General features: G+C 40.2%; 3 protein-coding genes and 2 long non-coding RNA genes across 8 annotated transcripts in view; all 5 read left to right on the forward strand.

The window, feature by feature from the left end:
- The first annotated feature begins 15,911 nt into the window (after positions 1 to 15,911).
- On the forward strand, positions 15,912 to 18,435 carry LOC133715691 (uncharacterized). Its single transcript, XR_009849177.1, has 3 exons — positions 15,912 to 16,324; positions 16,610 to 17,489; positions 18,052 to 18,435. It is a non-coding gene; the product is annotated as an uncharacterized LOC133715691 (long non-coding RNA).
- A 507-nt stretch (positions 18,436 to 18,942) lies between these two features.
- LOC133715689 (pentatricopeptide repeat-containing protein At5g16420, mitochondrial-like) lies at positions 18,943 to 23,428 on the forward strand. 4 transcript variants are annotated; one of them, XM_062142297.1, is made up of 5 exons: positions 18,943 to 20,648; positions 21,031 to 21,095; positions 22,707 to 22,760; positions 22,841 to 22,928; positions 23,210 to 23,428. In XM_062142297.1, exon 1 carries the CDS (start codon positions 19,001 to 19,003, stop codon positions 20,585 to 20,587), a length of 1,587 nt encoding a protein of 528 aa, XP_061998281.1. In that variant the 5' UTR covers positions 18,943 to 19,000; the 3' UTR covers positions 20,588 to 20,648; positions 21,031 to 21,095; positions 22,707 to 22,760; positions 22,841 to 22,928; positions 23,210 to 23,428. The 4 variants fall into 4 exon arrangements, with proteins under 4 accessions (XP_061998281.1, XP_061998280.1, XP_061998282.1 ...); XM_062142296.1 differs by having other exon boundaries at positions 22,707 to 22,755; XM_062142298.1 differs by lacking the exon at positions 22,841 to 22,928 and having other exon boundaries at positions 22,707 to 22,755.
- Positions 23,429 to 32,613: 9,185 nt separating this feature from the next.
- LOC133716482 (receptor-like protein 6) lies at positions 32,614 to 53,911 on the forward strand. The gene is made up of 6 exons (XM_062143187.1): positions 32,614 to 33,047; positions 33,143 to 33,647; positions 49,792 to 52,419; positions 53,217 to 53,381; positions 53,506 to 53,620; positions 53,718 to 53,911. The coding sequence occupies exons 1-6, from the start codon at positions 32,614 to 32,616 to the stop codon at positions 53,909 to 53,911; spliced, it is 4,041 nt and encodes a 1,346-aa protein (XP_061999171.1).
- A 97-nt stretch (positions 53,912 to 54,008) lies between these two features.
- On the forward strand, positions 54,009 to 56,290 carry LOC133715692 (uncharacterized). The gene is made up of 3 exons (XR_009849178.1): positions 54,009 to 54,433; positions 55,789 to 55,872; positions 56,175 to 56,290. It is a non-coding gene; the product is annotated as an uncharacterized LOC133715692 (long non-coding RNA).
- Positions 56,291 to 62,696: 6,406 nt separating this feature from the next.
- LOC133716483 (uncharacterized) overlaps positions 62,697 to 71,683 on the forward strand; it is an 11,607-nt gene continuing 2,620 nt past the window's right edge. The window contains exons 1-5 of the mRNA XM_062143188.1: positions 62,697 to 62,723; positions 62,884 to 63,024; positions 63,173 to 63,229; positions 64,004 to 64,079; positions 71,466 to 71,545. Coding sequence (XP_061999172.1) covers positions 62,697 to 62,723; positions 62,884 to 63,024; positions 63,173 to 63,229; positions 64,004 to 64,079; positions 71,466 to 71,545 — 381 coding nt within the window. The remainder of the gene's footprint in view (positions 62,724 to 62,883; positions 63,025 to 63,172; positions 63,230 to 64,003; positions 64,080 to 71,465; positions 71,546 to 71,683) is intronic.

A 71,683-nucleotide genomic window follows, 5' to 3' on the forward strand; every position in this document is an offset into this window, starting at 1 on the left:
TGTTCTTTTTGAGCTTTAGAGAAACTTCGATTAATCTTTAACATATGCTTCATAGGTGTTTTAATCAACTCATGATTGTGATTTGTCTCAAACGACACAATCTTGAATTTTCCGTTGCTTTGACGATAGCAACTCATATGGGCTTTACAACCGACCCTTATAACTGGTAATGAATAAGATGTTTCCCTCTTTGTTCTGGTCTTTCGGTAACCTTCTTTTGAGCAACAATAAAGCCACTTTACAACCAAACCCTTGTTGTTTCTCTTCTTTCGTTGTTTTCTCACATTGAAACCAGATTTTCCTCCATATTTAGCATAAGCTTTATATGCGCTCTCATCAGAACTAAACTCCATTCCAATATATAGTTCTTCTTTCTTCTCTTTGTCTTCATTTGAACTTAAAGAATAAGCATTACATTGAAAAGTCTCCTCAGTTTGCACATCATCTTCATCCTCACTTACTAAATCATCTTGTTCCTCACCTTGCAAATCAATTCCATTCTCACCCAGCAAATTGAACTTGTCATAACCTTGCAAACCGAATTCATCCTCATCTGGAAAAGCAACTTCTCTACCACTTAACAGCTCATTATTTATACATACTATATTCTTTGTAACCTGCAATATACATATTAATACATATTAATTCTAAATTTTTATTTGTTACCTACAACTATTAACAAACTGAACTAAATTTTATTTGTTACCTACATATTAAACTGAACTGCTGCCTTCACTTAAATTTTGACCACGATATCAACTATTAACGAAGAAGAAAAATTGATCAAGCTATATTCCAATTGACCAGGAAAAATAAGATAACTACTACACAAAACACATATCTGGACACCCCGTTTTTTTTTTTAAGGACGTCTTCTTACTTCGAGTGTCATGAAACGCATTTCATGACGTTGGGCCCAAAACAGCTGAAACTTAAAAGAGAAAATAATGCGATACCAGCCCTTCAGGAAAAAAAAACACAGAACACAATCTCTCTCTCTCTCCTCCCCCCCCCTCCCCCTCCCCGTATAACATGCGCCGAGCACAGCATCGATCCTACCGGACGATACACCGTAGACTCCGACCTCCAACTTGAGAGGGTTAACATCTACTACAACGAATCCAGCGGCGGGAGGTATGTTCCACGCGCCGTCCTCATGGATCTGGAGCTTGGGACCATGGACATCGTTAGATCTAGTCTCTACGGTCAAATCTTCCATCCTGATAACTTCATCTTCGGTCAGTCTGGGCTGGAAACAATTGGGCAAAAGGTCACTACACGGAGGGGGCTGAGTTGATCGATGCGGTTCTCGATGTGGTGCGTAAGGAGGTGGAGAACTTTGACTGCTTGCAAGGTATGAATCTGTTCTAACAAAAACCTAATTCTTCTTAGTTTACATGTAAATCGAGTTCTATTATATGGATTTGGTATATTAGAGAGTCATGATGAATACAGACCGAAGAAAACCCTAATATTAGTTGATTGAACTTGTATGATAGTCGGTGGATTAGAGAGAAGAAGAAGAGGGATCCGGGTTTGGGTTTGTTTTGGGTTGCTCGGTGGAATTTGAAGTTTAGTGATCCTGTTGGAAGGGGGTGTGCAAGGAGAAGAGGTAATTGTTTATAGTGATTGTTTGCTATACATAAAATTCTTCTTCTTTCTTAATCTGCTTAAAGTGATTAAATTTATCTTTGTGAGTTGGAATGAATTTGTTTTGTAGTATTTAATCATTTTGAAGAACAAGTTTTTCTTTTGTTTGCTTTTGGGATGTTTGAATGAATATTTTAAGTTCCATCTCTGATTATTTGAAAAAGGTAAGAGGAAAAGAATAGAACAAGGTCGGAATGTTGTGGACTGCAGTTTAAATTTTTTTTTTTTTCTAATTTTTATATGCTTTTCTTATATTTGGACTCTACTTCCAGATACAGGTGAGCAACTGAGCATATAGTCTTGGTTAATCTTGAAGATGACAGGTAAATGAAATAATTTGAATGAGTGGTTGTTGAAAATATGAATGCAATCATTAAACTAATCAAAAACTAATGTTCATACTGACAAGGCATACCAGACATGCATATCATGAGGTTGACTGTAATATTTTAGTGGTAGGATTTAAGTGTGCGCCACTGATATTAGGTTTTGTTACTTATTTTTCATTTGTGGTATTGTTTTTCTCGCTTTGAAGTAGTAAAGTTCCTCTGTTCTTGAAAACCAAAGAAAATAGTAGCAGAAGTCGTGGATAGCATTTGAACTTTAGTGATGGTAACTTAAAAACTTTTATCAATTTTTGTTTTGTTACATCCTGTTTGCTCTTCTATATTGGCTTAATCCTATTTGTTTTGTTATATCCTGTTTGCTCTTCTATGTTGACTGTGAAAATGATATTGGCTTAATTCTTTTTCATGAGTGTTTCTGAAGAGTTAAATATGAGCAACAGAGAGAGAGATATTGTGAGAAGCAGAGAAAGAAGATGCACATTTTTTTTTTGCCAATAGAAAAGGGTAGAGTGAAGATTAAATTTTTACAGAGATTAGGGGATGTGTATCTGGGAAGTAGCAGTACTCCAGAGCTTTTGCCTCTTAAATTTCCCTCTTTGGAAAAGATCTGAGCTTCATGTATTCGTCTAAAAGTTTGTACATTGTAGATTTTTGCACAAATATGAAATGGGATTATATACTTCTCTTTTCTTCAATCCAACAAAAATCTCATGTTGTTAAGGGACACTAGAGTGTATTACTGCACATTACAGCTTATGTATCTGTCCCTTCCAGTTTATGTAGCTTCTCTTTCTAACCGTCTTACTTGAGAGCACAAATTTTCAGTTCCATTCTTTCATGTGGTCGTGTTATGGATACTGTTTCAACATGCTATTTTCTACCCCTCCATTTTTGCCACATTTAATTATCAAACAAGCTCTATTTGTTTGCAGTAATTCATTGTGAAAGTTGAGTAAAAGGTTTCTTTGATTGGTTTAAAGGCGTCATGGATGATATTGTTGTGTTACCACCATGTGAGTTTAAAAGTGCCTTCTTTAACAGGAACCGTCACTATTAATAATCCACTAATGAGATTTGATGATTGTTGCAGTAAGTAATAGAAATGTCCACCTACTTGATAACCGCGTACAAAGAAGGAGATGCAGGATCTGCACTTAATACCATGTTACAGAAATGCAACATGCTAGGAATGGGGTCGATGTTGTCTTAGAAAGTCAAGTATTCACTAACCAAAATTACCATTTATACAAAAAATTGTTGATGGGTTATTAACACTAATTGTAGCCATATCTCATATTTATTGTAATTGTGACAGATAAGGACACATAATTGTTTTCGGACTTGGCTGCAGCACATGAATCATTTTGAATAGGTAAGCCACTAATTCATGATGGATAGTGAAGCCTTCAAGCTACAAAGTTTTCTGCACTTCAAGCATAACAATATACATAATACCCTTATTTCTTAGTTCTTGGTGTTGAACAAGTTAGTTCTTATTGCAATATCAGTACTTTCATTGTCCTTAATGTCCAATTTTAAATACCATACCAGTGCCTTGAGACAAGTAGCCCGTTTATTGCATTTAATTGAATTAAATCAAGCTTTTATTATTAGAGATGCATGATGAGCACATAGTTTTTTTCATTAGTATATACAAGGTTCTATATATTGCTTTACAGTATAGTACAGTTGAAGTTGGAAGTAGTAGACAACCCAATAATTTATAGTTGTATTGTTCAGATCAAGTTCAGTTCTCTTTTCAGATAAATTTTAATCCTCTTTTGGTTGTTCAGCAAATAAAGTTGTGGAGGTGAATGAAATGTGGTGAATCTGGCAGAAAGAGCTCGAATCAGATGAAAGACTTAAAGGCAAGATGAAGGATGAGAGCAGAAATGACAGGAATCCTGGAAATGGTAACACTCCTCTAGGTAACTACTTTCACAACCATCTTTTTGTCCAATGATGTGGGTTTTGTATTTGATCTTTTTGTATTCACGTGTATATGCTTATAAGCTTATATGATGATTGTATATACTACAGAAAACAATTGTTTGCATTTACTGATTTTAAGCTTGGTGCTTGTCCATGTTAATAAATTGTTTGCATTTACTAATGTTTGTGCTTGTATCCAACTTTGTTTGGTTTCTCTTAAACTAGACAGTTCATTCCTATGTACTTGAGAATTCAAATAAGTGGAGTTTGATTCTTTCTCTTAGAGCTTTAATGTCTCAAAGCTGTGCCAGTACTTCGATATATCAATGCTATTAGGCTAATGCTGTTAAATTATCTTTTGTCTAAAAAGAAGGATGTTTGCCTACATTTCCAATGAGTACAAGTTATCTAGCTTTATGATTTCATATCGTTGCCTTAAGGAAATAATGGCATTCCTGTTTAGAGGTCAATAATGTAAGCATTATCGAGTCATTGAAGCAGGCTCAAGGAGTTTCTTTCTGTGCTGATATACCTTATTTATAATGTTCAGAGTTCTTTAATCGTGGAGTACAAAGCTGTGGGTTAAATGTGAGCATAATTATGTGTATAACTTATTTAATCTGATTCATTATGTGTATCTATTATATCTCATTATGCAGGTCTTATCACTGTCAACTTGTTCTTCAGTAAGCTAAGCATTAAACTTAATGACTTACAATGCATGTTTCCTTTTTCATATTTTTTTTCCCCAAGTAATTGACTACAACTTAAGGAGCTTATTGCAGTGAATTATTTTTGCAGTTTCAGTTTAGGTTTTTGTTTGTGTTTAGTCCATTTGAGTCTTTTGTCTTGTTTTTGTTTGTTTACTAACATGGACCATATATGCTAACTAAGAACTTTTTTTTGTGAATAATTGCAATCTACCTCAAGTTTTACCATCATCATCTCTTATTGTTTTGACTATTGAAAATCCTTTCAGTGCAGGTAATTGTTCCCTGTCATGTTTCTTGAAACTGTCTCAAAGGTGAGCCACCTTATCCACTAATATCTTCACAAATTAAAGCTTTGCATTCTATTTTTATCTTCTGTATTGTATTGTAGCAGCAGATTTGAGATGTGAACTTGGCCCTATGATTTCTGTTAAATGCTTGGCTTTTTGTTATATCTATCAGGTAGTGGATGAAGATACTGGAGATGATGAAACCAAGTTTTTGTGCCTCTACTGTCATCTAAGATCACATAGGATATCAACCTGTAATTAGGATTTATTCAGTTTGTTTTAATTGTAGTTTAGTTTAACTGTTATGAGTAACAGATTAGTAAATGTCCTCTTTTCTTTTCAATGACATTTTTTGTTCATATCGGGACTTTTTTTTTTGTGTTATGTAATAGTTACAATGACGTTTTTTTTTAGATTTGAGGACCTTTTTTCAGCGTCCTTGTATATATAAGATGACACTTTTTTTAGATTTAAGGACACTTTTTCAGTGTCCTATAAAACATTAGAGGACGTTTTTTTTTAGATTAGAGGACACTTTTCTAACGTCCTTATAGGTATTTAAGGACGTTTTTCGAACGTCCTTGTAAGTGACTTACAATGACTCTTTGATAGATGACACTTTTTTTGCGTGTCATCTAAAGTTTTCAAAGACGTTTTTTGAACGTCCTTAAATGGTTTTTTTGTAGTAGTACTGCAACAGAGACTTGAATTAAGTATTTTTTTTTTTAAGTGAAGAAGGCAGCAGTTTGGGCATGTAATAAACAAGTGTTTTTATCCCATGTATACACAGACAAAGTGGAGATATATTGTTTTATGACTTTGAGAGACATGTATCAATTGCTTCAAAATATCTTACAGAAGAAAGAAAGAGATTCATGCTTAAGTCCCAATTATATATATTTAGTAAAAATCAGGTAACAGAGACCTAAGCAAAAGTGGTTCCAAATTTTCACAATAGGAATGAGATTCCAGAAATCATGATCACACTTCTTACTTTACTGAGAGCATTTAAATTCCAAGCTTCCAACTCTAGACAACATCGAAATCAAAATATCATTTAAAAGAAACACAAGAATCATAACTGATTAATGATATAAATTACTAACCAAAGAGTTAAAGCTTGTTCTGTGTGTACTCAATGATTTCAATCATATAGTTGTATACGTATAATCAATATAACCATATTCAATTGACTAATTAAAAACAAAAAACAAAAAAAGAAGAAGGAGATGACTTAATCGAAACCATGTGCTGATATAAAGCAGACAATATTATTGACCCAAAATTAATAGTTAATCGAAACCATGTGCTGATATAAAGCAGACAATATTATTGACCCAAAATTAATAGTTAATCGAAACCATGTGCTATAAGTCAGCATCCACCATAAAGCAGACAGTATTATTGACCCAAAATTTAATAGTTAATCGAAACCATGTGCTATAAGTCAGCATCCACCATAAAGCAGACAGTATTATTGACCCAAAAACTATTTAAAACTTATATTGAATTTCTTGAACCGTATGACTTGATCGAAACCGTATGACTTGATCGAAATATTACCTCCTGTCCAAGCGCAATCTGTTCTTAATCCTTGTCAGAGATGGTATCCATAGTTGCAGCTTCAGTCATTATGGATTGACTGAGGCGTGGCTTAGGTTTCAAAACTTCCTCTATTCTTCGTCCTCGCCAAGAGCAAGATATGGATTTGGGATTTGAGAACGTCGTTAGCTAACGTCCGTTCCTTTATTGAGTCAGAATTCTGTTTTTATTTATTTATTAATTTTTTTTATAAATAGTTCAGCTAGAGTTTTATTTCTTTATTCAAAATATATGTGGCTGTTTCTGATTGGTAGGTTGGGAGAGGGGTGAACAAGCAGGTTCACCCGGGGGTGGATCCAAGAATTGTTCTTTATTATCTAAGTCATCTAATCCGTTGCCAAACAACAAAAGTGTTTTACCTTTGGTTGGGAGCAACCATCGTCATTCAAAATTTGGTTGGTTGGGTAACAGAGCGCTACTCTTTTTATCTTTTTTTTTTTTTTTTTTTTTCTATTTTAAGGAGAAAAGGTATACTTTTATTGACCATCGAAGAAAATTAAAAAAATATAAAAAATGATAATTATATATCGCTATCTGTTTCCTAAATGGCCTGTTGGTTTGGGCATACTTTACTGTTCCTTTTTGCATGGCGTAGTCTAATTAGAAATATAAAATAAATAAATAAATAAACATGGTTTAAATAATAAACGTGTACAAAAAATCAAGCTGAATTATATGTGGTTTCCCACCAGGCCACCAACCACAAGATTCCCACTACTCGAAGTCGTCCCTCAAAAAGTAGTAAGGGGAGAGACAAGAAACTACAAGGATCCATCCAATGAGAGAAGGTACGTTTGCTAATTGGTTTATTTTTTCTTCGTCAAAAAGACAAATGAGTACAAATATTTTTTTTTTGATTTGTCAATCACACGGTGTCCTCAAAGGCTTCCTAGGCCCAGAGGCTAATCCGTGCTCGGGAGATCTTGTCAGAACGCTTCCTCCCCCCTGGCCACCAAAAATATATTGGGATTTAACTCCAATAAGCGTCGGCGGGATTCGAACCCGGGTGTGGGGGTTCCACACCTGGAGGCTCTTACTAACTCGACCACCTGTGGTGGTTAAATGAGTACAAATATTAATTGAACCTTTTTCAAGTTTTCATTCATTCATACAACAAAAGGGAAAAGGTAAATTATAAGTCATCCATTGATGTGTCCACCCACAAAAGAAAAGGCACGAACGCGTTTCTTACATTGTTGACTTGTTTGATCAAGGACGATTGGTTCAGTCTATAAATACCTCATTCCATTTAATCTGGATTTTATCAAATTAAACATAAATCATGGGGTTATCATCTCTATGCTTAATAACTGTGTCCATCTATATCCTTTCAACAATTGTGTTGTTCCATCTTATGGTGGCCAGCTCTTTGGAGTCATTTACTCCTACTTGCCATGATGATGAGATCTCTGCCTTGCTGCAATTCAAGCAAAGCTTTGTCATCAACAAAAGTGCTTCAGTTTATGATGGTGCTTATCCAAAGATTTCTTCATGGAAATCTGCAGGGGATCAAAACAGCAGTTGTTGCTCATGGAATGGTGTAGAGTGTGATGAGAAGACAGGTCACGTGATTGGGCTTAATCTTAATAGCAGTTATCTCTATGGCTCTTTCAGCTCCAACAACACCTTATTCAGTCTTGTTCATCTTCAGCGTCTGAACCTCGCTGATAATCACTTCAATTACTCTCGAATTCCTACTAGCATTAGGAACTTTCCAAGGCTCAGGTACCTCAACCTCTCTTACTCTGTTTTTTCTGGTCATGTCCCATCTGAAGTTTCACAACTCTCTAAGTTGTCTTCCCTCGATCTATCTCGCAATGATATGCTTTCCAATGAAGAATTTTTAAGAAGCCTAGCTCAAAATTTAACTGGCCTAGAAACACTTGATCTTTCTTCTATTAATATATCATCCATAGTACCCGACACCCTAACAAATTTGTCTCTTTTGACATCCCTCACCCTTAATCATTGCGGCCTCTTTGGTAAATTACCAAGAAGAATCTTTAAATTACAGAATTTGAAGACTCTTAGGGTGGCCAGCAACCCTGCTCTCACAGAAAATGAAGAATTGTTGAGAAGCCTAGCACAAAACCTAACTGGCCTAGAAGCACTTGATCTTTCTTTCATTAATATATCATCCACAATACCCGACACCCTGACAAATTTGTCTCTTTTGACATCCCTCACCCTTGATGATTGCAGCCTCTTTGGTAAATTACCAGGGAAAATCTTTAAATTAAAGAATTTGAAGGTTCTTCATGTGAGCAACAACCCTGCTCTCACGGGGTATTTTCCTGATGACTATAGTGGAAGTAGTCCTGATCTCATGTCACTCAAACTCTCGTCCACTAATTTTTTCATAAACCTGCCTTCTTTGATAGAAAGGTTTCCTTCACTGAAAGAGTTGGGTGTGAGTTCATGCAATATTTCAGAAGGTCCAGTACCATTTTCACTTGGTAATCTTAGGGATCTCATCTATTTGGACCTTTCAGATAATAAGTTTAATGGTCAAATTCCTGCGGCTATGTTGGGAAACCTTACCCAACTTACTTATCTATCACTGTCTAATAATTATTTTCATGGTTCAGTCCCCCGGTCCTTGTTCAGTCTCATGAATCTTCAAACCCTTCGTCTAGATCATAATAATTTGAGTGGTACAGTAGTGTTAAAGAAGTTTCTTAACCTACAAAAACTCACCGTTCTAGATCTATCTTATAATAATCTAGAATTGCTCACAGAATCTAGATTTTTGAATAAGACAACTAGTGTACTTCCAAAGTTTAGGTATCTAGGATTGGGTGGGTGCAACATAACAGAGTTCCCAGATTTCCTAAGATCTCAAGATGTATTGTCTTGGTTAGATCTCTCTAGAAACAAATTGCAAGGCCAAGTACCAAAATGGATGTGGAACACAAGCACTCAAACTCTCTATCACATTAACATTTCTCATAACTTGCTGTCAGGCTTCGAGAAATCTCCACCTGTCCTTCCATGGCCAAACCTTGAATACTTAGACCTGTCATTCAACATGTTTCATGAATTATTATTGTTACCTTCAACATCCATCATCATGTACTATAACATTGCAAGCAACCAATTAACGGGACAAGTTTCACCAATGATTTGCAATATGACTTCTCTTGGATACCTTGATTTGTCAAACAACCAATTAACGGGACAAGTTTCACCAATGATTTGCAATATGACTTCTCTTGGATACCTTGATTTGTCAAACAACCAATTAACGGGACAAGTTTCACCAATGATTTGCAATATGACTTCTCTTGGATACCTTGATTTGTCAAATAACAAGTTGATTGGCGACCTACCTCAGTGTGGGGGAGACTTCAGTGTTAATCTGGAATATCTCAAACTTGGAAACAACTCATTTCATGGAAATCTTCCTCAATCATACTCCAGTGGAAGCAATTTAAGGATGATGGATATTAGTCACAACAGTTTCCAGGGGCAACTACCGAGGTCACTAGTGAATTGTACAAGTCTTGAAATTTTAGTCCTTTCACACAATAATTTTAGTGATACCTTCCCTGTTTGGTTGGGAGCTCTCCCTGAGTTGAAAATTTTGACAGTGGACCACAATGTGTTCTATGGAGTGATTGTGAAGCCTGACAAGAAGAATCTTCAATTTCCGGTGCTGCATATTCTTGATTTGTCTTACAATAATTTCTCAGGTCAGTTTCCATTTGAATACATTTTTTCTGGAAATGGGACAACAAGTATCACTCATGATTTGGAGCATTACTACATTGGTTCATTTGGTGGTGAGTATTACTCAATCACGATAATCAATAAAGGTGTGGAGAGATACTATCCAAGAGTTCCGGAGGACTTGATACTCATTGACATCTCAAGCAACAAATTTGAAGGGAAGATTCCTGAATTCATTGGGAAACTTGAGGGGATCTGGTCACTCAATCTCTCCAATAACATTCTCACGGGTCGCATCCCATCATCCTTGAGCAACTTATCAAGGCTTGAATCGTTGGATCTTTCACATAACAAGCTCTCTGGTGAGATTCCTCAGCAACTGGCACAACTTGATTTTCTCACAAAGTTCAATGTCTCTCACAACAATCTCACAGGCCCCGTACCACGGGGAAGTCACTTCACTACATTTGACAGCACTTCATATCTGGGAAACCAAGGATTGTGCGGAGATCTATTGCCAAAGAAATGTGGAAATTCTGAGGGCACTCAACTTCCACCTTCAACATCAGAAGATAATGACTCGGGCTCTGGAATTGAATTGGATTGGAAATTTGTTGTGGCAGGGTTAGGGAGTGGCTTGTTGGTGGGAGTGGTTCTTGCAGACTTTGTGATTACCAAGTGGAATGTGTGGTTCATTGAGATTGTTGCAGTACTGATCATGTTTTCGAAAAGGATAAGGAATTAGCCTAGAAATTGAGTGTTCGATCATGTTGCTCTTTGTTTTTAAGTTGTGTTTCCAATTTCTTAGATGTATGCATTCTTAGCTAGGGAGGATTTGTAATGTTCAGTATCAATAACTTTCAGGAGTTTTACTTTTGGTAGCAATCCCTCTTTATTTGTGGTAGCAAACATCACAAGATCAAAAAGAGGTATATCTTTTAAATAAGTTCAATTCCATCTTTCTCGTTAATCATATGAAATAACATCATGAAGTAAATCAAATAATATTAACTCTTACTCAAATTCTGTTAGGCCATGGTATTTTTTGTCGAAAACATAAATATAAATCACAATCCGAATCTTGGTTCTGTGTATGGGCAAAAAATACATGAGGACCACCAGTTTTGCATCCTCACTGAACAGAACTCGGTCTCCATCCTTTATCTGTAATCCTTTCCAGTTTCTAAGCTAATCGAGTGTTGCACATCTTACTAAGGAAAAAAGAAATTTCAATGCCAATTGTTTTGAGCTTTCTCTGTTCCTTATGTGCAGCATGTCACAGCAAGGAAATTCTTTGGCAGACTATCAACTCACTGACCCTTTAGGACATTCCGGAGGGCCACGAGAGGTGTCTTTATTATTGTTACTTCATTGATTTACTTACATGCCCTCATATAGCTGGGGAAACTTTTGCAGTGATGTCAAGATTACTATCAACGGCTTCAAATTTCAAGGAGCAGACATAGAAATAGTACAAAGAGGCATTTTGCAGTTTGCAGTATGTATTAGCTATATCTACACCAGAAGATACGTGAATTCAGCATGAACTAGTTCTGTCTTTACTAGTAGACAGTACCAAACTTTTTTGTTTTTGAATAAATGAATTGAGAAGTTCTTCAGATATTTGATTTTGCTGCCCCTTACATAAACACTTTTGTACTTATATAGAACATTCCCATGCTTTGAAAACTAAAATATAATTGGACATAAACTTGTGGGAAAGTTTAAGGTGTGTACCTTTGGGTTTTTTAAAGATGATTATGAGGAAGATAAAGTGAAGCCCACTTCAAAGCCCAGTTTTAACCTTCGGTCTATTTACTTTGACAGAAGTAAAAGCCACTCCGTTTCAGGCTTTCAGCATTCCTTAATCCTTACCTGTCAATGCTGTTGAAAACTGGTTGTGTAATTCGGAGTCTGTATGTTTTGGTGAGGTTGTCTGATTCATTGCTAATCTATTTTAGCTATTGCAAAAGGGGCAAAGAAGACTCTGTGCTGTTTGGTGAGGTTGCAGAGATGTGCAACTGAGCTTGAATTTGTAAAGCAGGAGAAAACCAAATCATCCGTTTGAGATTACAGAGTGCTAGTTGGAGGTTGAAGAGGAGTGAAAGTTAAGTGGGTAAGCTCCTGATACAATTTAATTTGGTTTGAAGTTTTTTTTTATTTTTTTATAAAGTTCCATGAAAATTCCCAAGTTGCCAAGAGCATCAAGTTTGATTTTTGATTATTGCAAATGCTAACAAGACGACTCGTGTGGTTTGGTGTGAGATGCAGAAACTGAGGCAGAGAGAAAGAGTTGTTTCAGTCTCAGATAACCTGGTAGGCAGTCCTTAACTACCATTTATTAAGTTTTCAATGGCTGATTGCCTGATTCGATGGATTAGAGAGTAAGGAGTGGGTTGAGGGTTCTATATTTTCTTGTCTTTGATGATTACAATTAGAAAGATGATACCTTTCACGTAAGAAATGAATGCACAGTCATGGCGTTTACTTTTCTTTTTTGTCGTTGATAATTGCAAATAGAAATAAATCGAAATTTGGAAAAGTCTGAAGAGAATTGTTGGCTAAAAACAAAGTAAATAACACTTCCAGAAAAGAAGTATTTAGGTTTCAGAAACTTATTGATCATCCCTTACAATGGGGTCATTGATATATCATGCAACAAATTTGAAGGGAATATTCCTGAATTCATTGGGGACTTGAAAGGACTTTGCTTTCTTAATGTTTCCAACGACATTCTCACTGGTACAATCCCACCATCCTTGGGAGAGTTGACATTACTTGAAGCATTACACCTTTCAAATAACAGGCTTTCCGGAGAAATTCCTCAGCAACTAAAGCAGCTTACATCCCTCGCATGTGTCAATGTCTCTCACAACAATCTCACAGGTCCCATACCACAAGGGCGCCAATTTAATATGTTCGGAAGGACGTCATTTGAGGGAACCTGGCATTGTGTGGAGAACCATTGCCAATGAAATGTGGAAATGCTAAGACTCCAACTCCACTGCCACCCTCAAGCATAGATGGAGTTGAATTTGATTGGAAATTTGCATTTGCGGGATTTGGAAGTGGGTTGTTTGTGGGAGTGGTACTTGTGAACATCACCATCACTCAGAAGCGTGAGTTGTTTCTGGAGATAGTTGGAATGTTGACCAGGCTAATCAAAAGGATCAAAAGGGAGATGTCGGGATGCAGAAGTTGATGAGGCTACTATGAGGTTATGGATTTGGGATTCTTTCAGTTTTTTGTGTTTGTTTTGTTTTGTTATTGCTTTGTTTCTCCTTGAGCCTTTCTATCTGTATGGTTTGTGATGGTGTATCAGCAACAACCAGAGTGATTACAAATAAAAGTTTCAAAGTGTCATGTATATATATGGTTTTGTTAATGCAAATGACAGTAACTAGTGTTTCTTCAGATATTGACATCCCTCAGACCAAAAGAAGAATAGAGATTAATTATGACACTCCACCAGCACCTTATTGTTTGTCCAAAACAATAGTCATCAAATTTTGTTCAACAAATCATGGACGTGTGATATTATTCAAAAAAAAAAAAAAAATCATGGACGTGTGATAACATTTTGTCTATTCACACCTTAGAACTCTTTCAAACTTAATTCATTTTCACACAAGTAAGGTATTAATTAATACGTATGGTATTTTATCGTATGATGGTGATTAAAGTTACCAAACAATCTTGCGGACATATCGATGGAAAACCTAGCTTTGGAAATAATGCTTATAGTGGTCTCATTCTAAGTTTTGTAGTTATAGACATGGGCGTGTGAAATTTCACACTACCTCTAATGAAGTGATCAAGTCGCAGTTGCTTCGTAACAAGTATTGTGAATTTGCAAACTTTTCAGAGTTTGGTTCTTCCATTTCTTATCATATGGAAGTAGAAAGTTCATATTTTTCAGTCATTGATAAACAATTTATTGGACAAATACTCAATTAATACAATTACCACTAAATATACAAATTGTGAGGATATTTAGAATTATCTAGATCTCAGCACAAAGGGCAGGTTCTTACTCGTTATTCACATGTCCGCCACTATGCGAGACTCAAAACACTAGTGGCATGTTTCATGAATGTAATTATAGAGTAAGTTGTATGTGCACTGATTTAAAGCATAGGATAAATACCAATTTGGTAAGGTTTTGATGATATATATATATATATAAGCTGATGCATAGGATATATATACCAATTTGATAACGATGACTATGATAAGCTGATGCATATAAATGAAATGTGGAATAGAAGTCAGCAAGTAGGTGTGGGTGTGTCTACACACACACACACACACACACATATATATATATATATAATTTAATTACAGAGCAGAGTTTTAGTGAAAGGAAAATGAAAATAAAATTTTCTAATGCCTCGAACTAAATCTACTAAATTTTTCAGTATATTAATGCATCGTTATGTCGATGGCAACTAGATTGTTATAGTGGTAGACCAACCTCTTATAGTGATAGACCAATCCTCTCCGCTATATCTCTACAATGATTAGAATAACTTATTCTATAGTATACCCAAGTAATCCAGTTCTCCTTTCCCAAAATGTCTCCTCTGTTTCAAATTCCATTGCAACCATTTTGTTTAGGAGTCTTAAGTTTTGGGTTGCATGAGCCATTCAAGGAGAATCAAGTGATTCGATTTGGATGTTTGACGGAAAAAATCCAAATTTGGTGACATGCAGAATGCGAACGAAGTCGTTCTCTGTCTCAGTGAAGATGAACTGGCAAGTTTCACTTCAGGAAATAAAACGGTATGTAGCTGATACAATTTCATTCTGTGAATTTTTTGATACGTTTGTTCTAAGATCAAGCATTTTCTATCGCATGTACTTTTCTGTCTGTTTCTTTCTTTTCTTGTTCTTCTTTTTGTTTCTTTTTCCTTAACTTGATCTATGTTTTATCTGTGTACTTATGGATTAGTAATGGAATGTCTAAGCATTTAGAGACCACAGTGATTGCATTAGTTATTGCAGGTGTAATAAGGTATAATCCTTCCTTGTTGTGCTTTAGTTCCATACTTTTCAAGTCCTTTTGCATAAAATCTGATATCCAAGAACTAATTAATGACCTTAGAGGTTGTGGCCCTTCTCTATTGTTTCATGGACACTTAATCAATTAGCAAACACCTACTCTTTGTAAGTAGATAACCCGAGGACCAGAAACTTTTGCACCTTCATTGATAAGAATATGATGCTTCCCCTTCCATGCATAATAGTAAATTGGTGAGTTTAGTTAACAACATGTAGCTAGAGTACTGGTGAGGCACTCCTTAGCCTTAGGCCAGGGATTCATGCTTTGGGACAGCTGGCTAGCTAATGTATCCTCTCTTTGTTATCTATACTTCACATGCAGCATCCCATTAAGCAAAATTTTCATCTTGGTAACTGCCCATGAGTAGTTTACTCCTTGGTGGGATATTTCTATGCCTTGAAGGAGAAACATCTGTTGAAGGCTTTGATTTTCAGAAGTCCAGAAACCTCCTCTTCTGAATATGCTACTTCTCCTTCTGGAACTAATTATGATGTGTTCTTGAGTTTCAAAGGCATGGACACTCGCAAGACTTTTACAGATCACCTCTATACAGCCCTTGTCAACGCTGGACTCCGTACTTCGGGAGATGACCCTGAACTTGAGAAGGGAGAAAGTTTCAAGGAAAATCTAGAGAAAGCACTCCATCGAAGTTCTGTTATTGTGCTTTCAAAAGAGTGTGCATCTTTCAGGTGGTGCCTTCATGAGCTTGTGACAATCCTTGAACGCAAGAGGACCTCCTCCGGTCAACATGTTCTACCAGTCTTCGACGACATCGATCCATCTCATGTGAGGAAGCAGGCAGAAAATCTTGCAAAGATTCCTACATACCAAGACAATCAGTGTTTGGAGAAGTTAAATGACTGGCGGGCAGCTAATAAAGTCTAGTCATTCATTAATATCTTTACTAATCTTGAATCTAATTTCCTTTTGCTTGTAGGCATTCTCTTCTGACCACAGTTTCAGGGTCAAGCTGGTAGTGGTGTTTATATGTCTTTTGTTGCTAGCGTGATATCAGCTCTGAAGATGTTACAAGTTTACAAGAGTATGGTGCTTCCACTAAAGGTATTTATTCTTAGAATAACACGTGCTTTATTTCGTCCTTAGATGCAGTTAACTATTGTGGAAATAATTTCTATTAAAATTGTAAAGTGTTATGTGTATTGGTCCATAGGATTTGGATGAATACCAATTTTTAAGATTTCAGATTATCTCTATTGATGATTATGAGTTGATGCAAATACGATTGTTGCTTCTTATGTACTTATATTGGTGAATTTCTACTGCTTGTAAGTTAATCCATCACTAATGGCAATAAATTCACAAAATTTGTTCATATTTTTTAAGCAGGTAACTTGTATAGAAAGTTTTTAAAAGCCAAGCTATGAATATGCAGAACATCCATGGGACCATAGCCTATCCATACAAAACCAAAAGTACAGAATTTGGACATATTGTATCTTTTCCCAATGGTGGGTTGCATGGACCCAACTTGACAGAGATGAGTATCTATGATTATTGGAAATTGGGTTCCTGGCTGCAACATATGCGCTCACTCCTCCCATCTCTTAAGTTTTTGTCAGTATCAGATTGCCCAAAGTTTGTCAACTATTGTGGAAGGGGATTGCCTTCACGATTAAAATCATTTGACATCAGGCATGGTAAAAAACTCAATCCAAAAGTTATGCAGAATCCGAACAAGGGGCTCCGAATACTCGCATTGTCACTTGACTTTGGTAAACTCTTCTCCGGAAGAGGGGCTGTTTCCCAGCACTCTCACCCATCTAACGATCTACCGGGTCTAAATCTTAAGACCATGGATGGCGCCAAGTGGTCTGGGCATCTCAACTTTCTCGAAATTTTGAAGATTAGCTGTTTCTCTGCGCTTCAGTACTTTCCAGATAGTGGACTACCTAGTTCTCTTAAAATTTTGAAAATAAGGTATTGTTATGCGCTGTAGTGCTTGCCTCGAAGTGGACTACCCACTTCTCCTAAGATTTTGGAGATTACGTATTGCTCTGTGCTGCAGTGCTTGCCAGAAAATGGGCTACCCATTTGTCTTTGTGAAATACATATCATTGGATGTCACTTGCTAGAGAAACTGTGCCAGATAGAGTGGGGAATATTGGCCCAAGATTGCTCACATCCCCCACAAAATGATCACTTCCAGGCGTTGAGGCTGTCCCAATTCTTGTAATCATCATCGTAATCATATGCAATTACCTGTCAGGTATGTAAATATGTTGTTTTCTTGTCATGAATCTTTTTCTTCTTTATCATACCAAACTTTTGTTTGCATAGTTGATCAAAGTGTTGTCTAGAAAAAAATGGCATTTCCTCCATTGAAAGGTAGGCCTCAACCAGGAATGTTCGACATACCAATTTCTGATCCTTAATATATTGCCTAAAAATACTGTGACATTACATCAATATGTTTTATGGGGTACTTAAGTTTCACTAGTTGTATTGGTAAAACCCTGCATGTGAATATCCACTTGCTCATTTGTTTGAGTACAATCAAAGCTTCTGAAGCACTTGTATATTTTAATTTATTGCAAAATATTATGATTGCAAGTGTTAATACGAGGAAATCAGACTGAGTGTCACAGAGATGTAGTTTCGAAATTGGTTAAAAATATACATGGTTGAACCTCTGTAATTCATCCTTGTCAGTATTGTTTATAAAGAAATATATATATATACAGGGGGCATTGTTAACAGCATCTTAATGTCAATTGATCAATAAAAAGCTGGGTAATGCATCCTCTGTCTGCCCTATTTTTTATGTGCAGCATCTCAGTAAGCAATCTTTTTTTAGGGTCTCAACTCTTGGACCTCCTGGAGAACCGTATGTTAAAAGAAGGCTAAGAATGCTCACATGCCCAATGTTCGGATGTCTTGCTGGCATCAGTTGTAATTGTAATTATCAAATTCTAAGGTTTTACTGCAATCTATGCATCTTTTAATCTTTTGCATTGTAATTTGTAACACATAAGTCGGGTTTGTATTGAACTTCTAATAGACTTTTGAACTCGAGTCCACAATAATGCCTCAAAGAAAATGGAATTGAAGCCTTAGGCATTGCATTTTGTAAAAGATGGCTTATATATCCTCTATATTCTGTTCTCTACATGCAACATCTCAGTAACTAAAATTTGTAACCCCTCATCTCAGCAACCAGATATGATACCCTGATTAATTAGAATAACTTAAATTCTGTTCTTGAGAAGGGGCTGTTACCCAGGATTCTCTCTTATATCGGGATGTCTACCTCTTTATTCTTGAGAAAATGGAGGGCATCAAGTGGGCCTTGTTAATTTCTTGTTGTTTCTTTTGTGTTTTTCAGCCCTTTCTTGGGCTTCTGTTGTAATTTTCCTTTTTCTTTAAAAAAAAAAAAAAAACTCTTAACTTTTCAGTTCTGACAAATTATACCTATCTTTTTCAATTTAGACAAAATTTGTCATCAATTTTCAGTAATTTCATTCAAAATAATTTTATTTTATTTCAACACGATATTTTGTATTTCTAGATATCCAGTGTCTCCAAACAACACATGTATACTATAACAAATCCGCAGAAATTGAAAAAAAAAATAAAAAGTAACTAGGGTGAAATTTATGAAAGTTAGAAAGTTACTGGGGCAATCAGGTAACTTCACTTTTATTAGCATTCATTGATTCATATTTCTGTTACACTTGACCGTTAAGGCCTTCCCCATCGTCTTCAACACTAGTTCACACCATGCTGCTTCGCCGGAACCTCTCCCCCAAACCCTTCTCTCTCCTCCACTCAATCACCGCCGTCCCCTTCTCCACCTCCACCTCCGCCGTCGATTTCCTCCACTCCTACATCGTCACCCCTCCGATCGAAAACTGGCCCCACCACCTCCACCCAAAGCGCCTCATCACCCGCGAGCCCAAACTCGACCTCGCCCTCCAAATCTTCCACCACGCCTCCAAATACCACCCCGGATTTCACCATAATTACCACGCCATCATCCGCCGCCTCCTCCGCTCCCGCGCTTTTCACCTCATCGACCCCCTCCTCTCCGACCTCCGCAGCTCCAATCTCCGATGCAGCGAGGACCTCTTCATCTCCCTAATCCGCAACTACGGCGTCGCTTCACGCCCCAAACTCGCATTCAAGACATTTATCACCATTCCGAAATTCGGCGTCCAACGATCCGTGAGGTCCTTGAATGCTTTGCTGAACGCTTTGGTTCAGAATCACGAGTACAGATTGGTGCACTCGGTGTTTCGGAACTGTAGGGAGAGGTTCGGGGTGGCGCCGAATGTGTTTAGTTGTAATATATTGATCAAAGCATTGTGCAAGAGAAATGATTTAGAGACTGCACACCAGGTGCTCGACGAAATGCCTGCGATGGGATTTGTGCCCAATGTGGTGACTTTTACTACCATTTTGGGTGGTTATGTGTCGCGGCGCGATATGGTTGGTGCCAAGAGGGTGTTTGGAGAGATTTTGGACAGAGGGTGGTGTCCTGATGTGACTACTTATACCATATTGATGGATGGGTATGTGAAGCAGGGGAAGCTGGTTGAGGCTATTAAGGTCATGGATGAGATGGAGGATAATGGGGTTGGCGCCAATGAGGTTACTTATGGGGTTATGATTGAAGCTTATTGTAAGGAGAAGAAGTCGGGTGAAGCGGTTAATTTGCTTGATGATATGGTGGAGAAGAGGTATATACTGAGCTCGGCACTCTGTTGTAAGGTGATTGATGTTTTTTGTTGCGAAGGGAAGGTGGAGGATGCTTGTGAACTGTGGAAAAGGCTTTTGAAGAAGAATTGCACTCCGGATAATGCAGTATTGGGCACACTCATATACTGGCTTTGTAAGAAAGGAGAAGTGTGGAAAGCCAGGAAATTGTTTGATCAGTTTGAGACGAGTGAGCCTCCAGATGTCATGACTTACAACGTGCTTATTTCTGGAATGTGTGAAGTGGGGGAGTTGTGTGAGGCAGGGAGGTTGTGGGATGACATGGTGGAGAAAGGTTATTCTCCGAATTCTTTTACATATAATGTATTGATCAAAGGATTCTGTAAGATTGGAAAAGAAAAGGAGGGAATTAGGATTTTAGACGAGATGTTCGAAAAAGGCTGTTTGCCAAACAAGTCTACTTATGCTATGTTGATTGAGGGGCTCTGTGACTCAGGAGAGGAAGCTGAAATCACTAGAGTAATATCTATGGCAATGTCATGTGGAGACATTGACAGTGATTCCTGGGATCTTTTCCTTACAAAGGTTGTTGGTGATTTGGATTCTGGGGAAAGTGTTCTAAACAGAATACTGCTGGAGAATGCTGATTAGAGCCCCAGACCTTGTGGCCTTGGCATATACTGACCTTGATCTCAACCACAATGTTTCTCAGGTCGGTATTTTGTTATTGCATCCATTCTTTTTTCGTTTTGGGAAGAAATAAATGTTGCTTACAGTTTGTTTATTGATAACTTTCTGCCAATAACTTACTGTAGTAGATTATACTATTGAAGGGATTATGTTGCTGTATTTTTATGTTCAAAAAGAGTTTGTATCTTTGATGTAAGCTCATACTGGGTCATGTCAAAATTAGGCATATGTCAACCCTCTTAGATCCTCTTAGCACCTCTTTAGCTGTATGTGACTCTAAGGGTGTTATTCTTTTTCACTCTTAGATTTACAATAGAGTTTGTTAGCTGTGCATGATAAAAGTTATCATCACAATTGTTACATCCTGATGCTTAATAATCTGTTTTCTTTTTTCGATGGGGTAGGTGTTCCTTATTGGAGTCAAGTCTTCAGGACCCAAGATGGGCACTGATGGTGGATATTGGAAGGGGTACCATTCTTATTCCTTTACTAATGAACTCTATCTCATGTCTATTTAAGGTTGTAGTCATAGTGATTCTCAATTATAAGCAATTAGCATTTCCTCCAGATTTTGGTTCTTCAATTCAATGGCAAGAATGATAAATTTATTTAGGTAAAGAAAAAGTTGGAATTTGATTAAATCCCTTTATATGTTATGTTTAATGTATGACTCAATATGGATGATGATTCTAATAGAAACCTTGACTGTCATGATCCACAGCTCTTGATTAACCCATATTATGAATTTATAAATACAAATAACAGATCTGTTGGACACGTACTTCCTTTATAATTTTTCACATTTGTGGAATGTTTATCGAGCTACTTGACTTTAGTCATAGAGATGAACAAGGTCATAGATACAAAACAGGAAGTTGTTAGGGAGTATGTTAGTTTTAGTCCAAACTTTTCCATAAATCTTTTGTCCTTGGACATCACTGCTTACTCGCTCCCATCCTGTGATATATCACAAGTAGCACAAAACTCTATGGCAAACCATTTAGCAATTAGCATGCACATCAACACATCATGATCAGGGAGTAAGAATGTTTTTGTAGACAATAGTTAATTATGTCAACATGCAAGGCAGTTCTTGTTTCTTAACAATAGATGCTTCATTAACATACAGATAAAGAAAAGCTTATATATTGATACATGTACTAAGCTTATATATCCAGGGGCATATTGCCAAAGGATAAATATGGCCATCGGTCTTTGTCGTCTCTTATCTCAAACATAGAGAAATTCACATAGTTTGTGAAGTTACCGTATAGAATGATCAGTTTTACAAAATTTTATGATTTTCCATAATGTTATTAATTGTTGGGGGTCATGCACTCGCAACTAAGCAAAGGTCTTGCATCAGTTTGTCATCTTTTTGTCATCTTCTGTGAATATTATCATAGCCCTTGCTCCAGGGATGCCCATATCCACAGCTCTGTGTTAAACATATTATGAATGATATTTACAGATCCTTTGGAGCCCTATTGCCTCTTTTTAATGCTTTTGGTGTACTGAGCTATCTGACTTTATTCTTAGGGATCTTAGAAAATTGCTGTATCTACTCTAATTTATGCTATGGCATGGCTGCTTACCTTACTTATTACTTACTCCCACGCACATTCAGCTTGTGTTTTGGTATTACATTTGATGGACAATCTCCTCTCCCTCTTGTGTAATGTGGAAAGCTAAACTACCTCCAAAGGTATAGGCGTTAGTATTATCATAACCATTGCTCAGTTTATTGGGACAGTATTTCAAATTGTCCTTCATGTTTTAAGGTGTTTTTCATCATCATTGTGTGTGTGTGTGTGAGAGAGAGAGAGAGAGAGAGAGAGAGAGAGAGAGACCATACAATTAGTTGTGAGGTAGCAGCAGATTTCTCATCTGGCTCGCTAAAGAAACTTAGTTTTGAGATATTATTTGGGACTGGAAATACGACAGAAAAAGCACTTGGGCTAATTTTGATACACTCGAAAGTTCTTCTGATTAAGTTATTGTATAATTAATTGATCCTCATTTCTCGTTTCAATATTACGTCTGTGTTAAATATAGTTATGTTTTTCTTTTCCTCATGTAGATGGTCGAGCATGCTGATGTCTGGGTTTAAGACTACCTCTTTGTAATGTGTAAGGTTTCTCGATCAAATTAGGTCTTCAATCCTATTGCATATTATTGATTATCTCTTTATATATCGTATTTAACTCCATGCAGATATTTCACGTTTTTTGCAAATGCTACGACTTGTTTTAATCAACTGGTTTCTACCTACCCCGGATCATTGATGCTTGTTTTAATCCTGGTAAGTTCACCTATCACACTGAAATTTTTAAGGTTTATGAATACTGTCCAAAGTGGTTGTCTTCAACTCATGAAAAATATTTATATATATAGCTGAAGCACCATCTGTTTTTATAAGCAATGAACTTTTTATTGGAATAGGGAACACTAAACGAGAAACAAAAGCTGTGGACTAGAAGTCTTTTATAGGCTAGTCTGTTGTAGTCTACTTTGTTTATGTTTTGTCTCTTGTGGCTGCATCACTATCATTTGAATGAATTCTTTGTTTATGTTTACATGCAGTGCCCAGACCATACTTCACGAGACGCTGACCCATAAAAGCATTACCCAGTGTTAATAAGAGAGCAAATTGGCGCATATGTGGGTTGTGATCATAGCATTAGAGAAGAACTGGGAGCGTGTTTGGACAAAGGAAATTATGGAAGTGTACGTTTGCTCTAATAGGGTTGTTTTTATGTATCACAAGGACGTTGACCCGTAAAAGTAATGTGAAGGGTTGACACATAAGTTGAGGTTGTGCGGCTCTGATGCTTGCCGTCTTTAGAGGGCGTTTTGGAGCATACGTTTGGTAGCAGAGTTGTTTGTGTGTGTCACAAGGACGTTGACCCATGCTTATAACCTAGTCTTTAATTAGAGAGTGGGACATTGGCGCACATCCATGTGGGATGTGATCATAGTATTTGTTTCTACTGAAGAATACGGAACGGGGACTAAGTGTGGATCATGATGGGGAGAGAGAGAGAGAAAGGGACACAAGCATGTATAGTGGTTCACCTTGCACTTGGGGCAAGGCTACGTCCACTTAGATATTTTACTATGAGTGAGGTCAAGTGACCTTTGTAGTGATACAAGTATAGGGATCATGGATCCATCCTCTCTAAGAAGGGGAGGACTTCCTTTTATAGCTAAGGGAAGTCCCACTCTATTTACATATCCTCGATGTGGGACAATAATACATATATTGCTTCTCTTGAAGCCTCTTGGAGAGCATGGGAGGGTGGCCTCCCGACTAGATACCGGCCGACCTCCACCATGGCAACGTAGCTCGGGTGTCGGCCTACCGGATGCATGCCATAGGCGGGGCTAGCCATGCCGCGGGGCCCACCTATGAGGTCGTTGATTATGCTTGGCGGTATGTAATATAGGTGGTATGTACAAGTCCCCCAAGTCCCCGAGTAAGAGGCGCTTCTTGGTTGGGGAGTTTAAATATGATGCCGCCAAGTATGAGTGATGACCTTGTTGAATGCTATACCCATACTAGTCCCCCAACTCCGTAAGTAAGAAGGGACTCTACGGGTATGTTGGTGCCCCGGGACCCTCATCAAGCTAGTACCTGCAAATAAGATGAGTGCACACAAAGCATATTGATTGCGCTAGGGCAATCTAAGTGACATTTGAGTCAAATGCATCGAGGTGCATGAATGTTTATATGAGATGTATGTTACACCTTGTGTGTATGCACGTATTATGTAATGTTGACATACGACGTATAAGTCGAAAATGTATGTGATTGTGATAGCATTCAAAGTGCATATGATGCAAAGATGTGTGATGAACGCGATGACGCGTACATAATGATATGTATATGTTGTATGCACGTGATACATATGTGTTAGGATCGGGAGTGTTATTACTCGCCGAGTCCCCCAAGTCACGTAGTTAGTACAGTCGAAGTTTAGGACTTGAGTTATGTTCGACGATACCGGTGAGGTTGAGCAAAGAGTTCCGGCATCGTAGTATATATTGACTAGCGAGACTATGGCGTGACCATGATAGTCCCCCAAGTATAGGTTAGAGGAAGGATCTCTAACTTACTTAACCCGAACGTATAAGCCATAACCCGATTGTTTGGCTCATGTGTAACGGGAATGTAAGAGTTGAGCTCGCTCATGTTGAGCGGATGATAGGTTGTGAGAGTTTTGTCCTATGGTCTTATTAATGGGATGTAAAAGAAATTTAATTGTTGCGACCAACAATAGGGGAAAAATTTCAATATTTCCATTAATAGACCGTAGCACGAAAAGTATGAGCGTGAAGCTCAATGATAGTCCCGGTCGGGAACTACCTCCACTTGTGATAAGTGGTATGAATAAGTCCCCCAAGTATAGAGAATGCTCGGGAGGTGAGATGACTCAAAAGCAAGGGACTGGACCTTGGCTTACCCCGCCTTCGGTACCAAGTGGGGTTTTCTGAGGGCTTGAGTCTATGGTTCCCGATGGGGTAGAATGAGGATTTGGGTCTCTGATACCCGGAAGGGTAAATGAGGACTTGAGCCTCTGATACCTGGAAGGGTAGATTGAGGACTTGGGCCTCTGATACCCGGAAGGGTAAATGAGGACTTGAGCCTCTGATACCCGGAAGGGTAGATTGAGGACTTGGGCCTCTGGTAGGCCTGGGCTCGGTGCGGTTCGGTTCGGTTTGGGCTTGAAACCGCAACCGCACCGCATTATTCGATTGCTTCATTTTACAAACCGCAACCGCTTTTTACATTGTTTGGACTGCATTTTCGGTTGCACCGATTTACCGGTGCGGTGCGGTGCGGTTTGCACCCAAAACCGCATATTAAAACATGCAACCAAAACCTGGAAATTTGAAAACCTGCAGACTTGAAAAAAAAGTGGTGCAAAAGAGAGCCAAATTACACTAGTACAAAGCATATTAAAGGCTTGCTAATACACTCAGTCTGAATAGATTCAAAAATCAAATTACACTTAGACAAAGCATTTCCCAAAGTTTAAATTAACCAAATGCCGAATCTAAGAATGGGAGTTCATCAAAGTGCCAAATTACAAACCATTCCCCAAGTCTAAATTCACCAAATTCAGAAACTGAGAAAATATTCAAATAAAATGGCAGTCCAACAAGCAAGCAAACTTCCTCCAAGCAATCCAGCTCCTTCACTTCATCCCTCAGTGTCACTATCAGCAGTAGCACCACCATCTATCCATCAAATTTCAAACAAGTGCAAAACAGAAAAACAAAAAAAGTAAGCCAACTCTACAACTCAAGTTCAAAAAAAATTAAAACGGTGAAACCCTTACCAATTTCTAGCTTTTCCAACTCGGCGTACAGCTGCAGCTCATCTGTTGTTGGTTCCTTAAACACATTAAATCCAGCTCCCCTTAGCCAATCACTCAAGCAAACTAATCCCTCAACCATCTTAGGGGTAAGGGAAGCTCTAAAAGGATCCACTACCCTTTTTCCAAGGCTAAATGCAGCTTCGGAAGCCACGGTTGAAGCAGGTACAGCGAACACATCTTTGGCGATTTGGGACAGAATGGGGTATCTTGGAGCATTCTCCTTCCACCAGGCCAAAATTTCAAACTTTGGGTTCGAAGGGTCTTCTGAAGCTTCCAATAGATACTTGTCCAGCTCATTCTTGATCACCACCACGTCTTTCTCTTGCCGCAAAAGCTTGAACTGAAGCAGAGAAGCTGCATGACTATCCTCTTGAACTTGCTGATGCGTAGACTCAATGCTTGGCATTGTCACGTTCCTTGAAGCCGCTGCAGCAGCTGGATCTTCGTCTGCAATTGAAGGAAAAATTGAGAAATTAGAGTATTTATATTCTAATAACTATACAAAATAATAAATGTGAGAACAGAAAAAACAAATAAAGAGTAACCTGCATAAAAATCAAACAACGAGCTCAAGGCTGTTTTCACTTCATCGATCTTCACTTGCACACATCCTGGGTCTGCTTGCAGCTTTGGGAAGAAAAATTCAAGATACAATAATTTGTATCTTGGATCTAAAACCACAGCAATAAGCAGAATTTTGTTTAGATCTTCAAAATCCAACCACAAAATGTCAAAAACTGCTGCCAATCGGTCCTCCGCGGAAAACTGAAATAGAGCAGTGAAAACGACATAAACCCAACAGATCTTAACCCATTGAATTAAAAAAACCAATCTTTCTACATTCTCGTGATCTTTATTTGGACCAAAAACATTTATATTAGGAAAATCATACCTTGTAACCTATCAGACCCACTCTGTTCAGACGGGAAGATTGAAATCTGCTCAAGGGAACACGCTTTCCATATCCATTCTCAGATACAAACAACAACCACGGGCCTTTCAGACTTATAGCCCTGTTCAAAAATCAATAACAGAATACAAAGTTGATCTGAGTGCACCTACACACCAACTTGATCCATAATCTACAAGACCTCATTAAGAAAGGAGAAGATGTGACACTTGCCTGTGGCCACAAGGACCAAGCTGCTGTCGTGTGAGTCTTTGAGAGATGAGAGAAACTGGGAGCAGCCGAGAGAGGGAGAGAGAAGAGAAGGCAGTCAACGCACAAAGAAAAAATGCAAAAATGAAGGAAGCGGCTGAGAGATGGAGAGAGAAGAGAACGCACAAAGCTAGGGTTAGTACCAAATAATATAAAAAATTATTAAAAATAATTATATAAATATATATTAATAAAATATCGGTTCGGTTCGGTAAATGCAGGCGGTTCGAAGTCATAAACCGAAACCGCACCGCATGTAAGCGGTTCGGTGCGGTTCTCTTAAAAAATGCAGTCGTTTTAAACCGGTTCGGTTACCGAACCGAATTTACCGGTGCGGTTCGGTCGGTAACCGCTTCTCAACCAGTTTCTGCCCAGTCCTAGCCTCTGGTACCCGGAAGGGTAGAATGAGGACTTGAGCCTCTGATACCCGGAAGGGTAAATGAGGACTTGAGGCTCTAATACCCGGAAGGGTAAATGAGGACTTGAGCCTCTAATACCCGGAAGGGTAGATTGAGGACTTGAGCCTCTGGTACCCGGAAGGGTAGAATGAGGACTTGAGCCTCTGATACCCGGAAGGGTAAATGAGGACTTGAGGCTCTAATACCCGGAAGGGTAAATGAGGACTTGAGCCTCTGGTACCCGGAAGGGTAGATTGAGGACTTGAGCCTCTGGTACCCGGAAGGGTAGAATGAGGACTTGAGCCTCTGATACCCGGAAGGGTAGAATGAGGACTTGAGCCTCTGATACCCGGAAGGGTAAATGAGGACTTGAGGCTCTAATACCCGGAAGGGTAGATTGACGACTTGAGCCTCTGGTACCCGGAAGGGTAGAGTGAGGGCTTGAGCCTCTAATACCCGAAAGGGTAGATTGAGGACTTGAGCCTCTGGTACCCGGAAGGGTAGATTGAGGACTTGAGCCTCTGGTACCCGGAAGGGTAGAGTGAGGGCTTGATGCCTCTCGTACCCGATGGGGTAGCATGAGGGCTTGATGCCTCTGATACCCGGAAGGGGTAGAGTGAGGGCTTGATGCCTCTCGTACCCGATGGGGTAGCATGAGGGCTTGATGCCTCTAGTACCCGATAGGGTAGCATGAGGGCTTGATGCCTCTGATACCCGGAAGGGGTAGAGTGAGGGCTTGATGCCTCTAGTACCCGATAGGGTAGAGTGAGGGCTTGATGCCTCTCGTACCCGATGGGGTAGCATGAGGGCTTGATGCCTCTGATACCCGGAAGGGGTAGAGTGAGGGCTTGATGCCTCTAGTACCCGATATGGTAGCATGAGGGCTTGATGCCTCTGATACCCGGAAGGGGTAGAGTGAGGGCTTGATGCCTCTGATACCCGGAAGGGGTAGAGTGAGGGCTTGATGCCTCTAGTACCCGATAGGGTAGAGTGAGGGCTTGATGCCTCTCGTACCCGATGGGGTAGCATGAGGGCTTGATGCCTCTCGTACCCGGAAGGGGTAGAGTGAGGGCTTGATGCCTCTAGTACCCGATATGGTAGCATGAGGGCTTGATGCCTCTGATACCCGGAAGGGGTAGAGTGAGGGCTTGATGCCTCTGATACCCGGAAGGGGTAGAGTGAGGGCTTGATGCCTCTAGTACCCGATAGGGTAGAGTGAGGGCTTGATGCCTCTCGTACCCGATAGGGTAGAGTGAGGGCTTGATGCCTCTCGTACCCGATGGGGTAGCATGAGGGCTTGATGCCTCTCGTACCCGATGGGGTAGCATGAGGGCTTGATGCCTCTGATACCTGGAAGGGTAAATGAGGACTTGTACAGCGTGGCCCGGTGGGGTCACGTGAGGGCTTGAGCCTCCTTAACCCAATGGGGTTGAATGAGGGCCTGTAGGCCTCCTTTACCCGGTGGCGTGGCCCCGGGTAGAATCAGAGATTGAGCCTTGTAACCCTATTGGGGTATCCAGTAGATTTCGCCTCCGGTACCCGGTGGCGTGGCCCCGGGAAGAATGATGGCATTGGCCTTGTAACCCCGTTGGGGTACCTCGCCGATTGGAGAGGATTTGTGTAATGATATGACCTTGACTTACCCCTTGGGGGTACCGCGCTCGGGGCGAGGATTTATGAGATGCATGTTGCATTTATTTTAGTGAGTGTCACATGTGTATATGTAGCAATTTAATTGGATTGCAATTAAATTAAAGCTTGACATTAATACATAGTCGTAATAGATATGATATCGAGACTATCACATATCGTAGGCATGCTTAGATTATAGAAACCATTATTTGAAGCATGCTTAAAAGTGTAAATGAGAACTTATCTGGAACCGTTCATAAGTGGTGAAAATAGTGTAAAGAGACATGAGATTCCACGTAAGCTAGCGAGTACCAATAATCCGTTTGGCTTTGCCCATATAAGAAAGACGTCCCATGGAGGTGATGGTACCTCGACAAAAATAAGCAAGTGAGTAGCGATTTGCTCATATAATTTAATTGACAAATTGACCATAATCCGTCTATATATTTTGGCATGCCAACATTTAGGAGAATATCCGGTGTTACCAGCATGGAGACAATGGCATGAATCAAATAATTCTTTCAATATGTAAAAGAGTAATGTAATTAGTTTTGACAAAATTGCATGCTTTAACATGGGGAGATAAAGGGAACATAGGGTTTTGGCCAACAAAATTGGTTTGCATGATAGCAAGGCACATGTGATCATGCATAATGTCATTAAACGGAGCCAGAGCAGTAGATGCTTGCTAGCGATGTATAGGTAAGTAATGCTTGCTGCCATATGGTCCAAGCAAATAAGTATATTTGCAAATTGTTGTAAATCAAAGTGATCAATGCATGACATGCATGTTTCTATATGTATGTACCACGTGGTGGTGAGTGATCAATTATGTGTAAAAGATTGTGAATACATTGGTGAAAGGAATTGTGCATGAGCAGACAACTTTGACCATGTTATTGATACATGGTACCAATTTAGTAGACAGCAAATCGTATGTATAAGCAACACGTGATGAGTAGTTGAACTATATTGACTTCAACCCTTATAAGAAAAGCCCCAGAAATTATCATATATATATCTTTGTCAGTGTCCCAGCTGAGGGGTGTCCTAGCTGACACGTGATGCATGCTTTGAGCTATATAAAAAAAAAAGAGAGAGAAATAAGAACGCTTATCTCTAGGAGTATTGCCGAGTGGGTGCAGAGAGTAGCTATCTCACTAGCTCAGTGCTCAGGAGAATTTTGTTGTCAGGTGGGTGAAGACCTGGTAGCCCGAGTCGAGCATGATTCTTGAGTTGAAGCAACGGGGTGGGGATCGAATGAGCCAAACTACTCTGTGGATGCAGGAGGTTCTGGGTGTACAGAGTAAACACATGCACCTCTTCTCTTCTTTTGTTTTGGTTGTTTGTTGCCCGGAGTGAAGGAGACCAGCGGGTATCGGTGATGGCAGCGGGAACCGGTGAGAGCAGTGGGTACCGGTGATGGCAGCAGGTACCGTGAGGGCTGTGGGTACCGGAGATGGCAGCAGGTACCGTGAGGGCTGTGGGTACCGGAGATGGCAGCAGGTACCGTGAGAGCTGTGGGTACCGGAGATGGAAGCAGGTACCGGAGAGCTGTGGGTACCGGAGATGGAAGCAGGTACCGGAGAGCTGTGGGTACCGGAGATGGAAGCAGGTACCGTGAGGGCTGTGTTGGGATGCGAGTCACCGAGTTCCCGGGGAAGGGAGACTTGCCTGTTACCGGTGAGGAATCGAGCGAGAGCAGTAGAAGAGGTTGGCTTACCGGTATGCTAGGGCCCGGGATGCTGGCTCCGTCGGATTGACCGCCGGGAGGTGAGGAAGGTAGCGAGGCCCGAAGTCATTCCGGGTGTACCGATCGAGTAGCTTCTCATCTAGAGGCAGTGTGAGGTGGAGGATAGAGCCGGCGGGTGAAGTTTGTGATGAGGCACCGAGAGGATGTCCAGGGAGGCATCCGGGGAAGCCATGCATCAAGAATTTGCTTGGGTGAACTCAGTGCTCCCGGGACGTCGATCATGAATTGGACCGGGATGCTAGATGTAGTAGCTGCTCGGTGCCAGAGGGAGCACCGGGGTGCCCAAATCAATGTTGCTGGTGAAGTTATAGATAGAGGAAAGATCACCGGGATGCTAAGTTGTGAGTAAGTGATAGTGGGCGGTGGTGATCACAGGGAGGTGAGGATGCTGTCGGTGAGGCCTGATCCCAGATCAATTTTTGAAGTGCCGGGCGGGGTTGTGCAATGGTACCCAGAAGCTTTCTTCGGGTAGCAGTCTGCTGTGGTGTGGTGTAGGCGAGATGTGAGGTTCACCGGTATTCGTCATAAGTGGTTCCCGGATGGAGACCCATCTGACCATGATGTGGCTGTAACTTGAGGTGTTGATCGATCCGGGCTGGCGGGTTTTGTCATAACATGATCCAAGAAGCGGGGCTGCTGGGTGTAGATAATTTCAGGGGAGACACGGTGCCCAGAGGTTTGACTCTCCTTGATGACCTATGAACTTGATAGGCTGATTGGTGGTACCCGATTCATGACTCTTGCTCAAGGTTGGAGGTTCATACCCAAACTTAGGGGCCCTCCTTCTAGCGCCAATGTTTCTACTGAAGAATACGGAACGGGGACTAAGTGTGGATCATGATGGGGAGAGAGAGAGAGAAAGGGACACAAGCATGTATAGTGGTTTACCTTGCACTTGGGGCAAGGCTACGTCCACTTAGATATTTTACTATGAGTGAGGTCAAGTGACCTTTGTAGTGATACAAGTATAGGGATCATGGATCCATCCTCTCTAAGAAGGGGAGGACTTCCTTTTATAGCTAAGGGAAGTCCCACTCTATTTACATATCCTCGATGTGGGACAATAATACATATATTGCTTCTCTTGAAGCCTCTTGGAGAGCATGGGAGGGTGGCCTCCCGACTAGATACCGGCCGACCTCCACCATGGCAACGTAGCTCGGGTGTCGGCCTACCGGATGCATGCCATAGGCGGGGCTAGCCATGCCGCGGGGCCCACCTATGAGGTCGTTGATTATGCTTGGCGGTATGTAATATAGGTGGTATGTACAGTATTAGAGAGGAACTGGACGTTGACCCATGATTATATGTGGTTTCCCACCAGGCCACCAACCACAAGCTTCCCACTACTCTGAAGTCGTCCCTCAAAAAGTAGTAAGGGGAGAGACAAGAAGGTACGTTTGCTAATTGGTTTATTTTTTCTTCGTCAAAAAGACAAATGAGTACAAATATTAATTAACTTTTTCAAGTTTTCATTCATTCATATAACAAAAGGCAAAAGGTAAATTATAAGTCATCCATTGATGTGTCCACCCACAAAAGAAAAGAGCAAAAGGCACGAACGCGTTTCTTACACTGTTGACTTGTTTGATCAAGGACGATTGGTTCAGTCTATAAATACCTCATTCCATTTAATCTGGATTTTATCAAATTAAACATAAATCATGGGGTTATCATCTCTATGCTTAATAACTGTGTCCATCTATATCCTTTCAACAATTGTGTTGTTCCATCTTGTGGTGGCCAACTCTTTGCAGTCATATAATACTCCTACTTGCCATGATGACGAGATCTATGCCTTGCTGCAATTCAAGCAAAGTTTTGTCATTAGAAAGTCTGCTTCGGTGGACAAGGGTGCTTATCCAAAGATTTCTTCATGGAAATCAAACAGCAGTTGTTGCTCATGGGATGGCGTAGAGTGTGATGAGAAGACTGGTCACGTGATTGGGCTTGATCTTAGTAGCAGTTGTCTCTATGGGTCTTTCAGCTCCAACAACACCTTATTCAGTCTTGTTCATCTTCAGCATCTGAACCTCGCTGATAATCACTTCATAGGATCTCAAATTCCTACTAGCATTGGGAAGTTCCCAAGGCTCAGGTATCTCAACCTCTCTTACTCTGTCTTTTCTGGTCATGTCCCATCGATCTATCTCGCAATGATGATATGTTTTCTAATGAAGACTTGTTGAGAAGCCTAGCTCAAAATTTAACTGGCCTACAAACACTTGATCTTTCTTCCATTAATATATCATCCACAATACCCGACACCCTGACAAATTTGTCTCGTTTGACATCCCTCACCCTTGCTGATTGCGGCCTCTTTGGCAAATTATCAGGAAGAATCTTTAAATTAAAGAATTTGAAGGTTCTTGATGTGAGCAACAACCCTGCTCTCACGGGGTATTTTCCTGATGACTATAGTGGAAGTAGCCCTAATCTCATGTCACTCAAACTCTCAGCCACTAATTTTTTCATAAACCTGCCTTCTTTGATAGAAAGGTTTCATTCATTGAAAGAATTAGCTGTGAGTTCATGCAATATTTCGGAAGGCCCAGTACCATTTTCACTTGGTAATCTTAGGGATCTCATCTATTTGGACCTTTCACATAATAAGTTTAATGGTCAAGTACCATTTTCACTTGGTAATCTTAGGGATCTCATCTATTTAGACCTTTCATATAATAAGTTTAATGGTCAAGTACCATTTTCACTTGGTAATCTTAGGGATCTCATCTATTTGGACCTTTCATATAATAAGTTTAATGGTGAAATCCCTACAATGTTGGGAAACCCTACCCAACTTACATATCTATCGCTTTCTCATAATTATTTTCATGGTTCGAATTTTGGAGCAGAGACTACCGGGATATGCATCGTGCCGCCGAGACGAGTCGACCAGACCGATCCGGCTTGACAAGGCCGGTTGGGGTTTGCAGCTCCGCCTCTTGGGTTGCTGCTGCGGCTGCTTCTTCTTTGGAAGCAGAAGGAGAGAGAGAGAGAGAGAACGAGGAAAGAGAGCTGGAAGAAGAAGGGGTGAAAAGAAAAGAAAAAATAAAGAGAAAAATAAATAAATAATAAAAAAAGAGTAAGTGAGGGTATAATCGTCATTTTAGTGTGAAATGAATGCCACGTCAGCAAGATAACCGAGGTTTTTGACGGCAGGGACGAATTGAGCGGAAATTGAGAGTTCAGGGACTTTTTAGGTGAAATTCGAAGGTCAGGGACTGAAACGACGAAACCCTATAAGTATAGGGAGTAACCAGTATTTAACTCAATTTTTTTTTTTGGAGCCAATTATATCATGTCATAAGGTGACCAAAATATTAAAAAGTCATCATATTTCTAATTTTCATAAATTACAAAACTGACAATGTGTGTGAAAAGCTATTGTTATTCTTCAAAAATACAACTTATATATATATATATATATATATATATATATATATATATATATATATATATATATATCGTCTTTTTGTAAACCGATATTTACTATTTGTCGGTATATTCTGCTGCTGGCAATGTCGTGAAATAATTTGATTTTTACTCATCCACCAGCTATTATCTTTTTTCTAAAAATAGTTTTTGAAGGAGATGAATAAGAATAAAAATTCGGGCCAGCATATAAGGGGCCAATGTTGAACTCTCAGCTGGTTTCCCACCAGGCCACGCTCCCACTACTTTGAAGTCGTCCCTCAAAAAGTATTAAGGGGAAAGTCAAGAAACTACAAGGATCTATCCAATGAGAGAAGGTACGTTTGCTAATTGGTTTACTTTTTCTTCGTCAAAAAGACAAATGAGTACCAATATTAATTGAACCTTTTTCAAGTTTTCATTCATTCATATAACAAAAGGCAAAAGGTAAATTATAAGTCATCCATTGATGTGTCCACCCACAAAAGAAAAGAGCAAAAGGCACAAACGCGTTTCTTACACTGTTGACTTGTTTGATCAAGGACGATTGGTTCAGTCTATAAATACCTCATTCCATTTAATCTGGATTCTATCAAATTAAACATAAATCATGGGGTTTGTTTGGCTCCAGTTTTGCTGCAGCTGGTCAACAGTCTCTTTTCTGCGCGGGCGTGCCAGCACCGTTCGGGTGCGGTCGTCGGGGGTGTCCCTTGACCTGACTTCTATCAAGCGATTGTAGACGAGGAGAGCACCAACCTCGTCGCGGGATTCTTTGTGCCTTGTGGTAAGGACTTTGCTGTAGTTTCTTCTTGTTCACACAATCGATACTCAATATTGTAGATTGAGCAGAGCGACATCACCGAGAAGTGTTGAGATCTTGCTAAAGCGTGACTTTAGCTTGGCTGGGTTGCTAGGGCGTTACCCTTGCTTGGCTGGTTCTGTAACCGTTGTGGTCGCGGCACTACCGTCGGCTCCCGAGGAGACTAGGACCGAAGCACGTTGACAGAGGGTTTGGTGGCACTGAAAGTCGGCTTCCGAGAAGACTAGGACTAGGAGTGTGATCACCGATAAGAGAAAGAGAAGGAGAGGAGTTGCTCTTAGAGAGGTTTGCTCTAGAGAGAACTTAGATCATCTTAGAGATGTTTTGATGTATGAATTGGTCTTTGAATTGGTCTGTGGTCGTGGTACTACAATCGGCTCCCGAGGAGACTAGGACCGAAGTACGTTGACAGAGGGTTTGGTGGCACTGATAGTCGGCTCCTGAGGAGACTAGGACTTAGAGTGTGATCACCTATAAGAGAAAGAGAAGGAAAGGAGTTGCTCTTAGAGAAGTTGCTCTAGAGAGAACTTAGATCATCTTAGAGATGTTTGTAGAGTGAATTGGTGAATTGTTCTATGTTGTAGCCTCTATTTATAGGCTACCAAGCAACACTATTTGGCCTTAAAAACAAATCATAATGGGTTAGGTTTGAGCACTTAAACACTTAATGGAATGTTAGGTTTGAGCACTTAAACACTTAATGGAATGTTAGGTTTGAGTCATTTTCTGCTCCCTTATCCTTCAATTTTTATCTCCATCAAGCACTCAGATTCAACCTTCGATTTCTTCATATGAAATGATCCACCATGAATGTAGATTATTGTGGTAAAATTTCAGAATTTATTTCCATGTGGTTGGGCCGGAAATGCTGCTGGACCTCTTACAGGTCCAGTTTTCCAGTTTTGCTTCTGCAGAAAATTGGACTGATTATTTGAAGGCCTTCCACTCAAAGCTAGCTCTGGCACTCTTCATAAGAAATGATTCTTGGGCTGTCTAGAATGGATCTGCAGAGTTTCAGCTCATTTTGAGTTCATTTGGTCAGTCTGCCACCCCTCCTTCCTTGTTTAGCTCGGTTTCTCCTAACCGAAGTAGGAAAATGTGCTATAGTTGACTTTTCATGCTTCCATAGTAGGCTTTATTTAGCCTCTAAATATATATTTCGAACTTGTCGACAATATATATCTTGAGTCACTGACTTTGGCTCAATTTCTCCAAGACACGCCTTGTCAGACCAAAATGCTCATTTTGGGTCCAAACATTGGCCCCCAGACCTCGAAGTCAAAGATCTTCGTCTTGACTGAAGAGGTCTTGAATCAGCACTACTCTTATAATGTTGTTGCTCCAAAGCCACTTGTATTGGCTTGATTGAAATTACTGCTGATACCATACTAGACATATTAAATGCCTCTTGTATATGTGCCCAGGCCAAAACCAATGGCCTCTTAAGTATATTAGCAAGTTCCAGCCACTATTAGGCAAGAACACAATTTTTTGCATCCTCCGCGACGCACAAATTTGAAATTCTTTTTGTATTTTTTTTTTGATAAGTAGCTGAATTCAATAAGACAATGTGAATCAAGGTTTAGACATGCGACCCAAGTATAGTCACCTAGACACAACTTTTCTTTCAAATCCTTTGGGCAACCTTACTGAAATGGCCAGGTGGGGGAGGGCGAACAAGAGAGGCAGAATCCATTCTGGCATGAGCTACTCCCACATAGTGGTTTAGGCCCATTTGCACGCACTTCTGGATTCAAGAACCTGTCATGAACGTTGTCCCTTTTCTAGACACCATTTCACATAGGCTATACTTACTAAGATGAGAAAGGTCATAAGTGTGAAGACAGTTCAACAAGTGTTAATAAAAGCCTCCCTTAACCTTAAGGGACCTGAACTAGGCACCAATAAGGAGTTTAGGCCAATATTAACAAAAGAGACTTCACCTATTCCGTTATGATTCACAAATGACGAAAATAAAAGTGAAAACTGAAAATTGACAGGAAATTTAAAACAAAGAAAGAAGTTAGCAGCACTATGTTTAGCTAACCTCCAGAAGGCCACGGGGGAGGCCATCTATGCTTCACTCCAAGCTCAGATGTGTCAAAATTTATAGCATGAAAACCCCTCTTGTGAGAGCTTGTAGGAAAAGAACAAAGATACTTCGCGTCGAAGAATTGGAAGAAATTTGGCTCACAGGAGGAGTAGTCTTGCCCCCCAAATATCTTTGTTGGTTGGCGAATGATGATCTTCAATTGCAACTTTGGCGATGAAGATGTCCCAAGATCGGCTTTGTCGCCAACGATTGCCAACTTCTTTTGATCAAAGGGATGATCATGGGTCATATCTTGCCCCCCATGCATCTGATCAGTAGCCACGTATTTGGCTTGATCAGTGGAGAAATTAGATATTTGTTCAGAGACAATTGTATTGTCAGAAGAACAATCTTGTTGATGACCTTTTCCATGCACAGCCTCTGTGTAAGGCTGTGACTCACCAGTGAGACCCTTAGGTTGATTGCCACCTATAGGCAAGTTAGTCTCAGAAACGACCTCTTCGTGAGCAGGTTTTTGACGTTCGAATTCGCCTTGATGCGAATTAGCCAAGGTAGAACCTTCCTCGCGTAAGGTCGTGAACTCAGATGTGATGTTCGCGGCATGTTGAGTGGTCTGTTTGTCGCTGCTCAAGAAAGGCTTACGGAATTGTTCTCTAACTTCTCGAGCGTTCTGCTCAATTTGTTGGTCCCAATCGCGAAACCTCTGCTTTGTTTTTGCGATCAAACTGGCCATGTCCCTGGCTCGCTTTTCTTTATGCCTCTCGACGTTGGCCACGATGATCGCCAGCTGTTCCTCAACGCTTGCCCCCTCTGGGATGGGAATAGGCATAAACTCATCATTAATGGCACTATCGCCAGTGGTGGCAACATTGACCATCTATTCACTTTAGGAATTTCTTTTGGTAAAGATTTTCCCCTGGCAGCTCAATGATGGCGAACAAATGCAAAAAGACTCTAGCGTAGTCCCACTGGGCGTGCCAAAATGTTTGTTTTGAAGGCCAGTGGTTGAATGTGCTTCAAAAGAAAAACTTCTAATGTGGTCCCACTGGGCGTGCCAAAATGTTTGGCTCCAGTTTTGCTGCAGCTGGTCAACAGTCTCTTTTCTGCGCGGGCGTGCCAGCACCGTTCGGGTGCGGTCGTCGGGAGTGTCCCTTGACCTGACTTCTATCAAGCGATTGTAGACGAGGAGAGCACCAACCTCATCGCGGGATTCTTTGTGCCTTGTGGTAAGGACTTTGCTGTAGTTTCTTCTTGTTCACACAATCGATACTCAATATTGTAGATTGAGCAGAGCGACATCACCGAGAAGTGTTGAGATCTTGCTAAAGCGTGACTTTAGCTTGGCTGGGTTGCTAGGGCGTTACCCTTGCTTGGCTGGTTCTGTAACCGTTGTGGTCGCGGCACTACCGTCGGCTCCCGAGGAGACTAGGACCGAAGCACGTTGACAGAGGGTTTGGTGGCACTGAAAGTCGGCTTCCGAGAAGACTAGGACTAGGAGTGTGATCACCGATAAGAGAAAGAGAAGGAGAGGAGTTGCTCTTAGAGAGGTTTGCTCTAGAGAGAACTTAGATCATCTTAGAGATGTTTTGATGTATGAATTGGTCTTTGAATTGGTCTGTGGTAGTGGTACTACAATCGGCTCCCGAGGAGACTAGGACCGAAGTACGTTGACAGAGGGTTTGGTGGCACTGATAGTCGGCTCCTGAGGAGACTAGGACTTAGAGTGTGATCACCTATAAGAGAAAGAGAAGGAAAGGAGTTGCTCTTAGAGAAGTTGCTCTAGAGAGAACTTAGATCATCTTAGAGATGTTTGTAGAGTGAATTGGTGAATTGTTCTATGTTGTAGCCTCTATTTATAGGCTACCAAGCAACACTATTTGGCCTTAAAAACAAATCATAATGGGTTAGGTTTGAGCACTTAAACACTTAATGGAATGTTAGGTTTGAGCACTTAAACACTTAATGGAATGTTAGGTTTGAGTCATTTTCTGCTCCCTTATCCTTCAATTTTTATCTCCATCAAGCACTCAGATTCAACCTTCGATTTCTTCATATGAAATGATCCACCATGAATGTAGATTATTGTGGTAAAATTTCAGAATTTATTTCCATGTGGTTGGGCCGGAAATGCTGCTGGACCTCTTACAGGTCCAGTTTTCCAGTTTTGCTTCTGCAGAAAATTGGACTGATTATTTGAAGGCCTTCCACTCAAAGCTAGCTCTGGCACTCTTCATAAGAAATGATTCTTGGGCTGTCTAGAATGGATCTGCAGAGTTTCAGCTCATTTCGAGTTCATTTGGTCAGTCTGCCACCCCTCCTTCCTTGTTTAGCTCGGTTTCTCCTAACCGAAGTAGGAAAATGTGCTATAGTTGACTTTTCATGCTTCCATAGTAGGCTTTATTTAGCCTCTAAATATATATTTCGAACTTGTCGACAATATATATCTTGAGTCACTGACTTTGGCTCAATTTCTCCAAGACACGCCTTGTCAGACCAAAATGCTCATTTTGGGTCCAAACATTGGCCCCCAGACCTCGAAGTCAAAGATCTTCGTCTTGACTGAAGAGGTCTTGAATCAGCACTACTCTTATAATGTTGTTGCTCCAAAGCCACTTGTATTGGCTTGATTGAAATTACTGCTGATACCATACTAGACATATTAAATGCCTCTTGTATATGTGCCCAGGCCAAAACCAATGGCCTCTTAAGTATATTAGCAAGTTCCAGCCACTATTAGGCAAGAACACAATTTTTTGCATCCTCCGCGACGCACAAATTTGAAATTCTTTTTGTATTTTTTTTTTGATAAGTAGCTGAATTCAATAAGACAATGTGAATCAAGGTTTAGACATGCGACCCAAGTATAGTCACCTAGACACAAATTTTCTTTCAAATCCTTTGGGCAACCTTACTGAAATGGCCAGGTGGGGGAGGGCGAACAAGAGAGGCAGAATCCATTCTGGCATGAGCTACTCCCACATAGTGGTTTAGGCCCATTTGCACGCACTTCTGGATTCAAGAACCTGTCATGAACGTTGTCCCTTTTCTAGACACCATTTCACATAGGCTATACTTACTAAGATGAGAAAGGTCATAAGTGTGAAGACAGTTCAACAAGTGTTAATAAAAGCCTCCCTTAACCTTAAGGGACCTGAACTAGGCACCAATAAGGAGTTTAGGCCAATATTAACAAAAGAGACTTCACCTATTCCGTTATGATTCACAAATGACGAAAATAAAAGTGAAAACTGAAAATTGACAGGAAATTTAAAACAAAGAAAGAAGTTAGCAGCACTATGTTTAGCTAACCTCCAGAAGGCCACGGGGGAGGCCATCTATGCTTCACTCCAAGCTCAGATGTGTCAAAATTTATAGCATGAAAACCCCTCTTGTGAGAGCTTGTAGGAAAAGAACAAAGATACTTCGCGTCGAAGAATTGGAAGAAATTTGGCTCACAGGAGGAGTAGTCTTGCCCCCCAAATATCTTTGTTGGTTGGCGAATGATGATCTTCAATTGCAACTTTGGCGATGAAGATGTCCCAAGATCGGCTTTGTCGCCAACGATTGCCAACTTCTTTTGATCAAAGGGATGATCATGGGTCATATCTTGCCCCCCATGCATCTGATCAGTAGCCACGTATTTGGCTTGATCAGTGGAGAAATTAGATATTTGTTCAGAGACAATTGTATTGTCAGAAGAACAATCTTGTTGATGACCTTTTCCATGCACAGCCTCTGTGTAAGGCTGTGACTCACCAGTGAGACCCTTAGGTTGATTGCCACCTATAGGCAAGTTAGTCTCAGAAACGACCTCTTCGTGAGCAGGTTTTTGACGTTCGAATTCGCCTTGATGCGAATTAGCCAAGGTAGAACCTTCCTCGCGTAAGGTCGTGAACTCAGATGTGATGTTCGCGGCATGTTGAGTGGTCTGTTTGTCGCTGCTCAAGAAAGGCTTACGGAATTGTTCTCTAACTTCTCGAGCGTTCTGCTCAATTTGTTGGTCCCAATCGCGAAACCTCTGCTTTGTTTTTGCGATCAAACTGGCCATGTCCCTGGCTCGCTTTTCTTTATGCCTCTCGACGTTGGCCACGATGATCGCCAGCTGTTCCTCAACGCTTGCCCCCTCTGGGATGGGAATAGGCATAAACTCATCATTAATGGCACTATCGCCAGTGGTGGCAACATTGACCATCTATTCACTTTAGGAATTTCTTTTGGTAAAGATTTTCCCCTGGCAGCTCAATGATGGCGAACAAATGCAAAAAGACTCTAGCGTAGTCCCACTGGGCGTGCCAAAATGTTTGTTTTGAAGGCCAGTGGTTGAATGTGCTTCAAAAGAAAAACTTCTAATGTGGTCCCACTGGGCGTGCCAAAATGTTTGGCTCCAGTTTTGCTGCAGCTGGTCAACAGTCTCTTTTCTGCGCGGGCGTGCCAGCACCGTTCGGGTGCGGTCGTCGGGAGTGTCCCTTGACCTGACTTCTATCAAGCGATTGTAGACGAGGAGAGCACCAACCTCGTCGCGGGATTCTTTGTGCCTTGTGGTAAGGACTTTGCTGTAGTTTCTTCTTGTTCACACAATCGATACTCAATATTGTAGATTGAGCAGAGCGACATCACCGAGAAGTGTTGAGATCTTGCTAAAGCGTGACTTTAGCTTGGCTGGGTTGCTAGGGCGTTACCCTTGCTTGGCTGGTTCTGTAACCGTTGTGGTCGCGGCACTACCGTCGGCTCCCGAGGAGACTAGGACCGAAGCACGTTGACAGAGGGTTTGGTGGCACTGAAAGTCGGCTTCCGAGAAGACTAGGACTAGGAGTGTGATCACCGATAAGAGAAAGAGAAGGAGAGGAGTTGCTCTTAGAGAGGTTTGCTCTAGAGAGAACTTAGATCATCTTAGAGATGTTTTGATGTATGAATTGGTCTTTGAATTGGTCTGTGGTAGTGGTACTACAATCGGCTCCCGAGGAGACTAGGACCGAAGTACGTTGACAGAGGGTTTGGTGGCACTGATAGTCGGCTCCTGAGGAGACTAGGACTTAGAGTGTGATCACCTATAAGAGAAAGAGAAGGAAAGGAGTTGCTCTTAGAGAAGTTGCTCTAGAGAGAACTTAGATCATCTTAGAGATGTTTGTAGAGTGAATTGGTGAATTGTTCTATGTTGTAGCCTCTATTTATAGGCTACCAAGCAACACTATTTGGCCTTAAAAACAAATCATAATGGGTTAGGTTTGAGCACTTAAACACTTAATGGAATGTTAGGTTTGAGCACTTAAACACTTAATGGAATGTTAGGTTTGAGTCATTTTCTGCTCCCTTATCCTTCAATTTTTATCTCCATCAAGCACTCAGATTCAACCTTCGATTTCTTCATATGAAATGATCCACCATGAATGTAGATTATTGTGGTAAAATTTCAGAATTTATTTCCATGTGGTTGGGCCGGAAATGCTGCTGGACCTCTTACAGGTCCAGTTTTCCAGTTTTGCTTCTGCAGAAAATTGGACTGATTATTTGAAGGCCTTCCACTCAAAGCTAGCTCTGGCACTCTTCATAAGAAATGATTCTTGGGCTGTCTAGAATGGATCTGCAGAGTTTCAGCTCATTTCGAGTTCATTTGGTCAGTCTGCCACCCCTCCTTCCTTGTTTAGCTCGGTTTCTCCTAACCGAAGTAGGAAAATGTGCTATAGTTGACTTTTCATGCTTCCATAGTAGGCTTTATTTAGCCTCTAAATATATATTTCGAACTTGTCGACAATATATATCTTGAGTCACTGACTTTGGCTCAATTTCTCCAAGACACGCCTTGTCAGACCAAAATGCTCATTTTGGGTCCAAACATTGGCCCCCAGACCTCGAAGTCAAAGATCTTCGTCTTGACTGAAGAGGTCTTGAATCAGCACTACTCTTATAATGTTGTTGCTCCAAAGCCACTTGTATTGGCTTGATTGAAATTACTGCTGATACCATACTAGACATATTAAATGCCTCTTGTATATGTGCCCAGGCCAAAACCAATGGCCTCTTAAGTATATTAGCAAGTTCCAGCCACTATTAGGCAAGAACACAATTTTTTGCATCCTCCGCGACGCACAAATTTGAAATTCTTTTTGTATTTTTTTTTTGATAAGTAGCTGAATTCAATAAGACAATGTGAATCAAGGTTTAGACATGCGACCCAAGTATAGTCACCTAGACACAAATTTTCTTTCAAATCCTTTGGGCAACCTTACTGAAATGGCCAGGTGGGGGAGGGCGAACAAGAGAGGCAGAATCCATTCTGGCATGAGCTACTCCCACATAGTGGTTTAGGCCCATTTGCACGCACTTCTGGATTCAAGAACCTGTCATGAACGTTGTCCCTTTTCTAGACACCATTTCACATAGGCTATACTTACTAAGATGAGAAAGGTCATAAGTGTGAAGACAGTTCAACAAGTGTTAATAAAAGCCTCCCTTAACCTTAAGGGACCTGAACTAGGCACCAATAAGGAGTTTAGGCCAATATTAACAAAAGAGACTTCACCTATTCCGTTATGATTCACAAATGACGAAAATAAAAGTGAAAACTGAAAATTGACAGGAAATTTAAAACAAAGAAAGAAGTTAGCAGCACTATGTTTAGCTAACCTCCAGAAGGCCACGGGGGAGGCCATCTATGCTTCACTCCAAGCTCAGATGTGTCAAAATTTATAGCATGAAAACCCCTCTTGTGAGAGCTTGTAGGAAAAGAACAAAGATACTTCGCGTCGAAGAATTGGAAGAAATTTGGCTCACAGGAGGAGTAGTCTTGCCCCCCAAATATCTTTGTTGGTTGGCGAATGATGATCTTCAATTGCAACTTTGGCGATGAAGATGTCCCAAGATCGGCTTTGTCGCCAACGATTGCCAACTTCTTTTGATCAAAGGGATGATCATGGGTCATATCTTGCCCCCCATGCATCTGATCAGTAGCCACGTATTTGGCTTGATCAGTGGAGAAATTAGATATTTGTTCAGAGACAATTGTATTGTCAGAAGAACAATCTTGTTGATGACCTTTTCCATGCACAGCCTCTGTGTAAGGCTGTGACTCACCAGTGAGACCCTTAGGTTGATTGCCACCTATAGGCAAGTTAGTCTCAGAAACGACCTCTTCGTGAGCAGGTTTTTGACGTTCGAATTCGCCTTGATGCGAATTAGCCAAGGTAGAACCTTCCTCGCGTAAGGTCGTGAACTCAGATGTGATGTTCGCGGCATGTTGAGTGGTCTGTTTGTCGCTGCTCAAGAAAGGCTTACGGAATTGTTCTCTAACTTCTCGAGCGTTCTGCTCAATTTGTTGGTCCCAATCGCGAAACCTCTGCTTTGTTTTTGCGATCAAACTGGCCATGTCCCTGGCTCGCTTTTCTTTATGCCTCTCGACGTTGGCCACGATGATCGCCAGCTGTTCCTCAACGCTTGCCCCCTCTGGGATGGGAATAGGCATAAACTCATCATTAATGGCACTATCGCCAGTGGTGGCAACATTGACCATCTATTCACTTTAGGAATTTCTTTTGGTAAAGATTTTCCCCTGGCAGCTCAATGATGGCGAACAAATGCAAAAAGACTCTAGCGTAGTCCCACTGGGCGTGCCAAAATGTTTGTTTTGAAGGCCAGTGGTTGAATGTGCTTCAAAAGAAAAACTTCTAATGTGGTCCCACTGGGCGTGCCAAAATGTTTGGCTCCAGTTTTGCTGCAGCTGGTCAACAGTCTCTTTTCTGCGCGGGCGTGCCAGCACCGTTCGGGTGCGGTCGTCGGGAGTGTCCCTTGACCTGACTTCTATCAAGCGATTGTAGACGAGGAGAGCACCAACCTCGTCGCGGGATTCTTTGTGCCTTGTGGTAAGGACTTTGCTGTAGTTTCTTCTTGTTCACACAATCGATACTCAATATTGTAGATTGAGCAGAGCGACATCACCGAGAAGTGTTGAGATCTTGCTAAAGCGTGACTTTAGCTTGGCTGGGTTGCTAGGGCGTTACCCTTGCTTGGCTGGTTCTGTAACCGTTGTGGTCGCGGCACTACCGTCGGCTCCCGAGGAGACTAGGACCGAAGCACGTTGACAGAGGGTTTGGTGGCACTGAAAGTCGGCTTCCGAGAAGACTAGGACTAGGAGTGTGATCACCGATAAGAGAAAGAGAAGGAGAGGAGTTGCTCTTAGAGAGGTTTGCTCTAGAGAGAACTTAGATCATCTTAGAGATGTTTTGATGTATGAATTGGTCTTTGAATTGGTCTGTGGTCGTGGTACTACAATCGGCTCCCGAGGAGACTAGGACCGAAGTACGTTGACAGAGGGTTTGGTGGCACTGATAGTCGGCTCCTGAGGAGACTAGGACTTAGAGTGTGATCACCTATAAGAGAAAGAGAAGGAAAGGAGTTGCTCTTAGAGAAGTTGCTCTAGAGAGAACTTAGATCATCTTAGAGATGTTTGTAGAGTGAATTGGTGAATTGTTCTATGTTGTAGCCTCTATTTATAGGCTACCAAGCAACACTATTTGGCCTTAAAAACAAATCATAATGGGTTAGGTTTGAGCACTTAAACACTTAATGGAATGTTAGGTTTGAGCACTTAAACACTTAATGGAATGTTAGGTTTGAGTCATTTTCTGCTCCCTTATCCTTCAATTTTTATCTCCATCAAGCACTCAGATTCAACCTTCGATTTCTTCATATGAAATGATCCACCATGAATGTAGATTATTGTGGTAAAATTTCAGAATTTATTTCCATGTGGTTGGGCCGGAAATGCTGCTGGACCTCTTACAGGTCCAGTTTTCCAGTTTTGCTTCTGCAGAAAATTGGACTGATTATTTGAAGGCCTTCCACTCAAAGCTAGCTCTGGCACTCTTCATAAGAAATGATTCTTGGGCTGTCTAGAATGGATCTGCAGAGTTTCAGCTCATTTCGAGTTCATTTGGTCAGTCTGCCACCCCTCCTTCCTTGTTTAGCTCGGTTTCTCCTAACCGAAGTAGGAAAATGTGCTATAGTTGACTTTTCATGCTTCCATAGTAGGCTTTATTTAGCCTCTAAATATATATTTCGAACTTGTCGACAATATATATCTTGAGTCACTGACTTTGGCTCAATTTCTCCAAGACACGCCTTGTCAGACCAAAATGCTCATTTTGGGTCCAAACATTGGCCCCCAGACCTCGAAGTCAAAGATCTTCGTCTTGACTGAAGAGGTCTTGAATCAGCACTACTCTTATAATGTTGTTGCTCCAAAGCCACTTGTATTGGCTTGATTGAAATTACTGCTGATACCATACTAGACATATTAAATGCCTCTTGTATATGTGCCCAGGCCAAAACCAATGGCCTCTTAAGTATATTAGCAAGTTCCAGCCACTATTAGGCAAGAACACAATTTTTTGCATCCTCCGCGACGCACAAATTTGAAATTCTTTTTGTATTTTTTTTTTGATAAGTAGCTGAATTCAATAAGACAATGTGAATCAAGGTTTAGACATGCGACCCAAGTATAGTCACCTAGACACAAATTTTCTTTCAAATCCTTTGGGCAACCTTACTGAAATGGCCAGGTGGGGGAGGGCGAACAAGAGAGGCAGAATCCATTCTGGCATGAGCTACTCCCACATAGTGGTTTAGGCCCATTTGCACGCACTTCTGGATTCAAGAACCTGTCATGAACGTTGTCCCTTTTCTAGACACCATTTCACATAGGCTATACTTACTAAGATGAGAAAGGTCATAAGTGTGAAGACAGTTCAACAAGTGTTAATAAAAGCCTCCCTTAACCTTAAGGGACCTGAACTAGGCACCAATAAGGAGTTTAGGCCAATATTAACAAAAGAGACTTCACCTATTCCGTTATGATTCACAAATGACGAAAATAAAAGTGAAAACTGAAAATTGACAGGAAATTTAAAACAAAGAAAGAAGTTAGCAGCACTATGTTTAGCTAACCTCCAGAAGGCCACGGGGGAGGCCATCTATGCTTCACTCCAAGCTCAGATGTGTCAAAATTTATAGCATGAAAACCCCTCTTGTGAGAGCTTGTAGGAAAAGAACAAAGATACTTCGCGTCGAAGAATTGGAAGAAATTTGGCTCACAGGAGGAGTAGTCTTGCCCCCCAAATATCTTTGTTGGTTGGCGAATGATGATCTTCAATTGCAACTTTGGCGATGAAGATGTCCCAAGATCGGCTTTGTCGCCAACGATTGCCAACTTCTTTTGATCAAAGGGATGATCATGGGTCATATCTTGCCCCCCATGCATCTGATCAGTAGCCACGTATTTGGCTTGATCAGTGGAGAAATTAGATATTTGTTCAGAGACAATTGTATTGTCAGAAGAACAATCTTGTTGATGACCTTTTCCATGCACAGCCTCTGTGTAAGGCTGTGACTCACCAGTGAGACCCTTAGGTTGATTGCCACCTATAGGCAAGTTAGTCTCAGAAACGACCTCTTCGTGAGCAGGTTTTTGACGTTCGAATTCGCCTTGATGCGAATTAGCCAAGGTAGAACCTTCCTCGCGTAAGGTCGTGAACTCAGATGTGATGTTCGCGGCATGTTGAGTGGTCTGTTTGTCGCTGCTCAAGAAAGGCTTACGGAATTGTTCTCTAACTTCTCGAGCGTTCTGCTCAATTTGTTGGTCCCAATCGCGAAACCTCTGCTTTGTTTTTGCGATCAAACTGGCCATGTCCCTGGCTCGCTTTTCTTTATGCCTCTCGACGTTGGCCACGATGATCGCCAGCTGTTCCTCAACGCTTGCCCCCTCTGGGATGGGAATAGGCATAAACTCATCATTAATGGCACTATCGCCAGTGGTGGCAACATTGACCATCTATTCACTTTAGGAATTTCTTTTGGTAAAGATTTTCCCCTGGCAGCTCAATGATGGCGAACAAATGCAAAAAGACTCTAGCGTAGTCCCACTGGGCGTGCCAAAATGTTTGTTTTGAAGGCCAGTGGTTGAATGTGCTTCAAAAGAAAAACTTCTAATGTGGTCCCACTGGGCGTGCCAAAATGTTTGGCTCCAGTTTTGCTGCAGCTGGTCAACAGTCTCTTTTCTGCGCGGGCGTGCCAGCACCGTTCGGGTGCGGTCGTCGGGAGTGTCCCTTGACCTGACTTCTATCAAGCGATTGTAGACGAGGAGAGCACCAACCTCATCGCGGGATTCTTTGTGCCTTGTGGTAAGGACTTTGCTGTAGTTTCTTCTTGTTCACACAATCGATACTCAATATTGTAGATTGAGCAGAGCGACATCACCGAGAAGTGTTGAGATCTTGCTAAAGCGTGACTTTAGCTTGGCTGGGTTGCTAGGGCGTTACCCTTGCTTGGCTGGTTCTGTAACCGTTGTGGTCGCGGCACTACCGTCGGCTCCCGAGGAGACTAGGACCGAAGCACGTTGACAGAGGGTTTGGTGGCACTGAAAGTCGGCTTCCGAGAAGACTAGGACTAGGAGTGTGATCACCGATAAGAGAAAGAGAAGGAGAGGAGTTGCTCTTAGAGAGGTTTGCTCTAGAGAGAACTTAGATCATCTTAGAGATGTTTTGATGTATGAATTGGTCTTTGAATTGGTCTGTGGTCGTGGTACTACAATCGGCTCCCGAGGAGACTAGGACCGAAGTACGTTGACAGAGGGTTTGGTGGCACTGATAGTCGGCTCCTGAGGAGACTAGGACTTAGAGTGTGATCACCTATAAGAGAAAGAGAAGGAAAGGAGTTGCTCTTAGAGAAGTTGCTCTAGAGAGAACTTAGATCATCTTAGAGATGTTTGTAGAGTGAATTGGTGAATTGTTCTATGTTGTAGCCTCTATTTATAGGCTACCAAGCAACACTATTTGGCCTTAAAAACAAATCATAATGGGTTAGGTTTGAGCACTTAAACACTTAATGGAATGTTAGGTTTGAGCACTTAAACACTTAATGGAATGTTAGGTTTGAGTCATTTTCTGCTCCCTTATCCTTCAATTTTTATCTCCATCAAGCACTCAGATTCAACCTTCGATTTCTTCATATGAAATGATCCACCATGAATGTAGATTATTGTGGTAAAATTTCAGAATTTATTTCCATGTGGTTGGGCCGGAAATGCTGCTGGACCTCTTACAGGTCCAGTTTTCCAGTTTTGCTTCTGCAGAAAATTGGACTGATTATTTGAAGGTCTTCCACTCAAAGCTAGCTCTGGCACTCTTCATAAGAAATGATTCTTGGGCTGTCTAGAATGGATCTGCAGAGTTTCAGCTCATTTCGAGTTCATTTGGTCAGTCTGCCACCCCTCCTTCCTTGTTTAGCTCGGTTTCTCCTAACCGAAGTAGGAAAATGTGCTATAGTTGACTTTTCATGCTTCCATAGTAGGCTTTATTTAGCCTCTAAATATATATTTCGAACTTGTCGACAATATATATCTTGAGCCACTGACTTTGGCTCAATTTCTCCAAGACACGCCTTGTCAGACCAAAATGCTCATTTTGGGTCCAAACAGGGTTATCATCTCTATGCTTAATAACTGTGTCCATCTATATCCTTTCAACAATTTTGTTGTTCCATCTTGTGGTGGCCAACTCTTTGCAGTCATATAATACTCCTACTTGCCGTGATGACGAGATCTATGCCTTGCTGCAATTCAAGCAAAGCTTTATCATTGACATGTCTGCTTCGGTGGACAAGGGTGCTTATCCAAAGATTTCTTCATGGAAATCAAACAGCAGTTGTTGCTCATGGGATGGCATAGAGTGTGATGAGAAGACGGGTCACGTGATTGGGCTTAATCTTAATAGCAGTTGTCTCTATGGCTCTTTCAGCTCCAACAACACCTTATTCAGTCTTGTTCATCTTCAGCGTCTGAACCTCGCAGATAATGATTTCAATTTCTCTCAAATTCCTACTAGCATTAGGAACTTTCCAAGGCTCAGGTATCTCAACCTCTCTTACTCTGTCTTTTCTGGTCATGTCCCATCTGAAGTATTACAACTGTCTAAGTTGTCTTCCCTCGATCTATCTCGCAACGAAGATATATTTTTTAATGAAGAATTGTTAAGAAGCCTACCTCAAAATTTAACTGGCCTACAAACACTTGATCTTTCTTCCATTAATATATCATCCACAGTACCCAACACCCTGACAAATTTGTCTCTTTTGACATCCCTCATCCTTGATAACTGCGGACTGTCTGGCAAATCCCTAGGAAGAATCTTTAAATTGAAGAATTTGAAGGTTCTTAGTGTGAGGTACAACCCTACTCTCACGGGGTATTTTCCTGATGACTATAATGGAAGTAGTCCTGATCTCATGTCACTCAAACTCTCGGCCACTAATTTTTCCATAAACCTGCCTTCTTTGATAGAAAGGTTTCATTCACTGAAAGAGTTGGATTTGAGTTCATGCAATATTTCAGAAGGTCCAGTACCATTTTCACTTGGTAATCTTAGGGATCTCATCTATTTGGACCTTTCACATAATAATTTTAATGGTCAAATCCCTACCGCTACGTTGGTAAACCTTACCCAACTTACATATCTATCGCTTTCTTATAATTATTTTCATGGTTCAGTCCCCTGGTCCTTATTCAATCTCATGAATCTTCAAACCGTTTATCTAGATCATAATAATTTGAGTGGTACAGTAGAGTTCCAGAAGTTTCTTAACCTACAAAAACTCACCTCTCTAGATCTGTCTAATAATAATCTAGAATTGCTCGCAGAATCTAGATTTTTGAATAATGCAACTACTGTACTTCCAAAGTTTGAGTATCTAGGATTGGGTGAGTGCAACATAAGGGAGTTCCCAGATTTCCTAAGATCTCAAGATGTATTGTCTTATTTAGATCTCTCTGGAAACAAATTGCAAGGCCAAGTACCAAAATGGATGCGGAACATAAGCACTCAAACTCTGTTTTACATCAACATTTCTCATAACTTGCTGTCAGGCTTCGAGAAATCTCCAGCTGTCCTTCCATGGCTTTACCTTGGCTACTTAGACCTGTCATTCAACATGTTTCGTGAATTATTGTTGTTACCTTTAACATCCTTCCGGTACTATAACATTGCAAACAACAAATTAACCGGACGAGTTTCACCAATGATTTGCAATATGACCTCTCTTGGATACCTTGATTTGTCAAACAACAAGTTGATTGGCAACTTACCGCAGTGTGGGGGAAACTTTGGTGCTGGTCTGGAATATCTCAAACTTGGAAACAACTCATTTCATGGAAATCTTCCTCAATCATACACCAATGGAAGGAATTTAAGGATGATAGATATTGGTCACAACAATTTCCATGGGCAACTACCAAGGTCACTGGCGAATTGTGCAAGTCTTGAAATTTTAGTCCTTTCACACAATAATTTTAGTGATACCTTCCCTGTTTGGTTGGGGGCTCTCCCTGAGTTGAAAATTTTGACAATGGACCACAATGTGTTCTATGGAGTGATTGTGAAACCTAATAAGAAGAATCTTCAATTCCCGATGCTGCGTATTCTTGATTTGTCTTACAATAATTTCTCAGGTCAGTTTCCATTTGAATACATTTTTTCTGGAAATGGGACAACAAGTATCACTCATGATTTGGAGTATTACCACATTTATGAATCTTTTATTGAGTATTACAGTTACTCAATCACGATAATCTGTAAAGGTGTGGAGAGATACTACCCAAGAGTTCGAGAGGACTTGATACTCATTGACATCTCAAGCAACAATTTTGAAGGCAAGATTCCTGAATTCATTGGGAAACTTGAGGGGATTTGGTCACTCAATCTCTCCAACAACATTCTCACGGGTCGCATCCGATCATCGTTGAGCAACTTATCAAGGCTTGAATCGTTGGATATTTCACATAACAAGCTCTCTGGTGAGATTCCTCAGCAACTGGCACAACTTGATTCTCTCTCAAAGTTCAATGTCTCTCACAACAATCTCACAGGCCCTGTACCACGGGGAATCCACTTCACTACATTTGACAGCACTTCATATCAGGGAAACCAAGGATTGTGCGGAGATTTCTTGCCAAAGAAATGTGGAAATTCAGAGGGCACTCAACTTCCACCTTCAACATCAGAAGATAATGACTCGGGCTCTGGAATTGAATTGGATTGGAAATTTGTTGTGGCAGGGTCAGGGAGTGGCTTGTTGGTGGGAGTGGTTCTTGCAGACTTTGTGATTACCAAGTGGAATGTGTGGTTCATTGAGATTGTTGCAGTAATGATCATGTTTTCGAAAAGGATAAGGAAGCCTAGAAATTGAGTGTTCGATCAGTACTGATCATGTTGCCATGAAACAAAGACAAAAAACTGGGGCTTGTTGATTAATTGTTCGGTGCTCGTTTTTTTTTCTGGAGTTTGGTTTGATGTCCTTGTTTAGTTGTAACGTTTGCATTCTTTCTCTTTGTACCATGGGCCGGAATATTTTTGAAGGTCCTTGATGTTGGTTAGTAATCTTGTGTAATGTTCCTGGGTGGCTTTGGTCTAGTCCTCCAGCCAGTTTGTATTCTCTTTTTTTTTCTTTAATAAATTTTCGAGAGGGGACGAGGAGTTAGTCCCTCTCTCGCTTTCCAAAAAAAATAAAAAAATAAAAAAAGTACTGATCAAGTTGGTCTTTGTTTTTAAGTTGTGTATCCAATTTCTTATTAACTCTTAGTCAAATTCTGTTAGGACATGGTATTTTTTGTCGAAAACATAAATATAAGGGAAATTCGTCCAAACAGTGTCTGAACTTTTCCAGACTATTAATTTTCATACCTATACTTTGAAAAATTACATAATGGTACCGAAGTTTTGGCCCCGACCCAATTTCCATACCTGGCAACAGTAAAAACGCTAACTCTGTTAACTTTTAAAGGGTTTTTTCATCATTTTACTTTTAAAGTGTAGTTTTAGTTAAATCACAATATTTAAACCGTTTAGCTTTGCGAATGTGTGAAGCAAACAAAACAGAGCAAAACAGAATGTTTTTGGTGAAAACAGTTTCATTTTCTGAAAACAGTTTCCCTTGAACAGATTGGAGCCAATTACGGCGTCGTTTCAAGCCCCAAAATCGCATTCAAGACATTTATTACCATTCCGAAATTGGTTCAGAATCACGAGTATAGATTCGGAGCAGCGCCGAATGTGTTTGGTTGTAATATATTGATCAAGAGAAATGATTTAGAGACTGCACACCAGGTGCTCGACGAAATGCCTACCATGGGATTTGTGCCCATTTTGGGTTCCTGGTGAGATTTTGGACAGAGGGTGGTTTCCTGATGTGACTACTTATACCATATTGATGGATGGGTATGTGAAGCAGGGGAAGCTGGTTGAGGCCATTAAGGTTATGGATGAGATGGAGGATAATGGGGTTGGGGCCAATGAGGTTACTTATGGGGTTATGATTGAAGCTTGTTGCAAGGAAAAGAAGTCAGGTGAAGCGGTTAATTTGCTTAATGATATGGCGGAGAAGAGGTATATACCGAGCTCGGCGCTCTGTTGTAAGGTGATTGATGTGTTGTGAGGAAAAAGGCTGTTTGCCAAACAAGTCTACTTATGCAATGTTGATTGAGGGGCTCTGTGACTCAGGAGAGGAAGCTGAAATGGCTAGAGTAATATCCATGGCAAATTGGCAATGTCAAGTGGAGACAAATATTGACAGTGATTCCTGGGATCTTTTCCTTTCCAAGGTTGTTGGTGATTTGCATACTGCTGGAGAATGCTGATTAGAGCCCCAGACCTTGTGGTCTTGGAATATGCTGACCTTGATCTCACCCACAATGTTTCTCAGGTTGGTATTTTGTTATTCCATCCATTCTTTTTCATTTTGGGAAGAAATAAATGTTGTTTACACTTTGTTTATTAATAAATTTCTGCCAATGATTGCAAATTTACTGTAGTAAATTATATTATTGAAGGGATTATGTTGCTGTATTTTTTTTGTTCAAAAAGAGTTTGTAACTTTGATGTAAGCTCGTCCTGGGTCATGTCAAAATTAGGCATATGTCAACCCTCTTAGCACCTCTTTAGCTTTATGCGACTCTAAGGGTGTTCTTCTTTTTCACTCTTAGATTTACAATAGAGTTTGTTAGCTGCACATGATAAAAGTTATCATCACAATTGTTACATCCTGATGCGTAATAATCTTTTTTCTTTTTTCAATGGGATAGGTGCCTGTGTAGAAGTACCTTATTGGAATCAAGTCTTCAGGGACCCCAGATGGGCACTGATGGTGGATATCGGAAGGGGTACCATTCTTATTCCTTTACTAATGAACTCTCTCTCATGTCTATTTATAGTTGTAGTCCTAGTGATTCTCAATTATAAGCAATTAGCATCTCCTCCAGATTTTGCCATTTTGGTTCTTCAATTCTATGGCAAGAATGATAATTTTATTTAGGTAAAGAAGAAGCTGGAGGTAAAGAAGAAGAATGATAATTCTATGGCAAGAATGTTTTTGTAGACAACCTGTTAATTATGTCAACTTGCAATAAGGTAGTTCTTATTTCCTAAAAATAGAGGCTTCATTAACATACAGATAAAAAACACTTATGTATTGATACATGTACTGAGCTTATATATCAAGGGGCATATTGCCAAAGGATAAATATGGCCATAGGTCTGTGTGGTCTCTTATCTTAAAAATAGAGAAATTCACATAGTTAGTGAAGTTAGCATATAGAACGATCAGTTTTACAAAATTTTATGATTTGCCATAATATTATTGATTTTTGGGGGTCATGCATTAGTTTTGTATCTTCTGTGAATATTATCATAGCCCTTGCTCTAGGGATGCGCACATCCACTGCTCTTTGTTAAACATATTATGAATGATATTAACAGATCTGTTGGAGCCCTTTTGCCTCTTTTTAACACTTTTGGTGTAGTGAGCTATCTGACTTCATTCTTAGGGATCGTAGAAAATTGCTATATCTGCTCTAATTTTTGCTATGGCATGGCTGCTTACCTTACTTACACTTACTCACACACACATATTCAGCTTGTGTTTTGGTATAACATTTGATGGACAATTTGATGGATAATCTCTTCCCCCTCTTGTGCAATGTGGAAGGCTAAACTACCTCCTAAGGTACAGGCGTTAGTATTATCATAACCACTGCTCATTTTATAGGGACAGCATTTCAAATTGTCCTTCATGTTTTAAGGTGTTTATCTTCATCATTCTGTGTGTGTGTGTGTGAGAGAGAGTACTTATTATATTTCATTTATGTATTAGTCTACGATGTAAAAATTCTGAGGTAGCAGCAGATTTCTCATCTGGCTCGCTAAAAGAAACTTAGTTGTGAGATATTATTTGGGACTGAAAATACGACAGAGAAACTCTTGGGCTAATTTTGATACACTTGAATGTTCTTCTGATTAAGTTATTGTACAATTAATTGATCATCATTCCTCGTTTCAATATTACGTCTGTGTTAAATATAGTAATGTTTTTCTTTTCCTGATGTAGATGGTCAAGCATGCTGACGTTCGTCTGGGTTAATGTCTTAGTAAAGGGTAAGGTTTCTTGATCAACCTAGGTCTTCAGTCCTATTGCATATTATTGGTTATCTCTTTATATATTATATTTAACTCCATGCAGATATTTTATGTATGCAAATGCCCAACTTGTTTTAATCAGCTGGTTTCTACCTACCCTGGATCATTGATGCTAGTTTTAATCCTGGTAAGTTCACCTATCACACTGAAATTTTTAAGGTTCATGTACTGTCCAAAGAAGTTGTCTTCAACTTGTGAAAAAAAATAAAAATAAATAAATAAATAAATAATTGTGGCTGAAGCACCATCTGTGTTTATAAGAAATGAACTCTCTATTGGAATAGGGAACAATAAATAAGAAACAAAAGCTGTGGACTAGAAGTCTTTTATAGGCTAGTCGATCTGTTGTAGTCTACTTTGTTTATATTTTGTCACTTGTGGCTGCATCGCCATCGTTTGAATGAATTCTTTGTTTATGTTTATATGCAGTGCCAGATCATACTTCAAGAGAAAGAATCATAAGATCGAGACGGGGTTGTACAGAAGCCTTTAGTGGTGTCCATTGTGAACAATTAAGTTCGAAGCACCCAAGCTTGTGAAACTGTTCTAGTATATTTTAGACTGGACGGCTTATATTACGTGTGATCTTCTAGTTCTGAGTTTGGTTCTGTAGTGTTCGATATCTGTTATGCTTTTTGTTCTTCTAGTGTGAACTCCTGGTGAGCTGCTGCTGTAGTAGAACTATTTTGTTTGAGTTTTAGTGAATTTTTTTTTTTCAAAAAACATAAAGAAAAATAAAACTTGAAAGGCCATAACATTGACGGTTAAAGGTTATCAGAATGTCCCTTAGTTTATGTTTGAGCACCGAGACAAGTTGTAGATTAGACTATAGAGTATAAAGATCTTGAAAACTTATGTTTGAATGCCCGATAACTGGCCTCGAAGTTTTTGCATGGTTTTGCATGTAAGGCTACGGAAGGGTTGATTTGATGTAGGGAGCAGCCTGAGCAGATTTTAACTTTTCTGTAATAGTGGTCCGTCAACAATGCGAAAATGCATTGATCATTTGCCCTGTTTACTCTGTGCAAGCAAGGTATATACCCACTTCATAGATGTAATTGACGGGATTTCATGAACTAATTTCAATAGTTCTTGGGGATTCTTTGTTTCATGAATAACTACCGGTCCTATGCTTCGGGCTGTGATATACTGGCTTTTATATCACCATGATTGAAGTTACCATAAGTCAGGCACCGTATGCCCATCTTTCACTGATGCAAGCTGATTCTTTGTGACAGGACACTCAAATTTGTTTTTGGCATTTCATCTAACAACTTAGGAGCACAAACCAATATTTAAAACTATCAATCAAGGACGTTGATCCATAAAAGCATTACCCAGTGTTAATAAGAGGCAAATTGGCGCATATCCATGTGGGCTATGATCATAGCATTAGTGAAGAACTGGAAGTGCTTTTGGACAAAGGAAATTATGGAAACGTACGTTTGCTAATAGAGTTGTTTTTGTGTATCACAAGGACGTACACCCGTAAAAGTAATGTGAAGGGTTGACGCATAAAACCCCTCTAAGTTGAGGTTGTGCGGCTCTGATGCTTCACATTGCTTGCCGTCTTTAGAGGGCGTTTTGGAGCATACGTTTGGTAATAGAGTTGTTTGTGTGTGTCACAAGGACGTTGACCCATAAAAGCATAACCTAAATGGAGGTTGTGCCGCATGCTTCACATTGCATTCCGTCTTTAGAGGGCGTTTTAGAATTTGGAGCATACGTTTGCTAATAGTGTTGTTTGTGTGTGTTTTCTTGTCCTCTCTATCTTTTTTTTTTTTTTTTTTTTTTTTGTTAAGTATACAATCTGTTTATATCACCATGATTGCAGTAACCTATCTCTTTTTTTTAGTTCCTGTTGCAGAAGCCACTACTCTTCGAGATAGACTCCTAAGGAGACTCAAAACTCATCATTAACTGTGTCAAAAAGAGGATCCAACTACCATGGAGAGTGCTCAACACATTAGAGATATTTGACAGCTAGTCGGCTTATTTGATTGAATTTCCATTAGTCATGTCTATAGAGAGGCAAATTTTGCACAAATGCGCTTGCGAATTTAGGTCATAAATTTGGAAAAGGCCGTATTTGGACTAACTCCATCCCTAGTGAAGTTTCTAGAGTTATTTTATTTGATGTTGTAAACCTTGGTTACCCAAGGGGCATTCACCTATAATATAGTTTTTTTTTTCGTAAAAAAATAAAATAAAAATAAAAAAGAACATGATTGCAGTAATCATAAATCAGGCTGGTCACCGCATGAAAAGTTGATTCTTTCTCACACGGCACTATCAATCAAGGACGTTAACCCATAAATTTAATTACTTGTCAAAATGTTTTAATCTTGGATTAAATTATGTTTAGTCCCTGTACTATTACCATTTTTCCGTTTCAGTCCCTGACATTCTCAATTAATCTGAAAAGTCCCTAACGTCAAAATTTCCGTCTGATTGGTCCCTCCCGCGTCAAATTAGGTGTTGGCCTTAGGTGAAATGTCCAATATACCCCTCTGTTATTTTTTTTTTCTTTTTAATTTCTTTTTCTCCTTTTTTTTTCTTTTTCCTTTTTAATTTCTTTTTTTCCTTTTTTCCTTTTTTTCTTTTTAATTTCTTTTTTGCTTTTTCTTCTTTTTTTCTTGTTCCTTTTTAATTTTTTTTTTTTTTTTTTTTTTCGTTTTGCCTACTTTCTCCTTCCTCAACCCACCAATCCCATTCCGATCAAACTCCACAACCCATCTGTTTCTCTCCCCAAATTGAAACCAAACCCCGCAAAGACCTAGCTTGGCGGTGCAGAGATGGACATCGAGCAAAAGCAAGAGGCTAGGAGCTGATCGATCACTTCTTCACCTTCTCTGAAGCCATCTCCCTCTGTTGGGATCCGCCCTCGCCTCCATCGTCGCAGACGCCATCTCCCAAAAACAAGCATATCCCAATCAGCTCGGAAATTCGCCGCTAAACCACTCCCCTCTTGTTTTCACAGCCTACTTCTCTCTCTCCCACTCAAATCTCACTTTTTCAGACCCTGAGGTTTTTGGGTCTTGCTCAAAATGGTGATTTGGATTTTGGGTCTAGTTGAAATGATGGTTTTTGATGGCCAAGTTGACCAAAACCAGAAGTGAAGAAGAAGAATAGTGATGGAAAAGAAAAACGGCTGCCGGCGTGGAGAACAATAATTGGGGTTTCGGGTCGATCTGGATTGGTTCGCCGACGTGGCGCTATCGATGCAGCAGGATACGATGGTCATTAAAAAGGAAAAAGAAAAAAGAAAAAAGGAAAAAAAAGAAATTAAAAAGGAAAAATAAAAAATAAAAAAGCAAAAAGAAATTAAAAAGGAAAAAGAAAAAAGAAAAAAAGGAAAAAAAGAAATTAAAAAGGAAAAAGAAAAAAAAGGAGAAAAAAAATTAAAAAGGAAAAAGAAATAACAGAGGGGTATATTGGACATTTCACCTAAGGCCAACTCCTAATTTGACGCGGGAGGGACCAATCAGACGGAAATTTTGACGTTAAGGACTTTTCAGATTAATTGAGAATATCAGGGACTGAAACGAAAAAATGGTCATAGTACAGGGACTAAACATAATTTAATCCTTTAATCTTCTAAGGTCATTTCTGTCAAAATTTTTAATTTTGGCTAACAAAGCCTCTTTTCTTAATAATAGTATAGATAAATAAAGATATAAATGGAAAAATCAAAGTTTGGTTTTCAATGTACTAAATACCTGATTTTCGATGGTAGTGGAGTTTATGTGATATACAATTAATGAGAAATATTCAAAAGAAAATGTTGGAGGAGAAAGTCACTATCATTCTTTTGAACGGATAAAGACTAATATCTTGGTCACGTGTGCAATCATTTTACAACTGAAAGCTAGTCCAATTCAAGGATGTTTCCTATTTTAGCAATTACATTAATAAAAAATATGTGGTCTAGAGAGACCAATTAAGACCCACGTATGAAGAGTGCGTTTAATTAAGGGAGGACATTTTCTTTTGTTTCAACTGTCCCAGAATTTGAAACTTGATGAAGGAAGTCGACCCTCTTAGAACCGATTCTTATATATATGGACATATATAGAAGGGAACTGTGACTTGGGGTTCCAGAGTTACACACTAGTGTAGACTTTGACCGGTGCTTGTATAAACTTTGCCACCAAACACCAACGGCCTAGTGGAAGGAGAAACTCTTTCAATATGCGTCTACTTCAACTTATTGGGGGTACTCGTTTTCTGGCAATGTAGAAGGAATCATGGAAGAAGTTACGGGTTTGTTTTATTTCTGTCCTCCCAAGTGTCTCCTCCTATATGATCGACTTCTGTTTCTATATCACAAGCACTAAACTGTAATTAATCACCGGAACAAACAATTGCCAATGTCATTACAACCAGCAATGTGCGATATATCCATGGACATTGCAGTGCCCAGTGTGATCTGCATGTGACTGTGAAGCGTTAGAATGTCCCACGTGTGAATCGGCAGTGTCGATGGAGCCACTACCGCTGCTTCAGTGAGTCCGATCTTCATCGAAGCTCAATTAGAAGCTGCTTCCTCTTCCAATTCTTTACATTCAACTCTTTCATGAGATTCATTTAAGCCTATCCCATAGGCAAAGTCAAGTTCGTGCCTACATTCCAAGTTTCCACTACATCTGCTAATGCTTTTAAAGGAGATCCATTAAGCTGACAATCTTCCACCCCCAGCAACAACAACCCAACTAATTATAGGATCATCAATGACCTGCTGAAAGAACTCTTATATCTGTCCTAGTTCGCACGCATGATGTAGATATATCGGTTGGATCTGGCCATTTGCTAAAGATAGAAACATGTTCGACTTCTAGATGGAAAACAAGACTTCTTTTTTTTCGATAATCGAGCCAGTAGGGCGAATATAATTAATCAAAAGCCAGAATAGGCCGTTACATACCCTTCCGCTGCCATTTAGACAGACAAGAAGATAGTGGTAGTACCCACAATGGTACATAGAAAATAGACTCACTCATTGTACAATCGATACGTAGACATAGCGGGAATCCCCCTTTGGTACTACGCCGGAGGCGCTAGAGAGATCCGGCCCTCCCAACCTAACTCTTTAACCAATAAACCTAGTTGCCTAGAGACCTCAATTCGTGTACAACTAGATCCACTGAGACTTAGTCGACAGGACCAGACCAAATGCAAAGACTTGATGCACAAAGGTGCCTAGACTGTCCCTGAAAACGAAACACTACTGTAAATAGACAAAACTAAAAACATAGAAAATGGCTTAGGGCTAAAACAACCCTAGCCTAAATAGAAGGCCCACTTAGGGCAGCCACAAAGAGAAGAGCCCAACTCAAGGTCCAGCAAGTCAGGGTTGACCCAAGCCCAGTCCACCCGTCCACCACGCCTGCAGCCGCCTGTGCAGCTCCGCCCAAGGGTCCCGTCACCACGAACCCGCGCCGCCCAAGAGCCTCGCCACGATGCCAACTGCACCACGAGCCACGCCGCCGATCTCCACCAAGCCAGCACTTCCCCGAGCCCCGCAAGCCACAGTCAATGCACCAGCCCCAAGACCCACACACCGCCCCATCGTCCAACCGCATCCAGATCCACGCCGACGGGTCTCGCCGTCCCTGCACAGAAGCCACAGACGCCCAGAAAGGCCTTCCAAACCTGCCATCAAAGCCAACTTCCCAAACTCCAAGCAAAACCTCCTCTTCCGATCACAGCCCCGGGCTTTGAAGTACCCATCCGGCAGTCAGCCAAGAGACGACGCGGCGAAGCCGGCGCTATCCATGGCCGCCGCCGGACAGGGAACAGTTTGTCGGGGAGGTTGTGCTCTCACTTGCGGGGCTAGGTTTTTCACTAAATTAGTTGAGAAGATGGAAAACAAGACTTCTTAAATCAGAATTCAGTGAAGATAAATGAAATGTTCTAACAAGGGAAGAACAAGTTTCTAGTGAATCGTATGTAACATCTGCTTCTCCAAGAATTAATCACAAAGCACTAACAAGAAGAAAAAGCCAAGTGTATGTACAACTAAGGTTCAAAGCCTACAACTTGAGAAGACATCAAATAATAAATTCTTTATTATTGAATTGGCAGTTTATCTTCACATGAATAAATCTATCTATTCATCACAGTGCATCTGAAACTATTAGCTCAGGAGGTGATGTATCCATTGCTCAACAATTGTGGGAGACCCATACCACGGTCTTAAGATACAGACTACTACAATGTATACTACAGCAGTAGCCAATTAATTTACCCAAAAGTAGAGATGGTTTCATAAAGTATATCCATTCATATAAGAACACAAGCAAATCTGAGAGCACCAAACAGGAACAATTTGAGTTTTACCTCCCAGCGATACATACATATTTCAGTTCAGGAGTGTAAACAGCTTTTGAGCAATTCTTTTCAACATAATACAGGAGTCCCCTTGTTTGATCAATAACCCCTGACACACCTTTTGGAGGTGGTCTGCACAGAATATAGGTGACAATTATACGTCAGGAAGAAATTTGAATTAAGCTTTTGTCGATGGAAACACATAAGATAATATAACATGTTATCAGTAAGCAAGCAGCCCTCAAAGACACGGTCAGAGGGATCCAGAATTCTTAGCAAGAACTTATCATGAAAAAATTTAAAAACTTACTGGTGGGGGGTTCCAAGAGTCAATAACAGGGAAATATCTGATTTCCCATATTCTTCCATGTAGAGACGTGCAAGCCATCCTCCTGCTGAATGTCCAACTAGGGATAAAGGTCCACGATACTTCAGAATACCAACAATAAGGTTGGAATAAATCAAATAACTCAAACTCAAGTGGTCAAGTATTACCCTTAAACCTACAAAGAGTGCACAAGTTCAATCTGTAGGTTAATTGGTCTACTAAAGCCCAGTTCATTTTTCCACTAACAAGGTCTAATTGTGACAGTAAACATATGATGCCTTCTACCTAAGAAAATGCTGCTAATTGTATTGCGAAATCTGGTAACAGCTATTACTATTGGGTACAAGCCACAAGCCCACAAAATTCAAACGTGCTAAAGGTATCTTCAAACCTGAGCCTGGGAATTCCTCAATTCCAATATCAAGCAAGATGTGGTATCATACTAAGAGTTTGACAGATAAGAAACTAATTATCTTTTAGCATCTTCTTAGTCTAGTAGAACATGGTTCACACATTGTGGAGGCCTGTGTTTCTACTGGGTTTAAGGAACAAGAGCTGAGGAGCCCGGACCTTGTGGCCTTGGAATATGCTGATCTTAATCTCACCCACAATGTTTCCCAGGTCTGTGTTTTTGTTCATATAGTCCTTTCCTTTTCGTTTGGGGAAGCAAGAAAAAAGATTATATTTTTGATGTAAAGCTCTTTTTTTTTTTTTTGGTTACAGAAGCTCATATTTTTTTTTTTGTTGGGTTGTAATTTTCGAATTGCAGGAACTGGGTCACGTCAGAATTAGGCAACATGTGAACCCACTTAGCTCTTCTTTATCTGTATGTGACTCTCAGGGTGTTCTTCTTTTTCTTTCTTGCTTATGTAAGAGGGTTTATTAGCTGCAGATGAAAATTTTGATGGCATTGTCAATAATAGGTAGACCTGTAAATGGACCGGATTTGGATCGGATCGACCTAAATCCAAATCCGTTTACTTAAAAAAAAATTCGATCCAAACCCGCTTCGTTAACCCGGCGGATCGTTGATAGCTCGATCCAAATCCGTATCCGCCGGGTTAACGGATACCCGATCCGCTAATCCGACCCGTTATAATTTCAAATATTTTAAAATTTTAAATAGTAATATTAAATTTATATCATGATACCTCATAAGATATTAATAAAATATTAGAACAACATGAAAAGTATCACCAAAAGTAGAATTACATTATCAAAATTCTTAATGCTTCTTGGATTCTTGGGTGATAGATTGTCCCTTAGATTTCTGCAAAAAAATTGTATTAGAAATTCTTCATATTTTATATTTTATATTTTTAAAAAATAATAATATATTAATAAAAAAATAATATTTTATTATTACAAAAACGGGCCGGATCATTAACGGATCGGATTGACCTAGATCCGTATTTGATCCGTTAAATAAACGGGTTAACGGATTCGGATCATTAACGGATCAACGGATCAAAACTTTCGATCCAAACCCGTCCAATAGTCATGGATATGGAGCGGGTCCGGATCAAAATCCGGTCCATTTACAGGTCTAATAATAGGTGCCTCTTGAAGCTTTAGTAATCTTTTTTTGTTAATTGGGTAGGTGCCTGTGGAAGTGCCTGATTGGAATCAAGTGTTCAGGGACCCAACATTGCCGCTCATGGTGGACATTGGAAGTGGTACCCTTCTTGTTCTTTTACTAATGAGACTCGTTCCTCTCTCATGTTTATCTGTAGCTGTAGTCCTAGTGCTTCTTGATTATGAGCAATTGGCTTTTCCTTTACATTTTGGTTGTTCAATATAATGACAAGAATGACGATTCTGCAAACAGAACCGACAATTTGTTGGGGATTTAATAGTTCCTTTCTTGAGCATTTAGTTCATTACAATCTGCCTTCCCAAGGATAAATATGGCCATGAGTCTCTGTTGGCCATTATCTCAAAAGTAGAGAACTTCACGTAGTTTATTGGAGCTTAGCAAATATGATTTCCATCTCTTTTATGATTTTTCATAATGTTTGTCGTCTTTTTGGTCATGCACTGAGAATAAGCAAAAGGTACTCTTGTTATTGGCTTCTTTGTGGGCTTCAGTCTCTTCCTAGTTCAGTGATTGTTCCTTTTAAGCTGTTTGTTTAAGTTGGAGTACTGCCGGTTTAGCTTCTTAGAATTATGCTTTGTGTTATTGTTTTTGCTCCGCTAGCTCTCTCAATTGTGTGTTTGTAGCTCTCTGAGATTAGTGGTTTTCTTATCAATTGCTTTGTACATTCTTCCTTTTCGTTTTGTTTTTTGGTAATATTTTCTGTTTCTTATTTATAAAAAAAAAAAAAACATATAAATAAATAAGATAGTTTGAGAAAAAAAAATTGTTTAAGGCTATCATTACTCAATTTTTATCAAGCACTGCTGAAGGAGTGAAGAGAGTATGCAGATAAGGTGAGCATCCTTAATATTGTAAGGCCTTGAATCTTTGTTTTTGGAGGATAGATGGATAAGGTACATATACAACTATAATGCATGATCTGACGTTAGTAGTTTACATGCACTTTCTTGAGTGTTCAGAATGACAATTTTGGGCAGTGGCGTAGCTACAGTAGGGCGAGAAGGGTCAAATGACCCTCCTCAATTTTTGAAATTAGCGCATGATTGGCTAATATATACACAACTGCATACATATAATATATTTAATATCATGTTTGACCCTTCTGAGTTCTGACATAAAGGCAAAAAAATTGTTTTTAAATGCTTTGGCCCATTCACCCACAAGTTTTGACGGATTCCATGATAGTCTAGGTTTTTAATTAAATATTAGTCCTATATATAGTTATATAAAGGCATACTTTATTCATACCACAATAGTTTAAGTACTTAATTAATGAATAATCATTTAGTTCTATATCTATATAAACTTAGTTATATACACTTTGATTTTGTCTTCTGCTCGTGCTCTCTATGCTGTTTTCTCTCGCAGTGTTTTTTTTTTTTTTTGTCCTTCTTCTTCTTCTTCTTCTTCTCAGTATCTTTACGAACGGCAAATTATCTTTAAAACTATGAAACATATCATAAGAGAAAAGCGTGTTCGTTTAGTACTATTTTAATTCTGACCCTCCTAATTAAGATTTCTGGCTACGCCACTGATTTTGGGCATTATATTCTTGATTACCTGACAATGGTTTTTGCTTCTTCTCAAAATAAAATAAAGAGAGAAGAAATAACTGATGAGGGTTGTGTTCTTGTATGAGGACAAGTTGTAGAGTAGCATGCGTGCAAATGCAATAGTATGTGAAAATACAATGTAGTTCTTTACAATTGAGGCTTCTTTGAGTTCTATAATGGTGAAGACGTGAGGTAGTGATTCATGTTCTAAGCTTACATATTTAAGCAAAACGTATATTGTTTAAGCCTAGTGTCAGAAATTTGGTAGATTTTAAAAGAAATTTTAACAGTAAGGAGGCTAGATTGCTGGTTTTGTTAGAAAGAGTCAGCTTGGTGGGTTCAAGATTGGATGACGGGAGATGGAAGCTGGTTCCTTCTTCTGTAATTCCTTTTCTGTGATTTCTGATTGATGATCTTTCAAAACAATTTTCTGTCCTGCAAATTCTATCTGCAAAGCTAAACTTCCATCGAAGGTCAAGGTTTTAGGCTACTTGGTACCACATGTGTCAGATGTCAAGTGACGGGATAGAGTGTCAATCATGTTTTTAAGAACTGTCGAGTTTCTTCTCTTCTACGGAAGAATTTATTTAGGGAGGCTGGGGTGAGTTCGGAGACCCCAGCAGGGAGTCCTGGTCTTTTTTATTGCTTTTGGCTAGGGGGAAGAAGGCAAAAGTTCTGTTTGGACCCAAAATAAGTATTTTGGCCTGACAAGGCACGTCTTGGAGAAATTGAGCCAATGTCAGTGGCTCAAGCTATATATTGTCGACAAGTTCGAAATATATATTTAGAGGCTAAATAAAGCCTACTATGGAAGCATGCATGGAAGCATGAAAAGTCAACTTTAGCACATTTTCCTACTTCGGCTAGGAGAAACCGAGCTAAACAGAATGAGCGGCCGCCTGACCAAATGAACTTGAAATGAGCTGAAACTCTGCAGATCCATTCTAGACAGCCCAAGGATCATTTCTTATGAAGAGTGCCAGAGCTAGTTTTGAGTGGAAGGCCTTCAAACAATCAATCCAATTTTCTGCAGAAGCAAAACTGGAAAACTGGACCTGTAAGAGGTCCAGCAGCATTTCCGGCCCAACCACATGGAAATAAATTCTGAAAATTTACCACAATAATCTACATTCATGGTGGATCATTTCATATGAAGAAATCGAAGGTTGAATCTGAGTTCTTAGTGGAGATAAAAATTGAAGGATAAGGGAGCAGAAAATGACTTAAACCTAACAAATTCCATTAAGTGTTTAAGTATTCAAACCTAACATTCCATTAATGTTTAGTGTTAAAACCTAACCCATTATGAGTTGTTTAAGGCCAAATAGTGTTGCTTGGAAGCCTATATATAGAGGCTACAACAAGTATCATCTGACCAATTCAAACAACAACACAATTCAACAACATCTCTAAGATGATCTAAGTTCTCTCTAGAGCAACCTCTCTAAGAGCAACTCCTCTCCTTCTCTTTCTCTTAACGGTGATCACACTCCTAGTCCTAGTCTTCTCAGAAGCCGACTTTCAGTGCCACCAAACCCTCTGTCAACGTACTTCGGTCCTAGTCTCCTCGGGAGCCGACGGTAGTGCCGCGACCACAACGGTTACAGAACCAGCCAAGCAAGGGTAACGCCCTAGCAACCCAGCCAAGCTAAGGTCACGCTTTAGCAAGTTCTCTCTACTTCCCGGTGGTTCTCGCTCTGCTCGATCTACAACATCGAGTATCGATTGTGATTTTCAAGAAGCTCAGCAAAAGTCCTCACCAGGAGGCACAAAGAATCCCACGACGAGGTTGGTGCTCTCCTCGTCCACAATCGCTTGATAGAAGTCAGGTCAAGGGACACCCCCGACGACCGCACCCGAACGGTGCTGGCACGCCCGCGCAAGAAAAGAGACTGTTGACCAGCTGCAGCAAAATTGGAGCCAAACATTTTGGCACGCCCAGTGGGACCACATCAGAAGTTTTTCTCTTGAAGCACATTCAACCACTGGCCTTCAAAACAAACATTTTGGCACGCCGAGTGGGACTACACTAGAGTCTTTTTGCATTTGTTCGCCATCATTGAGATGCCAGGGGAAAATCTTTACCAAAAGAAATTCCTAAAGTGAATAGATGGTCAATGTTGCCACCACTAGCGATACTGCCATTAATGATGAGTTTATGCCTATTCCCATTCCAGAGGGGGCAAGCATTGAGGAACAGCTGGCGATCATCATGGCCAACGTCGAGAGGCATAAAGAAAAGCGAGCCATGGACATGGCCAGTTTGATCACAAAAACAAAGCAGAGGTTTCGCGATTGGGACCAACAAATTGAGCAGAACGCTCGAGAAGTTAGAGAACAATTCCATAAGCCTTTCTTGAGCAGTGACAAACAGACCACTCAACATGCCGCGAACATCACATCTGAGTTCACAACCTTACGCGAGGAAGGTTCCAGCTTGGCTAATTCGCAGCAAGGCGAATTGGAACGTCAAAAACCTGCTCGGGAAGAGGTCATTTCTGAGACTAACTTGCCTATAGGTGGCAATCAACCTAAGGATCTCACTAGTGAGTCACAGCCTTACACAGAGGTTGTGCATGGAAAAGGTCATCAACAAGATTGTTCTTCTGACAATACAATTGTCTCTGAACAAATATCTGATTTCTCCACTGATCAAGCCAAATATGTGGCTACTGATCAGATGCATGGGGGGCAAGATATGACCCATGATCATCCCTTTGATCAAGAGAAGTTGGCGACAGTTGGCGACAAAGCCGATCTTGGGACACCGTCATCTCCCAAATTACAATTGAAGATCATGCCTCGTCAACCAACAAAGATACTTGGGGGGCAAGATTACCCCTCTCACGAGCCAAATTCCTCCAAATTCTTCAACGAGAAGTATCTTTGTTCTTTTCCTATAAGCTCTCACAGGAGGGATTTTTACCCTACAAAATTTGATACATCGGAGCTTGGAATGAAGCATAGATGGCCTCCCCCATGGTCTTCTAGAGGTTAGCCAAACGTGTCGCTGCTGGCTCCTTGCTTTGTTGTTAATTTCCTGTCAGTTTTCAGTTTTTTACCTTTATTTTCATAGTTAAAAAAAAAAAAAAAAAAAAAATTGAATTGGGTAAGGTGTTGTGAATCATAACGGAATAGGTGAAGTCTCTTTTGTTAATATTGGCCTAAACTCCTTATTGGTGCCTAGTTCAGGGCCCTTAAGGTTAAGGGCGGCTTTTATTAACACTTGTTGAACTGTCTTCACAGTTATGACCTTTCTCATCTTAGTAAGTATAGCCTATGTGAAATGGTGTCTAGAAAGGGGACAACGTTCATGACAGGTTCTTGAATCCAGAAGTGCGTGCAAATGGGCCTAAACCACTATGTGGGAGTAGCTCATGCCAAAATGGATTCTGCCTCTCTTGTTCGCCCTCCCCCACCTGGCCATTTCAGTAAGGTTGCCCAAAGGATTTGACAGAAAATTTGTGTCTAGGCGACTATACTTGGGCCGCATGTCTAAACCTTGATTCACATTGTCTTATTGAATTCAGCTACTTATTAAAAAAAAAAAAAAAAAAAAAATTAGTGCGATCCAAAAATTACTGAGGAGTCAAAACACTGAGGGATTAATTTATTAGCCAGTCTCTTCGCATGCATAAGCCTTCGTGGGAAATTCTAGTGTTCCTACACTCGCGAAGCCCATTCATGAAGGCCTGTTTTTGAGGCCCATAATCGTTTCTTCGCTACGCCTAGCAACACTAGGGGGGCAACACTATACAATACTAAGCCCATTTAGCATAATGTCAAAAAAAAAAAAAAAAAAAAAAATACAGAAAGAGTTTCAAATTTGTGCGTCGCGGAGGATGCAAAAATTGTGTTCTTGCCTAAACAGTGGCTTGAACTTTTTGATATATTTAGAGGCCTATATGGAAACAGTCAAGCCAATACAAGTGGCTTTGGAGCAACAACATTATAAGAGTAGTGCTGATTCAAGACCTCTTCAGTCAAGACGAAGACCTTTGACTTCGAGGTCTGGGGGGCAATGTTTGGACCCAAAATAAGTATTTTGGCCTGACAAGGCACGTCTTGGAGAAATTGAGCCAATGTCAGTGGCTCAAGCTATATATTTTCGACAAGTTCGAAATATATATTTAGAGGCTAAATAAAGCCTACTATGGAAGCATGGAAGCATGAAAAGTCAACTTTAGCACATTTTCCTACTTCGGCTAGGAGAAACCGAGCTAAACAGAATGAGCGGCCGCCTGACCAAATGAACTTGAAATGAGCTGAAACTCTGCAGATCCATTCTAGACAGCCCAAGGATCATTTCTTATGAAGAGTGCCAGAGCTAGTTTTGAGTGGAAGGCCTTCAAACAATCAATCCAATTTTCTGCAGAAGCAAAACTGGAAAACTGGACCTGTAAGAGGTCCAGCAGCATTTCCGGCCCAACCACATGGAAATAAATTCTGAAATTTTACCACAATAATCTACATTCATGGTGGATCATTTCATATGAAGAAATCGAAGGTTGAATCTGAGTTCTTAGTGGAGATAAAAATTGAAGGATAAGGGAGCAGAAAATGACTTAAACCTAACAAATTCCATTAAGTGTTTAAGTATTCAAACCTAACATTCCATTAATGTTTAGTGTTAAAACCTAACCCATTATGAGTTGTTTAAGGCCAAATAGTGTTGCTTGGAAGCCTATATATAGAAGCTACAACAAGTATCATCTGACCAATTCAAACAACAACATCTCTAAGATGATCTAAGTTCTCTCTAGAGCAACCTCTCTAAGAGCAACTCCTCTCCTTCTCTTTCTCTTAACGGTGATCACACTCCTAGTCCTAGTCTTCTCAGAAGCCGACTTTCAGTGCCACCAAACCCTCTGTCAACGTACTTCGGTCCTAGTCTCCTCGGGAGCCGACGGTAGTGCCGCGACCACAACGGTTACAGAACCAGCCAAGCAAGGGTAACGCCCTAGCAACCCAGCCAAGCTAAGGTCACGCTTTAGCAAGTTCTCTCTACTTCCCGGTGGTTCTCGCTCTGCTCGATCTACAACATCGAGTATCGATTGTGATTTTCAAGAAGCTCAGCAAAAGTCCTCACCACGAGGCACAAAGAATCCCACGACGAGGTTGGTGCTCTCCTCGTCCACAATCGCTTGATAGAAGTCAGGTCAAGGGACACCCCCGACGACCGCACCCGAAAGGTGCTGGCACGCCCGCACAAGAAAAGAGACTGTTGACCAGCTGCAGCAAAATTGGAGCCAAACAAGTTCTTTGGGGTTGCAGTGTACTGGCTGTCATTTGGTTGCTCTGGATGGAAAGATATAGAAGGACTTATATAGGTATAGCTGTGGAGGAACTTTGGGAGAGTAATATTCTGATAACTCTTTGGCCTTCTGTTTCGGCAGCGTTCAAAGACTACAGTTTCTTATATTTTGCTAGATTGGTGACAGCAGTAGGCTAGGGTTATTGTTTCTTGGGCTGGTGTGTCTGAACCCTAGCTACTGTGGATGCACTTTTTTTTCCCTTCTGTTGTGAACCTGCTATTGATCAATAAAATAAACAAAACCTATCTATTTGAGAACAAACTATGCCTCCCAAAGGATAATACTATGAAATTGTGTCTGTACAGTTCCATGCACTGAAACTAAGCAAAAACACTGGTAACTTCTGCATGTTTTGTAAGATTATCATAATGTGTATGGTCTTTGTTTCATACAGCAAAACTAAGTAAAGATACTGCTTACTTTTGCATGTATTGTGACATTTGTTATAACTCATAACCTTTGTTCATATTATAGGTGTAGAATTTTGAATTTTTCTTTGATGTTTAAAGTTTTTTAATTTCATCGTTGTTAGAGAGAAAGAGAGTACTTATTTTCTTTCAATTATGACTTATCGATCTAACTATGTAACATTCTCAGGTAGTGGTAGATTTCTCATGTGGCTGGCGAAAAGAAACTTAGTTGTGAGGAATTATTTGGGACTGGAAATACGGCAGAAAGTATGGGAAAACTCCTTGGGCTAATTTTGATACACTTGAAAATTCTTCTGATTAAGTTGATGTATAACTTCTGGTCCTAATTCCTCCACTTTTAAGACAATATTACAACTTTGTTCAAACCACTAATGTACTGTTTTT

This window comes from Rosa rugosa, chromosome 6 (assembly GCF_958449725.1).
Source record: "Rosa rugosa chromosome 6, drRosRugo1.1, whole genome shotgun sequence".
Lineage (NCBI taxonomy): Eukaryota > Viridiplantae > Streptophyta > Magnoliopsida > Rosales > Rosaceae > Rosa > Rosa rugosa.

Coding starts and splice junctions, on each gene's coding strand:
- LOC133715689 (XM_062142297.1), top strand. CDS start 19,001: ATGCTGCTTCGCCGGAACCTCTCCCCCAAACCCTTCTCTCTCCTCCAC.
- LOC133716482 (XM_062143187.1), top strand. CDS start 32,614: ATGGGGTTATCATCTCTATGCTTAATAACTGTGTCCATCTATATCCTT. Junction 33,648..49,791: donor ATAATAAGTTTAATGGTCAA/GTACCATTTTCA, acceptor AACTCTTTGCAG/TCATATAATACTCCTACTTG. Junction 52,420..53,216: donor GGTTCATTGAGATTGTTGCA/GTAATGATCATG, acceptor TCCCTTGAACAG/ATTGGAGCCAATTACGGCGT.